General features: G+C 36.5%; 2 protein-coding genes, 1 non-coding gene and 1 pseudogene across 3 annotated transcripts; 2 read left to right on the top strand and 2 right to left on the bottom strand.

Annotated features, from left to right (window-relative positions):
• Positions 1-25,234: 25,234 nt before the first annotated feature.
• Positions 25,235-54,506, top strand: LOC113278969 (annotated as a pseudogene).
• A 160-nt stretch (positions 54,507-54,666) lies between these two features.
• On the bottom strand, positions 54,667-54,766 carry LOC113284741. Its single transcript, XR_003328362.1, has one exon. It is a non-coding gene; the product is annotated as a U6 spliceosomal RNA (small nuclear RNA).
• Positions 54,767-54,927: 161 nt separating this feature from the next.
• LOC113281425 (pentatricopeptide repeat-containing protein At1g08070, chloroplastic-like) lies at positions 54,928-56,982 on the top strand. Its single transcript, XM_026530154.1, has one exon. It carries the CDS (start codon positions 54,940-54,942, stop codon positions 56,482-56,484), a length of 1,545 nt encoding a protein of 514 aa, XP_026385939.1. The 5' UTR covers positions 54,928-54,939; the 3' UTR covers positions 56,485-56,982.
• A 2-nt stretch (positions 56,983-56,984) lies between these two features.
• LOC113281424 (pentatricopeptide repeat-containing protein At1g08070, chloroplastic-like) lies at positions 56,985-58,854 on the bottom strand. Its single transcript, XM_026530153.1, has one exon. The coding sequence runs from the start codon at positions 58,800-58,802 to the stop codon at positions 57,012-57,014; it is 1,791 nt and encodes a 596-aa protein (XP_026385938.1). The 5' UTR covers positions 58,803-58,854; the 3' UTR covers positions 56,985-57,011.
• Between the last annotated feature and the right edge of the window lie 13,235 nt (positions 58,855-72,089).

Genomic DNA, 72,089 nt, shown 5'->3' with positions numbered 1-72,089 from the left:
TGGTTTAGAGGAACGGGTTTATTTTGAGTCTAGTGATTTAGAAACAATAGTCTTAGACAAAGAAAGTGAACTCGTAGAGATGAGTGAGGATGAACCTGACTTAGAAGAATCAATTGACCATTTCCTGGAATCTGATGACCTAGAAATTAGGAAAGTTGTGACTAGTCTTTCTAGAGACACTGAAAACTCTAAGTTTGGGGGTGATTATCATTCTCCATGTGATTTAACTCTTAGAAAGGTCCCTCACTTGGGACTTGACATATGTGCCTCAACCATTTTACAAGATTATCTTCATACACGTTTTCCTGAACCTCATGATGTCCATAATGAATCTCAGTTGTTAGAAACCCATCCTCTGGTTGATGTGGTTAACCCAGGCTATGATACCAAAATTGACTTTGTTTTCCCACCAAAAAAATTTCTTCCAATTGTGAGAACATTTGAGTTACAGATGTGTCAGTTATTAAGTTTTGAGACTAAACCTAATTACTTTAGGAGATTAGGGTCGACATATTTGTTTAAGGAAGACCACCACTTCCATTGTGGTCAGCTGTGTGAGTCAAATCTGATTGACTTAGATGATCCCCAATTATTCAGGTTATTGCTATGTGCCTCTAAGTTCTTAGTTGAGTATTTTCAAACTCTACAACTTGATATTCGGGATCTTACCTTTGAGGAAATACAGTCCAGGAAAACTTTTTATCAAGACCCTTTTATAGAGCCTGAACCTGAACCGCAACTGGATATTGTTGTCTTAAACAGAAAGTTAAATAAGGGTATCTTCGGTATCTTCATGGTTTGTTGCGATTTTCTCTTCTTTTGGGTAACACTTTTTGATTCAGATGACCCACAGTTATTCAGGTTACTGCTATATGATTACGCGAGGTGACTAATCATTTCCTAGTCTGGCTGAAGACTTTAAACTTAGCACTTGGTGGGAGGTAACCCATGTTTTCGGTACTCTGGTAATATCCTTCCTCATTTCCTTTAAATAGTAACAATTTCTCCTTGTTCATGTTTTTAATTTCATCTTTAGAACATTGAGGACAATGTTAGATTTAAGTGTGGGGGAGTGGTTATTAACTTTTTATTTTCTTTTTTCAGGAATTTTCTTGCATATTATGACCAGCTGTTGAGCGGGTCTAAAAAAAAAATATTTTATGACCAGCTGTGTAGCGGGTCTTTAAAAAAAATTGTTATGATTGTTAGGGATATGATCAGCTGTGTAGCGGGTCTTTTTCGCTTTTTTTCTTGCATGTTATGACCAGCTGTGTAGCGGGTCTTCAAAAAAAAAGTTGCTATGACCAGCTGTGTAGCGGGTCTCTCTCTCTCTCTCTTATTATATGACCAGCTGTGTAGCGGGTCTTCTTCTGTTATGCTCGAGGACTAACAAAATGTAAGTGTGGGAGAATTTGATAAGCACGTAAGTGCGACGCATTTTCACCCATAACTACATTAGTTGGGACTCATTTTATCACTAATAATCTTGTTTGTAGGTAGTTTTGGGAAATAAACATTGTTGGCAGAATTCGCTCGAAAAACTACTGAAGGCACCCAAGTTTTTCTGCTAAAGACACCCGACATTTGGATAGGGGCACCCCAGCAGATATTCAGCGCCCAGCGAACTGGTTGAGGGGTACTTCATCTTCTTCATTTTAAAATTCAGTTTTGGCGGGAAATTCTTGCAGCTGAAAAACAGAATTTGGGATCGAGCTTTGGGGATGTTTTAGAGCGACTCATTGGCTGAAACTTCTTGGGATGATTTTACTGGGCTTAACAGACTTGGTGTATGTCTTTGGTTCGATTGAATTCGTCTATATAATCCAAACGAAGAGAACAGGGAAGCACGTTCACGGAAAGAGTTATTCACGGGTTTACACGAGTTTTTTGTGGAAGATTTCGTGGCTACATAGTTTTACAGTTGTCTGATAATAGGGAGAAATGTGTTTGGAGCATGTTGACTACCAGCAGGCTCGTGAACAAGATCATTCTCAAAACAGGGGAAGTATTTTTATTCTCGGGATTTTACTTAGTAAACACGATCTGGACTCACTCTACTACGAGCATTCAGCGTGTTAGGGTGAAATATGACTGCAGAAGACGCGTATAAGAGTTAAACAGGGAATAAAATCCCGGAACTTACAGCTGCAGACATGGAAAATATTACCGATAATATTATCATTACTGCGAGATTATTTTGGAGTTAATATTGTGATATCTTGGCACTGATGGGTATATAAAGCGTTCTGGAGGTTATTAGAGCGGGGATAGAGAGTCTTGGGGATACGACAGAGGGCTAGAGGCCGGAGAAAGGAAAGTTGCAGAAGTCATTGCTGCACTTTCGGGTGAAGAAGAATACGAAGAATAGATCACTGTTTGAATAGGCCTGTCATCTTTTCTTTGTAATAGTTACTCAATTGTGACAGTAGGTTCTGTAACGGCCATAAAGCGTTACGAATCTCTGTTCTATTACAATTCTTCAATAAAAACACCTTTTTGAGCAATGAATTATCTTTTTGAGTGTTTTTCACCATGTGGAGCTAGACCCCATCAACGGGATAATGAAGGAAGCCAATTTTCACTAATGCGGTAATTATATTAATTCTTTCTATGATTGCATAATTATTTAAATGAATTATGATTATCATTGAATGGTTGTCATTTCAATTGATGTGTTATACTTGCTTAAATGTTTTGATATCCCATTCTTTAGATTTACATCCATTACTTTCGAAATCCAGTTTAGGAAATGAGTTAGAGTCAATGAAACTTTATATTATGAGTTATTATTGTTTAGAATTGATATTTAAATTGCATGAAATTGAAGTCTGGTGGAATTTTGAGTCCCGGTCATCTCTTCATCTTGTGACATAATTTGTATATTTTCTCTATTTTTAGTATTTTTCTTTATCAAATCCTAAAATCAATTTCAACAAGTCTGACTGAACGACAACTTTCTTACCACTATCAAAAATTCGATCAGCTAATAATGCATGAAAACGGATATTGTCATCCTGTAAGAAAGTTTCAATGATTAAAATATAGTTTAGAACTAGTGGATTATGAACATAGTATGCATTCTTGCATGTATGTGATCCATGACCGGAACTATAGTATGCATACCCGTATGCGTACTTGTAGTTGTGGAATTCCGGGTACCAAGTACACATATCGGTACGCGTACTTGCGTAAGGTATAGGTCCGGGAATTTCTGCTGGGTTTTGGAAGTACTAAGGTATACGTACCCGTTCGCATACTGGCGAACCCAAACTCAGACCGGCTGCTTAGGTATACGTACACGTATGCATAATTGAGTGGTTAAAGTTCTAAAATCGGTTGGCTCATGAACTAATACATTTATATATTAAGGAATGTGTTTCTTTGCAAACCGTGGCTATAATGTTCATGAATTGATTCGAGTGAATCAAACCGATTTTGCTTCAATTGTGTTCTTGTATACTTCTATGAGAATATAGCAATTGAACAACTCTATAACTAGTTTCATTTGAGTCATTTGAACTAGTTGTGATTAAGATTAATAAGGTTGATATGAGAGTGTTCATATAGATAACCTCGGTTAACTACTGTTGAGCCAACATAGTGTACACGTTTAAGAATGATTACTCAAACCTAAATGAAGGTACATTTCATTTGTGTATAACAAGCTAAGTTCGATCTAACGGTTGAAAGATATTAGCTCGAGTCTAATCAGGTTTTTATCTAACAATGAATATTGAATGCTTTGTTACCAAGGTAACTTAGATTGCAAATCCTGATTTGAAAACTATATAAGTGATAACTCTAGCAACTGGGAAACCTAATCCCCATATCTCTTGTGTGATACTAGTTGCGAATAGAGTCGATTCTCCTTTAACCTTAGGTTTTTCACGAAACCCTGTATGTTAACGACTTAAAGACTTCATTGGGATTGTGAAGCCAGACCCAACTATTTTCTCTGTAGTTGCGTGTTTTGATCTTGCCCTGTCTATCATATTGAGTACTATCTTCTCTAAGATTTTCTCGAGATTGATTATCCGATATGCAAGATATAAAGTAGTTACAAATATCTTCGTCTCATCGTTTGTGATTCCACAATATCTTGTTTCGCTACCATACGATTAATATTATTCTGAGGTGATTGATAATACTAGGATGTTCTTCGGGCATATAAGTCCGGTTTATCAATTAGTTCCTGTGCACCTTGATTTATCAAAAGACGGAACAAAACTCGTAGATATTTCTGTGGGAGACAGATTTATCTATTCAAGTAGACTTTTCTGTCTGAGACAGATTTTTTATCAAGTCTTCAACTTTGGGTTATAGCAACTCTTGGTTGTGGGTGAGATCATCTAAGGGATTCAAGTGCGTAGAATCCTGTTAGGGTTCAGAGACGTAAGGAGCGCAACTGTACCTTGATCAGTGTGAGATTGATTATGGCTCAACTACATTCCAGTCCGAAGTTCATTGGTAGTAGGTTAGTGTCTGTAGCGGCTTAATACAGTGTGGTGTTCAAAGCTGGACTACGTCCGGTATTTTTCTGCATTTACGGTTTTCCTCGTTAATAAAATTCTGGTGTCTGTGTTATTTCTTTTCCGCATTATATTTTGTTATATAATAGAAATATCAGAGGTTTTGTGTTAAGATCAATCAATTAGATAATCCAACCTTTGGTTGTTGATATAAATTGATTGACACTTGAACATTGGTCTTTTGTACCGTTCAAGTTTTTTCACATAATAATCAGGCTCGCGGATTTCTATCTGTTTGATTTGCTGATTACACTATGAAATAAAGATATAAAACTCTTTGATATACTTTTCTCTTGATTGAGTTTGATTATCTAGTTCATTCTCTTGAAAGTATATTGGAGGTTGTCTATTCAGATTGTCGAACGAAATATTGGGTGTGGTTGTTAGACCCCCGCTTTTTCAATTGGTATTAGAGCAGGCAAACACTATAAACCTAATAAGTTTGTGTTTGACTGATCCTTAAAGTCTGTCCCTATGGGAAATTACTTTGGGAAACTTGTTCTGGGAATCTGTAACGCACGGCAGAAATCCTTAAAGATTGTTCAAAACTTATTATCTACTAGACCTCTGGTCGCCCTAGATAATCTATCTTCATCTATGACATTGGAAATCCTAGATGATGAAAAACAGTCTAAAGGAAAAATTAAAGGTTCTTCAAAGAAAAATCGCTCGAGAAAACAAAGTCGAAGCTCAAAGGTATGGAATCTCACTAGATTGCTTCTTAATCTTTTTGAGGAATACTATCATGATGGACATATTGACAAAGATCTATTTAAAGCTTTTGAAAGGGTTTTCAAATTCTTAGGAAAACTAAATTTGATTGAGGAAAAGAATTATTCTGATAAAAGTTATGTATCTGCCAAATCATGCAAGCATGATGTACGAACTAAACATACTATCAACCCTTATGAATTCAATAAACGGAATTCTTGTCGGTTTGGTGCAGGTTCTAAATGTCTGCAAAACATTTCTTCCTAATCATAAGAAAAAGGAGTTAGAAAACTTTATTAACCCTGATTATCATCATTATTATGATTATATCACTGATATTGTTCACAAATATCGACCAGAACCTGTCATGAGATTGACTCTGCACATACTGCCTCTTGGTAACAAGTTTGGTTCTACCCCATTTTTATATAACTTGAGATGGGGCAAGTAACGGTGTAATTTGTTTTGAACATTGGGCTAATTTTAATTTTTTTTGAAAAACTCCTTGATTGATTTCTTTTTATCAGTTTGTTCACTCGAGGATAAAAGTATGTGGTCCTTCTACTTTTGTTGTACTATACTTTGTCCTCACAAGTTGCGATCCTTAGTATTGAACACTTAAAAATCCTACATTTCTTTTTTGTGGGTTGCGGTTCAGGAACGGGTCCAAGCCCATTTTTGGGTCTCTAAAAGTAGTGGTACGCGTACCCTTCTTCTACCTCCCTTCTTGTCCGCGTACGTGAACTTTTCTAGGGTTCATGTGTTTTCTCCATTAATCTTCTTTGGAGAGAAAAAAGTGAAAAGGGTTTTCAAGGGACATATCAAGTAAGTCTTCTGTTCCTCTAATCTCTCTCAATTTCTAAATTTCATGAAGAATTTCAATTTCAAGGTTTCAAAAGAAGTTTCAAAAAACTTGGGTTCTTCATCTTCTTCTAGCATGAACTTACCTATCGATCAAAGATCTATTAGGATTAGATTTGTCAATGATTCATGTGGCAAGGTTTTTGAAAAGATTTCTTCTAATGGGTTTATTATAGAAAAGAAATTGGATTTTGTTAGTGGACATAAAGAAGATTTGGTTTGTTTTGAAAAGTTTAATCTTGGAAAATCTTTGATGGTCTTGGTGAAGGTTTTGACACTCTTACAAGAATCTTCTATGCTAACATCTATGATGTTAATTATGATGACATGGAATTCAAGACCATGATAAATAGACAGAGGATTCTTGTTGATAGAAAGTTGATTTCAAGGATCACTAAAATTCCCCTAGGGAGTTTTCGCCTTCCAAGACCTAGTCGTGAAAGGCCATCTTATGAAACCATCTCTAATGGTGTTTGTGGTAAGAGTGTTGATTAGAATGAAGGGAAATTTCCTACAATTCATCTTAGTGTTGCCTTTATGTATTTTGGAAAACTTGGTATTTCTCATCTTTGTCCCTCCATGATTGAGAATTCTCGTTGGGGTCGTGAGTTAGCGGAGTTGGTTTATTTCCTTGAGTTGGGAACTCAAAGTCTCGATATTTGTGGGTTTATCATTTATCAAATGTTGTCGATGACTTCTTCCAATAAGAAGTTAGGCTATCCTTGCTTGATTGAGCGTATTTGTCGCATATTCTCCATTGCTCCCATTGGCAACTCTATTGGAACTCCCAAGCTTGTTCGCCCTTGTACTTTCAAACGTATGAAGGAAAATGCTTGCAAGAGACAAAGATGTGACACTCTTTGTGATTCATTTGATTCTTCCTCCATGAAGCTTCTTCATCAAATTCACAAGGGTGTTTGTAAAACTGATGCCAAGATAAGGTGTGTGCAAAAACAATTACATGTGATTTCCACTAAGTTTCTTCAAATCAAGGAGGACATGGATAAGGTTCGTGCCACATTTATGGTCTCCGATGATGAAGATGATGATTAGACTTTCGTGTTTTATTTATTATTTCTAGGAAACTTCTTATGAGAATTTATTCTTGTGTTTTTAAGAAGGATAACTAGGGTTTGGAATAGCCATTATTGTGAGTACACATATCTATTGCTAACATTTTCATCTTGCAATGGTTTTAGATTTATTTAAATTCTAAGTTATTTGGAAGATGAGTTTTGCAGTATTAATCTTTATGGTTTTATATATTGCAAATTGTTATGAGATATGTTGTTTGCGTCAGTGAACCTTGACTGTCCCATATTTGTTCAAAAGTTAACTCTATTATATGTCAATATGAAAGTATTGATAAAAGATAGAATGAACTTTTGACTACAAGAGTTAAGCCTATTATGTCATTATGCAAATATTGATGGAAGATAGGATGAACTTTTGTTTACGAAGATTAAGTCTATTATATGTCATTGTGCAAATTGTGATGAAAGATAGAATGAATCTTTGATTATTCCGCAGTATTGGTCTTTCCCTGATCCACATCTTTGTGTATGTACTATGTGGCTCCGTAAGTTCTCTTATGTTGAGCATGGCCAATTGAATTGATCATTTTCCTTGCGGTCAATTCAATTGAGATTTTTGGATACAAATTCATATTTCATGTGATTTGTTAATGTCCAAAGAAATCCTTATTTTCTTGTAAAAGTAAGGTCGCTCTTGTTGTTCTTTCGGGAATGACATTTTATGGAGGAGAGTTCTTAATTGAACTTGTGCTTAATTTCCAAATATTTGTGGGGAGTGCGGTTGTGGAATATTGTAGGAGTTATCTTGTATCATTATAAACTCCTTGATGAATACACTAAGTTTCGACTATATGAAATCATCGAAACAAGTTGGTATGTTGTTCTCTTTTGGTCATGAAGTATCTCTATGAAAATTTCATGAAGATCCCACTAGTTTTCGTACCTTTGCCAATTTATATTGACAAAAAGGGGGAGAATTAATGTGTAGTTCACACTACAAATACATATAGTTTACGGATCATTATGTAAGGGGGAGTGGTTTTCATTGTGAGATGAAGTATTGACTAAGGGGGAGTGATATACATATCACCATAGTATTTTTGTCAAAGTTGTGATACAATTGAACTTTGATGCTGTGTGATAATACTATATATAACACTGTATAACAATGATTCAGAGCAACTATTTTCTCATTGTTATAGCTATGGATCTTCAACAACTATGATGCTGAGTTAAACACATTTAGAATCATTGGAGTACTTGGAAGTGACGAAGATTTCGAGTAATGTTGAAGAACCAAGGAGATCAAGCATTTGGATGAGAAGCTACAAAGTTTATTTATTTTTTTAATCCATATGTATTGATAGTTTTGTCACTAAAATTGATAAAGAGGGAGATTGTTAGAGAACTACTCGGTCGAACTCCCAAGCGTTGCTATATCAAGCTTGTTTGTCAATGTTAGTGATCAAAACTATAAGTCTTGATTTCTAGTCTACTTATAGTGATGTTTTGGATTAGGATAGATTGTGTAGTTGAGCATTAGACTTCACGACGTTCATCAATTGAAGACGAAGAACTACTAAGGAGAGCTTGTGGAACTTCATCAACAAAAGGTATGTGGAGACTAAAACTCATCTATCACTTGGACAGTCTATTTCTACTCTATCTCCTATATTGAGACAAAAGTCGTATTACTATATAGTATTCGATTATGCACATTTGAGATTTTGAGCTGAGTTTAACTCGCTTACATATTTCTCGAAATATGTGTTGGTAAGATTTCGCTTCAACCAAGTTGATCTTATATTCTTGACGAAAGTCAAAAGATAATCATGTGAAAATCGCCGAGTAACATCTTACATGGTTTGTGTGATACAATCATTTTGTGTAGACTTAGAATGTTTCGTTATGATTATTTCAATAACTTGAAAATTGCTTTGATGCTAATAGTATGTGAAAACGGCTATTGTCATCCTCTAAGAAAGTTTCGATGATTGAAATAGAGTTTAGAACTAGTGGATTATGAACATAGTACGCATTCTTTCATGTATGTGATCCATGACCAGAACTATAGTATGCATACCCGTATGCGTACTTGTAGTTGTTGAATTCCGGATACCAAGTACACATACCGGTACGCGTACTTGAGTAAGGTATAGGTCCGGGAATTTCTGTTAGGTTTTGGAAGTACTAAGGTATGCGTACCCGTTCGCATACTGACGAACCCAAACTTAGACCGGCTGCTTAAGTATGCGTACCCGTATGCATACTTGAGTGGTTAAAGTTCTAAAATCGGTTGGCTCATGAACTAATACATTTATATATTAAGTAATGCATTCTTTGCAAACCGTGGCTATAATGTTCATGAATTGATTCGAGTGAATCAAACCGATTTTGCTTCAATTGTGTTCTTGTATACTTCTACGAGAATATAGCAATTGAACAACTCTATAACTAGTTGCATTTGAGTCATTTGAACTAGTTGTGATTAAGATGAATAAGGTTGATATGAGAGCGTTCATATATCTAACCTCGGTTAACTACTGTTGATCCAACATAGTGTACACGTTTAGGTACAATTACTCAAACCTAAATGAGGGTACATTTCATTTGTGTATAACAAGCTAAGTTCGATCTAACGGTTGAAAGATATTAGCTCGAGTCTAATCAGGTTTTCATCTAACGGTGAATATTGAATGATTTGTTACCAAGGTAACTTAGATTGCAAACCCTGATTTGAAAACTATATAAGGGAGAACTCCAGCAACTTGGAAACCTAATCCCGACACCTCATGTGTGATTCTAGTTGCGACTAGAGTCGATTCTCCTTTAACCTTAGGTTTTTCACGAAACCCTATAGGTTAATGACTTAAATACTTCATTTGGATTGTGAAGCCATACCCAACTATTTTCTCTGTAATTGCATGTTCTTATCTTGCCATGTTCTATCGTATTGAGTACTATCTTCTCTAAGATTTGCTCGAGATTGATTCTCCGATAGGCAAGATAAAAAGTAGTCACAAACATCTTGTTTCGCTACCATACGATTCAGATTATTGTGAGGTGATTTATAATACTAGGATGTTCTTCGGGAATATAAGTCCGGTTTATCAATTTGTTCCCGTGCACCTTAATTTATCAAAAGACAGAAAAAAACTCGTAGGTATTTCTGTGGGAGACAGATTTATCTATTCGAATAGACTTTTCTATGTGAGACAATTTTATTTTATCAAGTCTTCGACTTTGGGTCGTAGTAACTCTTGGTTGTGGGTGAGATCAGCTAAGGGAATCAAGTGCATAGAATCCTGCTGGGGTTCAGAGACGTAAGGAGCGCAACTGTACCTTGATCAGTGTGAGATTCATTGGGGCTTAACTACATTCCAGTCCGAAGTTCATTGGTAGTAGGCTAGTGTCTGTAGCGGCTTAATACAATATGGTGTTCAAAGCTGGACTAGGTCACGGGGTTTTTCTGCATTTACGGTTTTCCTCGTTTACAAAATTCTGGTGCCTGTGTTATTTCTTTTCTGCATTATATTTTGTTATATAATAGAAATATCACATGTTGTGCGTTAAGATCAATCAATTAGATAATCCAACCTTTGGTTGCTGATATAAATTGATTGACACTTGAGCATTGGTCTTTGGTACCGTTCAAGTTGTTTCACATAATAATCAGGCTCGCGGCTTTCTATTTGTTTGATTTGTTGATTACATTGTGAAACAGAGATATAAAACTCTTTGATATATTTTCTCTAGATTGAGTCTGACTGTCTAGTTGATTCTCTTGAAAGTATATTGGAGTTTGTCTATTCAGATTGCCGAATGAAATATTGGGTTGTTAGACCCTCGCTTTTCCATCTTTAATATAAATATATGAGAATTCTCTGTGTTTCTCAACCATTGAGAACACGTTTTTTTATAGTTTCAACTTATACCCCAATAATTGCATACATTTGATGATTGTTATCTCCTACCACTTTTGAGTGAACACTGTAACTCATCGTTTATCTTGATGGCTGTATTTTTTTTTTTAATTTTTACGTTGAAGAGGTTTTTCCACGTAAACTAGTACCCCTAATAGCAATGTTGGTTATTCATATGATGCATAGGTTGGTTATCGCCCATACATTTTTTTTTTTTGAAAATTAAGTTGATTAAAGAAACAAAACAGATTACAGAGATCAAGTTACTCAAAGTGTTGGTTACCCTTATCTCATGACAGTGATTTGAGATATTGGCCGCTACCAACATATTATTAAATCCTGTAGCAGAAAAAGAAGTTACAACTGAACTTGAATATAGAAAATCTGACTATAAAGCATTTGAAATGCAATCTGGCATATGAAACCAGAGACATTTGTGGATGTTCTTTTTTCTTGCTTCCTTTGCCAGTATATCCACCGCTTTGTTGCATTTCTTATTCTTAAAAAAGATACCCAAAAAATTGTTACAAGACATTAACATCTTCATTGCCTTCGATATAATGGCTTGATTTATCTAAAAAAATGTTGATTGGCTTGTTTTGAGCATAAAGAGTGAGTCTCTGGCAGTCACCTTCAACACAGAAACTTTGAAGATCCAAACTCTTTGCCATTCAACCACTTCTAGCAAGCTCAGAACCTATGCTTCTTCTGCATTGGAGGAATTTAAGGTCCCAACTGAAGCTTGGATAGTTGCACCTGTGTCAGAAAGATAAATTATACCATAAACAGCAGGAGAAGAAGAATCCACCCAGGAAGCATCAAAATTCACTTTTGATTGATTGAGGGAAGGAGTTTTCCATCCTTATTCATTATAGTTGTTGTTCCTAGGTTTTCCATTATATTTTCCTTTAAAGGGGACCAAAAATTCAAATGTCTCTGGACCGCTAAAGCCAATTGCATACTAGTGGTTGATTTGGACACAAATATCTTAAGGCATCTTTCCTTCCAAATCAACCAACATTTTTTGCCATAATTTCTATATCACTACTTCTATAGACCCCTAAGGAATATTAGACATGAGACATTCGTGACTTAATAAGTCACGACTATTTCTACTTTCCTTGTTATGTCTTGTATTATTTATAGGTAATATCTTTTGTATATCTTGTAATCCTTGTATTCCAAGGAAAATCTATTGTAATCTTTAATATTATAAATATACAAGATTTATTTGTGTTTCTCATCCATTGAGAACATGATAATTCTAATCTCAACTTGGTATCACCTTGGTTTCCAAGGGCCTGGTTTTTGATCAATTCTTTGTGATTCAATCCATTTTATTATCATTTTTGTTTCTTCATCAGAATGACAATTTTGGCCGAGTCTTCTGACCATGGAAAATCCGATCTCGAGTCTTCTTCTTCATGGAAGACGTCCCTTTCGCTAGACTTCATGGAGCAATTTTGGAAAAGCTCACAAGTCACAATTTTCTTATTTGGAAGACACAATTTTTACCCTATTTACAAGGTTATGCTCGTGAGGGTTTTGTTAATGGTTCCAGTCCACCGGTGAAGAACAAGGATGGTTCTCTGAATCCTGATTTTCTCTCTTGGACTCGTACTGACAAGCTATTACTTGGATAGATTTTATCATCACTTACATCACCAATTTTGGCAGAGGTAAAATCCTGTAAAACATCTTCAGAGGTATGGACCAAACTTACTAAATTTTATGCATCTAAAACTGATGCTACTCTTATCCATTTGAAGTCTTCTCTACAAATTGTCACCAAGGGAAGTTTATTTATGGCTGATTATATTCAATCTGTTCGCAATATTGTTGATTTCCTTGCTGCAAGTGGTCATGAAATTTTGGATACAGAATTTGGTCATTATGTACTCAGAGGTCTTGTTTCGGCATATGAGAGTATTGTCAGTTCTCTCATTACAACTATAAGTTTGATAAACGATGATCAGTTTGAATCTATACTTTTGGCTTATGATCTTCGTGTTGATGCACAAAATAAGTCACTTCTTGCGCCTCATCAAGCCAACCTTGCCGAGACTGCTCATGCCTCTGATGTTCATCTTACCAAGAATGGGACTCCTACGATTATCTGTCAAATTTGTGAGCAACCTTATCATGATGCTCGCAATTACTGGAAATGATTTGATTAAAACTACTTTCCCCCACGACATCCCCCACCAAGGAATGGAAATAAACGAGGAGGCAGACATTCATCTACCTCGTTGGAACTCGTACTGCTTATGTGGCTACTCACAATCCTATGTATACCTATGATTGGCTTCCTGACAGTGGTGCAACAAATCACATGACAAATAATCTGGGAAATCTTCAGACTCATTATGAATATACCAGTCCTGATCAGGTTAAAACTGCTAGTGGTGCGAATCTATCTATATCCCATACTGGTAATGTTGTTTCACAAACTCCCACCCGTAAGTCTGTACTCTCTAATGTTCTTCATGTTCCACACTTTCTCTCACAATCTTCTATCAATATCTCAATTTTGTCGTGACAATGATGTGGTTTTTGAATTTTGTGGTGATTTTTTCCTTGTGAAGGATCGAATTACGGGGGAGGTAGCACTTCAGGGGCAGGTCCGTGATGGTTTATACACTCTTCAGCATGTCACCCCTAAAGCTCTTTTTGGTGAACATGCTTCTATTCAAACCTGACATCAACGTTTAGTTCATCCAATGCTTCGCACTATTCAATCGGTTGTCCGTCATCATTGTCTTCCGGTTTCCAATTCTAAGTTTGTTTTTGTTCCGCATGTTTAGAGAATAAAAGTCACAAATTTCCTTTTCAGTCAAGTACTATGGTTTTTTAACATCCTTTAGATTTAATTGTCTCAGACGTTTAGGGACCTGCTCCTATTTAATCTAATAAAAGTTATCGTTATTATATCCTATTTGTTAATGCTTTTAGTCGATTTACATGGATTTTACCTATGCATGCTAAATCAGATGTGTTAAGTATTTTTATTACATTTTCTAAGCATGTTGAGAATCTCTTTAATACCAAAATCAAGGTTTTTCAGTCTGATAGCGGTGGTGAATATAATAAGTTTGCTAAATTTTTACAAGCTAATGGTACTCATCATCGTTTTTCATGTCCCCATGCTTCTGCTCAAAATGGCTTAGTTGAACGTAGACATCGTCATGTTGTCGAAAGTGGCCTTACCTTACTATATTTAACTTATGTTTCGTTATCCTTTTGGTATGATGCTTTCTTTATGGCTACATTTCTTATGAACAAATTATCTTCGGTCCCGACTGGCTCAAAATCCCCTTATGAATTGCTATTTAAACGTGCACCTGATTATTTATCTTTGCGCACGTTTGGTTGTCTTTGCTTTCCTCTTCTTCGACCATATGATCGCACAAAATTAGATTCACGTTCATCGCCTTGTGCCTTCCTATGCTATTGTGCTCATCATAAAGGATATAAATGTCTTCACTTACCCACTGGTAGAGTTTATTGGTCTCGTGATGTTGTCTTTGTTGAAGAAAAATTCCCGGTCTCCACTTCTCATGCGGTGTTACCTTCTTCTCCGACTCCCTCACAGGTATTTTCTTCACCATCATCTTCAAATATTTTCCCGACTGTTTTGTTTCATCTACACTCTACAGTCTCTAATGAGCCAAATCTATGTGAGTGGTTTCCCCTAAGCATTTCTACAGCAGCAATACCTAGTACTATCCAACCCATTCATGCAGATGGTAATTTCCGTGTAACAACTACACCACATGCTCCACACAACGCTCCACCTCCTGCAACTGCACCTGATGCATCTACTCGTGACACTTTAATTGCTACAGTGATCCATCCTGTCCAACATACTACTATAGTTGATAGTTAAAGTAACCAGGTCTAGCCTATCCAGTATCACCTGCTTCCGCAACTGCTACTCCACTTGGTGCTTCTCCAACTGTACCATCAATCACGTCTTCTGGTATGTCATCACTACACCATGCTACTACATCATCGAATCCCATAGCAGCTCCAATGTCCCAGGAAACACTACTGCATTTACAGACAGCATCTGACACAGTTGTACCCACGTCGCACGTACCAACCCAACAGTACCAGGAAACACTACAGGACACCGGAAGTCTGCAGTCAATGATATGTCTGCCAGTGACTCAGTTCCTGTCCCCCGCATGCCTGCAACACCAGATGACCATCGACTGCAGTCCACCTCCTTGACACCTTCTACAGTCCATGACATGTCTGCCGGTGACCTACTGCAGTCCAATTTGTTTAGAACAGCTGTTACGCATCTATCTAATGAACAATTGGTTTATTCTGCTTTACCACCACCGACTACTAGTAATCATCCGATGGTTACCCAGGGGAAGGATGGCATTTTTAAAAAGAAATTTGTTGTTGCTTCCAAACATGCTAAAATTACAGATAATTTATTTGAGCTTTCATGTTATTCTCAGGCTAAAAATGATCCCAAATGGCGTCCTCATATGGATTTGGAAATTTATGCGCTTCTAAAGAATGGGACGTAGTCCATCATTCCACCTCCTCCTAACCAAAATATTATTGGATGCAAATGGGTTTATCGTGTTAAACGACGAGCTGATGGTACTGTTGAGCGTCGTTTAGTTGCAAAGGGTTTTAATCAACAAGAAGGCATTGATTATGGTGAGACTTTCGGTCCGGTTTAGGGGTGTACATCGGGCCGGGCAGGCCAGCCCAAGCCCGATTATAGCACAGGCCAGGTCGGACGGGCTTGTAGTCCTTAATACCCATTAATCTTAACAAGTCAGGCCGGGCCAGGCAATAGCAAAATTTTAATGCCCATGGCCCGTCCATACCCATGAAACAATACAGGCCAGGCCAGGTCGGGCCGGGCAGGCCTCGGGCCCAAGAGATAATTCAAAATTTTAAAGTAGATAGGTTTGTTTTTTCGGCTTGATGAATGATGATATATGTGTAACTCGTTCAAATGATAGTTTAAGCAATTCATATTCATTACTGTGAAATGTAATTCAGATTTTTCTCTAACCCTAATAAATTGTCCAAATATGAAATTTAAGTTCTTGAGAAATCCATCACCCTAGTAGAAAACTTTATTCCATGCTATCGGCAGCTAGGCAGGCCGTGTAACTAAATAGGCTACCGGGCAGGTTAACAGGCCGGACTCCAATATTTGAACAAAAAACCGGGTCCACCCACTTATAATTATCGGGCAGTCTGGGCTAGCCCATGGGCTCCTTCGGACCCGGGCGGTACATGGCAGGCCGCAGGCTTCTGGGCATTTTGTACACCCCTAGTCCGGTTATTGATGTAGTTTTGAAAGTGGTAGTAAAGTTCGTTCAACTCGGACTTGATGAGATTGATTTAAGACTTAATAATAAAAATACTAAAAATATATTCACAAGGTTGTCACAAAAATCGAGAGGTACTGAGACTAAGATTCCACCAATTCTCATATTCATGTGGTTCAACTATCAATTCCAGATAATTATAGCTCATAACATAATAAATATTGACTCTTAATTCTTTGCCAAAGTAGATTTTATAAAAGATTGATTGTAAATCACAAGCATGACGTATCAAAAATACTAAGACCAAGCATACGTCATCAAACAAAATCACAATCAATTAAGAAAAATCATGAATCAAATTAAAATAGTGCAAAAGTCATAAAGGAATTAAATAGATTTACCACACGCGTAGAGAATGGCTTACCCCGTCATCCCAGTATTGGGTTTTAGCTCTTCATGGTGAAAACACGCTCAAAATAATAATCCATAGCTCAAAAAGGTGTTCTATTGAAGAAAAGGTATAAAGCAGTGTGTTTGAAATAGTTATAATTGTTACAGAACCCACTGTTACAGATAACCCTAACAGAACTGTTGCGAACTCAAAATAAGAAAAATTGTTACAAAGTTATTGAGTTTGAAAGTATAGGTCACGGTTTCTGCGACTGTCCTCTGGATCAGCGACTGAGTTGAGCGATCCAGGTACTTCAGCTCGTCGTCCTCTTCACCAGCAGAGAAGATACTCTGCAACTTCTCCCAAGGCCTCCGTCCGAACCCCAAACTCTCGGTAGCCTCTGATGATACTCCCTTCACCACCACAGCTCCAAAAAATCCCGAGAAATCCTTCCGAACATCTTTTTTTCCTTCCCCCGCAGGTCACGGCCTTTCAATCATTCCTGTTTCTTCTCACGCATATTCTGCTTCCATTTTTAACCCAAATCTTCTCTATATTCGATGAACAAAACCTCAGGAAACATATCATGCCTTATTTTCTCGTCGTACCTGCCATATATATCCAACAATTCACGGCTTTCCCTGTTTAACTGAATGTCGACAATACTTCCTCTTTTAACGAATCTGCAGCTATTACCATCTCTTTTTTGGACTTGACACGTCATTACCAATCCAAAAAAGCAACCGAGTCTGACTAAATCTCTAACAAATCCAAACCAGGAAGTTCGCAGTTTTCTTTTCCCTGAGCCGAGAAGATCATGGACACAGATCTAATCTAAGCCCATTACCAAGCCTCTTATGACTTAACAGGCTGATACCCATCCAAATTCGTGAAGAAGTCCATCTAAATCTCGTTCAAACTTTATCCAGTAAAATCCGCAGACATGTGTAGAATTTTCCCGCCAACTGAATATTTGAACGTGAAGAAGAAAGGTCGCCCCTAACCAGAGTAGGGGTGCGAATAGCAAGTGGGTGCCCCTTATCAACATGGGTACCCCTTATCCATTCCCGGAGTGCCAATAATAATTGCCCTGGGGTGCAAATAACACTTTTCTTAGGTGCTTTCAACGCATGTCTAGGATGCCTCCAACACATTTTCGGGGTGCCTTTTCTCCCGGAAGTCCAAACACCACTTTTCGAGCCAATTTTGTCGCAAAAGCTTATTTCCCCAAAAACACCTACAAATACATAAAATAGCAAAATAAACACAAAATTGAGCAATAACAATATGGAGAATTGAGATCATATTAGACACATAAATGCGTCTATCAGTTATTAAGCCATGCACTATTCGTATTATATTGACACTTGCTTTGTCTTATAATTGGCCTATTCGTCAACTTGATGTTCAAAATACCTTTCTCAATGGCATTCTTACTGAGGAAGTTTACATGAAACAACCCCCTGGTTATACAGATCCTCAGTTTCCGGATTATGTTTGCAAATTGCATCGATCTATTTATGGCCTTAAACAGACTCCTCGTGCATGGTATATTCGTCTCCGCTTTTTTCTTCAGAAACTTGGCTCTATTATCTCTGTTTCTGATACTTCTTTATTCATTCGACGATCAGCTGAGGGTATTATATTTCTTCTGGTTTATGTCGATGACATCATTTTAACGGGATCTTCTGAGACATTTTTCCTTCCAAATTAACCTACATTTTCTTGCCATAATTTTTGTATTACTTGTACACACCCCTGCCCATACTAATTAATGAGACTTTAATTAATGAGACTTAAATTAATTTGTATATCACTACTTCTACAGACCCCTGCCTATACTACTTCTAGAGACCCCTGCCCATACTAATTTCTATATCACTACTTCTACAGACCCCTGCCCATACATTTTCTTGACATACTTTTGTAATCATCGGCCATACTAATTAATGAGACTTTAATGACTACGATGACCACCAGAATCCTACTTTCTACAATAGTCCACAAGCTTTAGAACATATTTCAATGCAAAAACTCTATATGAACCGTGCAGATGAACTACACAAAAACTACACTCTCACAAACTTTTAAATGTTGGGGCCCAATAGTGGTCATCTGCTAATCCCAAGTGGGCGGAGCCCACCCCCATGTGAGGGGGTATTTTTTGAGTAGTCCCTTTGCTCGTTTCATAGAGAACCGCTGATTTCAATAAGACATCTAACCACCAGGTATAAAGCCTTAGTTGTCTACACTGAGTATTATAACACTGAGTATTATAATATACACTGAGTATTATTGACCCGTGTTGTAACGACACGACTTTCATGATAAGTAAAACAAATTGTGTGCCAATTTTTACCTATGTCATCCATTCGTTGGTATAAAAACTGCCAACTGTTCTCCATGCTCGTTAACAGTTATGGTTTTTTCCCCCTTTTTTGTATTGTAACCGAGCTTATTTTGACACTAAAACTTACCAATTTTTGTATTTTATTTTGACACTAAAAAAATCAACCACATAATATAATGTATAAAATTGCCTAGATATCCCTATCCTTAATGTTTATCGGAAATGCCCTTTCGGTTTATCACTCTAGTTAGCGCTCGCTCTTACGTGGCAAGGTGAGATCCACAGGAAGGCAAAACTCTTATCCACCACGTCATAGGTTTTCTCTCTCTAACTTTTTTTTCTGGGAGAAACCGTCACCTTCCCATGCAACTTATTCTACTTCTTCATCTTCTTTATCATAAGTTTTTTTTTTCTTCAAGATCCTCTACATGTTCTTATTAAAAAAGTGAGGGTGAGAGAAATAATTTCCCATCAAAAAAGTTTATTTCTTTGAAATATGCAGTTATCCTCTCAGCCCCCTATCCACTTCGGCTCCCTTGGCTAGGTTATCCATAAGGCTCGCTGGTAGGCCAACACAGCAACCTGTTCAATTAATGTAGTAGTACGTTGTTGGAGCTTAGCTTGTTAGGCTTCCAACTAGTTAATGTAATACTCTTTATCTATTAATATAATAAATAATGTTTAAAAAAAAAACTCGTTTTGATTCTCTTTCTCACCTTCACCATCAACCTGCACCATCACCACAATAATCATCATCAATTGATTCAGTTTTTAATCTTCTAACTACTGGTAATAATCATCGATATTAATTACCATTCACACCACTTCTACTATCATCAACAAGATCAATTCTGAACTCATCACCATCTTTCCTCTAGAGATGATTCTACAAAACCCATCTTCTCTGATTCCAATATTTGAGACTAGTTGTTTTATATCTAATAATTGATTTTTCAATTCAAATAAAATGTGTATCTGTTGTGTTCTTCTCAATAGTTGTTTTTATTTAATGATTAGATTTGAGTCTTATTTCTCAAGTAATTATAATTGTTCATCTATTAATCAAATAGGAAAATGGTACTATTTTGATTCTGGACCTAAATTGTTTATTGAAACCAAATTGTTGTTTTCATTACCAAGGGTTTGATTTAATTAAGAATTGTGTGATATGGTTTAATTGTTGAAGATATTGTGATGGAGGTGTATAACTGAGTGAACAACAGAGAAAGGGAAATTAGGGAGGGGCAGAATAACGTATATAGAATTCAAAAGAGAAAAAAAAAAGGAAATAAATAAATGAAGACTAAAAAAACATCACCCGTGTAAAAAAGGAGTCCCATAGTATTCCAAGTCACCTTGCCACGTAAGAGCGAGCGCTAACTAGAGTGCTAAACCGAGAGGGGAATAACATTTCCGAATGTTTATTGATATACTAAGGCTGGTTCCTATGAGGGTTGGCTAAACCCTCCATTTTCCATGCCAGCTGGCCTGGAAAACTGGTCGCGCCACAATAAGAAATAATTTAACCGATCGAGTCTCCACAGAACGGTTGAGACTATACCATCCGGTTTTATGAAAATCGCTAGACTCGACCGCTACCAGTCTTCATAAAACCGGTCGGTCTTGTTATCATCGCTTATTAAATAGTGAAGTAACGGCTATTTTCCCCCACGTCTCCCTATAAATTCACCCCATTCAATTCAATTTAATCACACCTCATTTTCTCATTAACTCTATCATCTTACTCTTTTGTACCTTTAATCTTACTATTTTGTACCTTTAATCCTCTATTTAATTTTCATTTTCAACTCAATGGATTCTTCTGACGAAGAAGTGCGTATTCATATGGATCGATTTGAAGAACAACAACGATTATTCGTTCAGGCGTTGAAACAAAATTGATGATGATTCAGATGAAGATAAAGAACTAACCAACAATTTACTGCAGCTATATTCATCGGGGTAAATACCTAGAGATCCATAGCCAAAAGAAGTGTTCACAAGAAGATATACGTACCGGGGTCGGGATGAAGGGAACGAGAAGCTGATGCACGATTATTTTCTTTCCGACTGTGTGTTCTCTGATGAAAATTTCCAAGGCTGATTCCGCATGCCCCGACATTTGGTGTTAAAGATTATTGGTGAGCTTTGCCAGGTAGAACCTCAATCTAATTATCAGTATGATGCACTAAATATTAGAGGTCATAGCCCTAAACAAAAGGTTACTTTGGCCTTAAGGATTCTAGGATATGGAAGACCTCCATATTCTAATGATGAGTACCATCGCATTGGCAAAACAACCGCATACAAGTATCTTTCGTTGTTTTGCGAAACAATGATTAATCATTTTGGTCTAACCTATTTACGAAACCAACTGACGCGGATGTTAGAGAAATATTAAAGCAAAATCAGGAAAGGGGATTTCCCGGAATGCTGGGTAGTCTTGACTGCATGCATTGGGTATGGACCGGATGCCCTACCTATTGGATCGGTCAGTATAAGGGTCACTACGCAAAACCAACGGTTATCCTTGAGGCTGCTGCTTCTTATGATTGTTGGATATGGCACGCATATTTTGGTCTCCCGAGATCTCAAAACGATATAAATGTTTTATACAAATCGCCTTTGTCTGAACATTTAAAGTATGGAATTTCTCATCAGGTAAATTTCACTATCAACGGTAATCACTACACTCATGGTTATTATCTTGTAGATGGAATTTATCCAAAATGGTCAACTTTAGTTCAATGATACCGTCAGCCACCTGCCGGTGAAATGGGTCGTTCATACTCAAATTTCAATAGTGGACAAATGGATCTGAGAAAGGATGTGGAACGGGCTTTTGGAATTCTGAAGCGGAAGTTCGCAATCATTTGTGGGCCTTATCATGGTCTAAGTGCTCGTGAAATGCATAAGACTATGCTGACTTGCATCATTATGCATAACATGGTAATCCAGGAAACTCGTCGTAATAAGAATTGGACTAACCATCAGGATGAAGACTTAAGGCCTGAGATTATACCAGCAAGAGGATTACCTGCAAGGAACTATGCGAAAATGACTAGTCATATTGAGAACAGAACTTTGTATAACAGGTTAAAGGAAGATCTCAGAGTGAATATGTGGGCTGAGTTTGGAAGAGATGGAGGACGAATTGAGTAGTGTTGTTTCATTTGTTATTTCAGTGTTGTTTCATTTGTTATTTTATAGTTTTGTTTTGAAGTTGTTTAATTGTTTAAGTTTCATTTGTTGTTTCATAGTTTTGTTTTGAATTTTTAACGATCATTAAAAGTAGCGTTCTAGACTCAATAGCCAACATTCCTTATAAATATACCTTCACTTCATCCATTTCAAAATCACGCATTCACTTCTCTACAAAAAATTCTCTATTTTCTGGTTAATTTATGGATGATCCTAGATTCACTGAAGATGAAGATTTATCTCTTTGTAGAAACTATGTAATATACTACCCGAAGAGAGGTGAAGAACGACGGATGAACGGTTTACCTAGTATAAGTTATTTGGGTAAAGTTCATGATGCCTTCTGCACAGAGACAGGTAATCCTCATAACCGGGATCGTGCTGCTTTGTTTTGCCGATTCATGACTATCAAAAAAGATCTTGTGGATTTTATATCTATGAAAAGGATTGTCACTCAATATCGTCGTAGAGGCGATACCAATGCTGAATTGGGAATACGAACACGAGACGAGTGGCAAAGATGGAAATGAACAAAATTCAAATACGAAGCGCATTACCAAATTCTTAAGGAGTTTCTAATAACTCGTATGGGATGTTAGGCTTAAGTTTAGTTTTCATGGATGTTGTCAAAGTTTATGTTTTAATGTAATGAAAAAACTAGAACAATTTAGCTATAGTCTTAAGTTCAGTTTTCATGGATGTTGTCAAGTTTAAGTTTTAATGTAATGAAAAAACTAGAACAATTTGTAATGAAAAAACTAGAACAATTTCATTTTCATTCACCATAACCAAACTACTACATCTTCATTAAAATTAAAGCTGATACATTAATTAATTAAGTGGCACTACTTCATTGTGGTCTTCATCATCCTCATCTTCAGCTTGAACTCCAAATTGTTTTTCTATGTTTCTCTTGTTTCTTTTTTCTTCCAACTCCTCTGCTAACCTGTCCATCTCCATATCTCATACCATTAATTGTCTGGTATTCATTGTTGAGGTGTTTGCATTTAGAATCTTATTCTTTTCATAGTCTGAAACAAATTTCTCTTGAGTTTGTCGATGGTTTTTCATCTCCCTAGTCAAGAACTGCCGACCTACAGCTCTTTGTTTTTCGACAGTCTTCTGATGCTCTATCAAAGTATCCATCACACCTTCACTTGCTTCTCCTTCTTGGGCTGCTTTTCTCGCTGCTCTTGCATGATTTCTTCCTAATAATTTTCTCTTGATGGAAGCATTGACATTCAAGTTGGAATTGTTGAAGTGTATGGTGAACTTGCAGGTATACTCTTCATGTTTACTAATACTTCTGGATTATATTTAGGCAACACTTTCAAAATATGATAATAACTTTCATAACCAAATTTTTTCCCATGTTTATGGTGTCAATCAGTTCGATACTTTCGTTCGACATCAACATCGACAAGACCGCTCGCTCGAGAACGAGCAACTTGCATTATAGCACCAACATACAAGGAAACTTGGGCATTGATTATAGCGAAGCGGCCGGACAATCCATTTGCATCACGATCGTTGATCTTCATAGTTTCTTCGCGAAATTTACCAAATATGTTATCCCACAACTTGGTAGATTGTTGTTGGGCACCATCGACACTATCTTGTGTAAAGAACACATAGTTTCTGCATATGCTTTCATCTTCGGCTACGATAAATTTTAGACCCCTAATCTTCTTATTTTTATTAGATTGAGTATTAGATTGAGACATATTAAAGAAATTATACAGTACGAGTGAATGAAAGAGTTGGATGATGAAATTTGTTTTAGATTAACAATTGTGAAGAGTAGAAAAGAGAAGGTGTGAGTTAAAATGGAAGAGGAATTTGGTATTTGTAGGGGGAAGTTTATGGATGTTGGATCAGATTCTACGTAGCGGTGTAGACTAAACCGTCTGGTCTTATAAAAGCCGCTAACAGTGTAGTAAACACCGAACGGTGTAGTCTCGGCCGAGCGGTCGAGTCTCGATCGCTCGGTAGAAACTTGACCTGGCCTGGCTAAATGGCAAATTTGCCACTTAGCCATGCCAGTTTGTCAGCTCCATAGTGGGTGCATAAATGGCAAACTTGAATATTTGTCATGCCCATAAGGACCTGCCTAATTATTAACAAAAATAATGAGGCAAAAACCGTTGATGTGTTTCTAACTTTCAAATGTTAGACGCTCTTTGTTTTGTCTAATTCAGCCTAGCTTTATTTTGTACTTTATTTTGGAAAAATGTTACTTTCACTTTTTCAATTTGGCTTATTTTTAGGCTAAAATGAAAAAGTGAAAGTAACACTTTTCCAGAAACAGATGGAGTATTATAATCGAAGAAAGGTATGAAATTGTTCACTCCGAGGCTCACATCGTCTTCATCTCTCTAAAATTGCCTTATGGTACATCCAATTGGTATCATTAGTGTTCTTGAAACGTCATAACCTCCTTTAAAACTATCATTTTCAACTGAATTGATATATCGATCATCCTTCTCGGGTTTAATAAAATTGATTGGAGAATTTTTATTTTTTATCGCTTTTGAAAGAACATTGTAGCTCATTAATTACCCCGAGGGTTTTACTCTTTACCTTTCCTTCGTTACACATACGGAAATTGGGTTGATTGTCCAAATATTTTTAAAACATGATTCTAGTGGGCGAGTAAAAATTAGTATGAGTGAAATGGACACAAAAAAAATAGCAAAAATGAAACTGGATTCATATGCGACGCTCATCGGTGGTACTAATTCTCCCAAATAAATCTGGTGTATGTCAATTCGTATAAGATGGTACATAAAAGAAAAGTGCACGGATTTTACACAAATTGATTTGTCTGATCTTTTTAGTACAATCTAGTATACAGCATCCTATGAAACTTTTCTACTTAAGTAATTGTTTCTGGGTTCTCAAAACCTCCATTCAGTTTTGAAAACCATAATGGAAAAATTAGCGTTTTCACCAAATTTTTCTCTTTTGTTTGAATCATTTCCCCGTTTAACTCAAACATTTTCGACTAATGAATCCGTTTATTTTTGTATGAGAAGCAACTTATCTAATCCTCGCAGTTTATTAAATTCTTCCACTTGTTTCCCATTTTTGAAATGTTGTGCTACTTTTCCTGTACTTTGTGATCAAGTGAAGTTCAAAGAAGCAAAAAAAAAAAAGGAAATTTGATTCCTTTAAGGAAATGCATATTTTCGGATCATTTAACCCCGGTTCTTGCTTATCGATGTTTAGTTAAAGAAGACGATAGACATGTGCCAAGTTTTCTGTTTGAATCATTTGAACAGGAAGTTCGACTTTCTAGTGTTGTAAGTGGTAGTTCATCTTGTGTTTTTTCCCTTATTTGTTTATCTAGGGTGTTAAGGTTAACGGTACATGTTCATTCATATAGGGTCGTCATAGCATCATCGGCGCACGACCAACTATTGGAGATTATGTAATGAATGGTAGTACCAACACTGATGAAGATAGAGACTAAAACAAGAGACCTACTGAGCTCCGCAGAGCCAGTCCTTTCTTTTCTTTTTAATTCTTGAATCTTACAACTCATTCAGTGAGTTCTTTTAAATAAGAGAAAGCTAGAAACCTTAATGAGCCTGGCTAACAGCCCTACACGTGGTTGGATCAAAATCCTTAACTCCTAACGATTAGTTAAGTACTGAGTTAAACTGAAACTAGCATTTAATTTACTACTAACCCTAATTAACAGTTGGAACAACTGGTACACTCAAAATAATAGTTAAGGGTTGTCTAGGTACATGACAATACCCCATTTTTAGACCATCCTTGTCCTCAAGGATGAAATTTTGGAATGTGGACGCGAACATGAGTTGCATCCTCCCATGTAGCGTCGTCAGCAGTAGTATGGGACCATGGATTAATAACTGAGCAACCTCATGGCTGTGTCTAGTGATTTGTCGAGTGTCCAACACAGCCACAGGATTGAGAACAATTTAACCTGCATCATCAACTGGTGGTAGTGTAGGGGTGGTTATCTGAGTGGCACCAACTTTCTTCTTCAGTTGAGAAACGTGAAAAACTGGATGGATACGGCAACGTGTAGGTAGGTCTAGCTTATAAGCCACTTCTCCAATACGTTCCGTTATAAGATAGGGTCCAAAAAAGCTGGCTGAGAGCTTTAGATTTTGTCTCACCTGTAGAGAGGACTGCCGATAAGGCTGAAGCTTTAGATAAACCCAATATCCCACCAAAGGTTCTTTCAGTCCTCTTTTTATCGGCAACCCACTTCATTCTCTCTTGGTCTTTATGAAGAGTGTCTTTGAGAATATCCAAAACTGCATCTCTTTGTTTGAGATATTTCTCTACTGCTGTAACAGATGTAGTGACTTCATTTGGAAATGCCAAGTGAGGAGGAGTGTATCCATATAATGCCTTGAAGGGTGTCATTTGTAGACGGGTGTGGTAGTTGGTGTTGTACCACCACTCAGCCATTGGAAGCCATGAAGACCAGCACCTTGGTTTATGACCTATCATGCATCTTAGATAGCTTTCCACACAAGAGTTAACCCTCTCAGTGCTGATTGAGGGTGGTAAGCAGTGCTGAGCTGAAGATTTACCCTAATTGCTTTGAAAAGTTCTTGCCAAAAGTTGCTGGTAAATACCTTATCTCTATCTGAGATGATTGAAGCAGGAAGGCTATGGAGTTTGAACACATGTGTGTGGAATTCCTGAGCCACTGAAGAAGCAGTGAATGGGTGACTCAAGATGATGAAATGAGCATATTTAGTGAGCCTATCAACCACCACTAAAATGACATCCTTCCTGTTAGATTTGGGTAAGCCTTCAATAAAGTCCATGGTAATGTGTTGCCAAGCTTGGGAGGGAATTGGCAATGGTTGCAACAACTCACTTGGATGAGTAAGTTCACTTTTGTTCCTTTGGCAGATGTCACAGTGACTGACAAGCTGTAACACCTCCTTCTTGAGTCCTTTCCAATAAAAATAAGTTTTGGCTCTCATGTAAGTGTCTTGGATACCTGAATGACCTCCAATGGAAGATGCATGCACAGAATGTAGAATTGAGTTGTTGGGATCCTAGTCCCACATTGGTTAGATGTGGCTTAATTGGTAGTTTATAAGTCAATGGGTTCCCTCATCTAATCAACCGGTTTTCGAGTTGAGTTCTACCCATGGGCTTATGACGAGTTTAGGGTCAGTACCCTAACAATTGGAATCAGAGCCAACCACCACGACCCATGCCCGCTCCACGAAAGGGTGACCTATAGGCTAGATTAAAGTGTTGGGGCACCTATATATGGGCGCAGTTGTCACCCGCATTGAATACTGATAGGGGAATGAAGCCGCCATAAGAGAAAGGGCTACCTTCGGGTCAGTGTCGATAGAGTGGTCCAACGAGGACGTTGGGTCTGGAAGCGTGGTGAGATGTTGGGATCCTAGTCCCTCATTGGTTAGATGGGGCTTAATTGGTAGTTTATAAGTCAATGGGTTCCCTCATCAAGTTAACCGGTTTTCGAGTTGAGTTTTACCCATGGGCTTATGACGAGTTTAGGGTCAGTACCCTAACATGAGTCTCTTAGCTTGTTGCATATAACCACATATATCCTTTGTTTGTATCTTAAGATACCATCATAAAAAGAGTAACGTGGAATTGCAGAAGAATTAACCAGCAATTTTGGAACGAGATGAGAGGCTGTAGAATCATTTTCATAACAGTGAATAACATCAGAGGACCAAGTTGGGGTGGAGAGTGTAATAGCAGTGCATGTGCTTGAATTTTCAGAAGGCAACCTGGAAAGAGCATCAGCAGCTGTGTTGTCCTTCCCTTGTTTGTAATGGATTGTATAATCAAATCCCAAAAGCTTCACTAACCATTTTTGTTGCAGCACAGTGGTAAGGTTCTGATCCATGAAGTACTTGATGCTTTATTGATCTGTGTTGATAATAAACTGATGTCCCAACAAATAATGCCTCCATTTAGTGACAGCTCTGACAATAGCTAAAAGTTCATTTTCATAAGTTGACAATGTCATAGCTTGGGGACCCAATGGCTTGCTGAAAAAACCTATGACTCTGTCTTCTTGCATAAGAACAACACCAATGTCATGAGAGAAAGCATCATATTCTACTACAAAGGTCTTGGAAAAATCAGGGAGAGCCAATACTGGTGTAGAGCACATTGCATCCTTGAGTTGATTGAAAGCTTGTAATGCTTCTGTTGACCATTGGAATGCATTCTTTTTCAATAAGTCAGTGAGTGGTTTGCTAATTGAAGCATATCCTCTGACAAATTTCCTGTAATAACCAGTCAATCCCAAAAAACCTCTGAGTTGCTTAATGGTGGAAGGAACTGACCAATTTTGCATGGCTGCAATCTTCTCATGGTCAGCTGCCACTCTATCTGCTGTGATAATGTGCCCCAAATACTCCAGAGAGGATTGGGCAAAGAAAAATTTTGCGTACTTGGCATATAGTTGGTGTTGTCTGAGAAGAGAAATAACTAATGACAAATGTTGGACATGGTCTGTGAGAGTAGCACTATACACCAAAATGTCATCAAAGAACACAAGTACAAATTTTCTCAAATGCTCCAAAAACAGAATTCATTAAAGCCTGGAATATTGTAGGAGCATTATTTAAGCCAAATGGCATGACCTTAAATTCATAATGCCCATGGTGTGTTATAAAAGCAGTTTTAGGGATATCAGGAATGTGTAACCTTATCTGATGATACCCTGATCTCAGATCAATCTTAGTGAAAAACTTAGAACCATGTAACTCATCCAACAATTCTTCAATTACAGCTATTGGAAATTTGTCTTTGATGGTGAGCTCATTCAGCTTTCTATAGTCAACACAAAAGCGCCAAGATTTATCCTTCTTTTTCACCAGCAATATTGGGGAAGCAAAAGGACTATGGATGGGTTGGATAACTCCAGTTTGAAGCATTTCTTTGACTAAAGATTCAACTACAGATTTATGAATGAATGGGTATTTATAGGGTCTTAAATTTACTGGTTATGAGTTGGATTTTAATGGAATTTGGTGATCCAAGACTCTTTGTGGTGGTAATTGTGATGGTTCTGAAAATATGTCCTGGTATTCATGTAATAAGTCCTGGATGGGTGGTGGAATTTCATCCTGAACTGGCTCAATAGAAATGGAAAAAAGTTGGCATATAAGCCCATGAGTGTTTTTTCTGAAAAAAAATTTGACTGCCTTACCACTTATCATCTTAATAGTAGGTGTAGAAGAGATACCCTGCAGGGGGATATGAGAGCCTTGATGAAGGAAGGAAATGCACAATGTAGATAAGTTGATGACCACATCTCCCAATTTTCTTAACCAATCAGCTCTAAGAACAATGTCACAGCCACCAAGGGGAAGTAAATGGAAATCACCTGTGAAATGGTGGTTGTGCATCTGCCAATTGAGTTGTCTACACATCCTTGTACTTGTAGTTTTGTCCCCATTAGCTACGGTTACCATCATATTAGTTGTAGGTTGGACTGAACATTTTAATCTGGTTGCAAGTGCAGAGTCTATAAAGCTATGGGTGCTACCAGTATCCACCAAGATTGTAATATGTTGATTTTTGAGTAACCTTGGTAGTCTGATAGTGTTACCACTGATATGGCCAGTAAGAGCATGCAAAGAAATTTCCATCTCAGGTTCCACTGTGGAGTCTTCAATTGATTCTTGAGTGGTAAGTTCAACAGTTTGGGGAAGCTCATCCTCAAGCATAACCATAAACAATTGTTGAGATTTGCACCTATGACCAGCAATATATTTTTCATCACAATTGTAGCAAAGTCCCTTTGCTCTGCGTTGGTTCATTTGTTCTTGGTAAGTCTTCTAATGGGTGGAACATATACAGATCTCGCTGGTGGGTTGGAAGAAGGATGTGTATAAAGTGGTATAAATGAAGTTGCGTTAGGTGTTGTTGATGTAGTTGATGTAGTGGGTTTGGGTGGAGGGTAAAAGGTTTTTGGGAAATAAGAAGATGTAGTTGGTGGTTTGAGAAGATGGTTTTTTGGAGTGTGTTGTTGTTGAGAAGAAATGACATTCTCTTGCAATCTGGCTAGATAGAAAGCTTGGGACAAGGTAATTGGTTTATGCATCTTCACAGAACTTTGAATCTCCTCCTTGAGACCACTAATAAAACTCATGAAAAAATATTCCTCAGATAGAGAGGGTTTTTTTTATTAATCATAAGACTTTTTAATAACTCAAATTGCTCAAAATATTCTTCAACTGTAGTAATTTTAGAGAGCTTATTGAAGCAACCCACATAATTATCATTAGCAAGATCTTCATATCTACACCATATACCTTCAACAAAAACAGACCAAACAATAAAAGTTTTACCAGCAGAGAAATCAAAAAACCAAGAGTCTGCTTTACCCCCTAAGGCCATAAAAGCAAAACCCACTTTCTGTTGTTCCTCCACATTATGGATCTGAAAGTATCTTTCACATTTGCGATGCCAGCTTCTAGGATTTTCACCACTGAATTTTGGGAGATCTACTTTTGGTGGTTTTAAATGAGATGTAGAAGTACTACCCATGGAAAAAGATGGTTGGTGTTGAGAAAGATGCTCAGAAGGTGGTGTTGGTGGAGAAGGGCGGTTCTGAGAATCATAGTGTACAACCATAATATCAATGAGTTTATCCAGTTTTGTTTGTGTGGCATTCGTTGCAGTAGTGAGATGTTGTAAGATGATACATATATTATCAAGCTTCTCACCATGTGATTTAGCTTCAGTAGTACGAGCAGCAGATTCACGGGTGTGTTGATCATTTAAAGCTGTTAACAGGTGTTTCAGATCTTTTGTTTGAGTGTCTAACTCTTTGATCGTAGGACCTCCTGTCGTGATGAAGATGAAGGACACTGGATGATACCAATTGTAATGAATGGTAGTACTAACACTGATGAAGATAGACACTAAAGAAAGATATCTGGATAACCTACTGAGCTCCGCAGAGCCAGTCCTTTCTTTTCTTTTTAATTCTTGAATCTTACAGCTCATTCAGTGAGTTCTTTTAAACAAGAGAAAGCTAGAAACCCTAATGAGCTCGGATAACAACCCTATACGTGGTTGGATCAAAACCCTTAACTCCTAACAACTAGTTAAGTACTTAATTAAACTGAAATTAGCATTTAATTTACTACTAACCCTAATTAACAGTTGGAACAACTGGTACACTCAAAATAATAGTTAAGGGTTGTCCGGGTACATTGACAGATTATAGCCAAAGAAAATGTTGTTACTATAATGGATCATGAAGAAGGGAGTAAGACGGAAAAGATTGTTGAAGATCCAATGGTATTTCCTAGAAGACTAATGGAAGGATGGACTCCACAAATTATTCATGAGCTTCCCGATGCATTTTGCGGTACAAATGGATCATACCAATTTATTTGCTAACATATTTTTGATTTGTGGATTCTATTGATTGTTAAATATACTACTGTTCTGTGGAACATTTTTGTGACACTTAGCCGCTGCTTGGCATCCTAATGCGAATATCCCACAAAATTTGCGGCTACGCCACGGCCAAATTTTGTCGAACTTATAGAAAAAAGCAAAGCTTAGGCCTATTCCTATGCATATGCCAATACTGTTTTTTTGGCATATATGCACCCATTATGGGTATGCCAAACTCGTATGCCAATATGCCAGGAATAACATATAGGCATACACGACAGAGTTTCCACCGAGCGATAGAGTGTCAGTCGCTCGATGGTCAAGCCATCGCTCGCTGGTCTCTTAGATCATCGCTTACCAGATCTTCATCCAACGGCTAGTATTTTCCCCCTATAAATACCTAATTTCAATCTCATTTCAACTCACACCAGAATTTCTAAATCTCTCTAGAATTTCTTAATCTATAATTCTTTTCACCTAATTTCAATCTCATTTCAACTCACACCAGAATTTCTAAATTTCTCTAGAATTTCTCAATCTACAATTATTTTCATCACTATTCCAATTCCTCAGAGAGTATGGATGATAATATGAGCATTATTGAGTTCGTAGCAAACCATAGTGTTGTCGCAAATCGAAGAGCTTTTGATCGTGCCTATGTGGATAATGAAATTAGGAGAAGTCAAATTAGATTTAGAAATCAAAATAGGAGAAGTCAAATAAGGCGGAAACCAAAATTCACTGTTGCGGAAGATGAATGTATTTGCAAGAATTATGTTTCTTATATTGAGGATATTGTATTAGGAAATGCCTTACATCACGAAACATTATGGCAAATGATTTTTGGGAAATTTCAAGAAGAAACAATGAATCTCAACAATTGTGATGTTTCAGAATTGAATCAACACTTCAGTACAATCAATAAGGAAGTTAGTAGATTTGTCGCTTTACTTCATCAAGAAGGTCCAAATTTGAGGAATGGTGAATCCATGATGGAATTTCAACAAAGGTGTCGTGTGGATGGTGCAACTATGATGGAACTTCGACGTAGGTGTCGTGCGGAATATCGTCGCACCTACGAAAAAGACTTCCGATTTGAAAATTATTTCGACATTTTAAAATGTTTGCCCAAATATTGTCCAATATTTATGTAATACATTTCTCGATTGTCCACTTAATATTAGGTTTTAATATTTAAATGTAAGATTGGATTCAGAATAAAATTAAGCTTAATTTTAAACATTACTCGTCAAACTTTCAAATTCATGACTTCCATATAATCTTAGTCATTTTTTACAAGATATAAAACTAGACAATAATATTTTGAAATATAGATTTTAAAAATAAAAAATTGGGACAATATTCTTCATCTTGTTAATCTTCTTCATTTCACCAAATTTCCAATCAATGCGCTCATGAACGGATTCTCCTTTGTTTATCTTCTTCTTTGGCTTCAAATTTGTTTTGCCTTGATTTTCCTTGCCTTGAAATTTTCTTTTCCTTTTCTTAGTTGTGGTTTTGACTTGATTGATATCCAAAACTTGGAGACTTCGTTACTTCTTACTTATTTATTTATACTTATCACATATCTTATTAACGGCACCTTCAAGCACTACTCCCGAAAAATCAAGTTGTGTTGCCGAATCAAGTTGGGTTTGAAATTGTGACATTTGAGAAATTTCAAAAAAATAAATTAGATTGAAAAAGAGAGAAATAGAGAAATTTTGATTAAGAAAAAGAGAATTAGAGAAAAAAATTGTGTAAAAATTTTGGGGTAAACATTTGAGTTTGAAAATTACCTATTTATAGCGATAAAGAACTAGCCGTTGGCGCTAAAGGTAATATCGCTTGCTAGAAACTCTGTCGCTCAGTGATTTTTCCATAGTGACACAACTCGTTTGCCATGCCACCTGGTATGCCAAACAATATTTTTTTAGCATACCCATAGGAATAGGCCTTACCGTAAGAATTAGAAGATATTTGCATTTGCAGAAATTCCATGTAACTTTTTGCAACTGCAAATTTATGCGTCTTACCAAGCATGGCATTAAAATATTAACCACTATTGTATTTTCCTGTGACCCCTCTACTAAAAGGATTTACTACATTTTTATTTTTTTATGGATCTAAGACGACAAGAATTTAATGGTACAACTTAATGTTCATGTGAGAGCAAGTCTTATGGTGGAATCCAACATATTCCAAGTGTGGAAAATTCATGGAATGTCAAGTCTAGTGGCTTCCAAGTTGGGGTTTTCCACAGAAAATCCAAGCAACATTCCATGGTTTGGTGAAAGGGTTCGTGGAATCCATCTAAACGCCAATAAGAATAGCGTTGAACGCCAATAAGATTGGCGCAGTAGAGGACAAGAAACACCAATACGAATGGCGCTGAACGCTAATCAAAATAGCGCAAGTCAAGCGCTAAGAAGAATGGCGTTCAGCGCTGTTAACAACAACTTTTTTCAGCGCCAATCTTAATTGCGCTAACCACAAAAAACATTCAGGAGCCACTCCACTTCTCCAATCCTATACTTAGTTTTTTTTCTAGTCTCTCATTTTTTCCTCTTGAACAAACTAGTTTTTTGGTTTCATATATTGAATCAAATCAAATCAAAAAGAAGATAAAATTGATTGATACTAAAAATACTTCAACTACATTGATTCCACAACATCAAATTGCAAAAAAAAAATAAGAAAAAAACATAATTGAAGCTACATAGTTCCATAAGCTACATGGTTTCATATATTGAAATGACGAACATTGCTAGTGCTAGGATAAACAAGTGTTCTAGGAGGATAACCATGTTTTTCCAAAATCTTATTTTGTTTATCCAACATAAATTGTTGCTTCCATTCCGGCAAGGTCTCAACCACCACATCCAACACTTCGATTTCATGTTTCTCCAAAGCCAAATCCACGGATTTCTTTTTTGTCTCTGCAATAGTTAATAAATATTCTTCTTGTCCATCCAATCTTGCCATCTTCTTTGCATTCTCTTCACTAAAATGTTTCAAAATACGCTCAGTTCCGTCGTTGATGGCCGATAGCTCTGAAGCTTCCCTTTGTTGAGCCCTTTTCCCCGTTGCTCGGCGAGGGCCATCCTCTTCATGCCATCTTGGGTCGCTTCTTGCGGGAGCACTACTTGTTGAAGCATCAACACTAGGAGCGTCTGATTCATCTTCCACATTTTTAGTAGGATCAATTTCTTCGGGATTGAATCCGAGAACATGGGCTTTGAAAAGTCGGTACACCTCTTCATTTTGAAAAGGTTTTCCCTTGCTAACCTTACTATATTCCAATCTAGATTTTCTCTCCTACAAAAAACAAACAAAAACCCAAGTTATAAATCCTTCAATAAAATAAAATGATATACATTAAGAAATATTAATAAAACTTACAAGATCATCAATTTCGCATCCGCTTGCATTGTTTCTATGCAAATTTCTTAAGATACCAACCCATTTTTTGACATCGTTTTTCAAGGTACCAAATCTAGTTTGCAACTTATGAACAGTTCTGTCATTTTTATTCCCAAAGCTGCTTACATAGGTATCGAATACCCGCTCCCAAAACTGGTTTGATTTTTGATCAACTCCGGCAACACCATCAAGTGTAATGCTTATCCAAGCTTTGGTGATTGCAACATCTTCGGGTGTAAGATATTTTGCCATGGTTAAAAAAAAAAGTATGAATTGCAACGAATTTTAAGAAGATGGAGAAAAATCTAGAGACTGAATGGTTTTGGTCTAAGCTGAGAAGTGATCAATTTATAGGGAAAATTTCGAATTCAAAAAAATAGCCGTTGAAACGCTATTGTTAATGGCGTTTTTTTGTGAGTTGTTGATTAGAAGGAGTCGTTACAGATCTAATGGTTAGGAATGAAACGCAATTCTTAATAGCGTTTGGCGCTATTCTTAATAGCGCTAAACGCTATTCTTATTTGCGCTTTTCTTGAAAAACATCCAGAACCTAAGCCAATTCCTCAAGTTCCATACTTAGTTTTTTTCTTCTCTTTTGAAAATCCATAACTTCTTCTATTTTGAAAACAGTGAAACCCATAAATTGAAAACAATGAAAACCATAAATAATACAATGAAAAACTTAATATTTCTTAATTTTAAAATCTAAAAATCATAGGATTGCAACCAAGTTCATTCGAAATCTTACGAAAAAAGACTAAAGATGTTCTTAGAAATCTTACGAAAAAAGACTAAAGTTGTTTTTCTGGTGGGTAAACATCGGCAGGATCGAATTCACCATCTGAACCGTCAAGATCATCTGGTGGCGGAGGGGGAGATTCTGGTGGCATTTCACCGTCTCTGAGACCTAGTCCATGTCGTATCCAAATATGTTGAACAAGATCATTGCGGAGTTGGATATATGCCTCATTATTCCTTAACTCGTGGTATGACCTCGGTATTCCAGTAACCTGTCGTATTGGTTTGTTCACGACTTGACCCCAATCTAAGTTACGTTTTTCATTCTCAATGACCATGTTATGAAAAATCAAACAAGCCTTGATAATAAAGTTTATATCCTCCTTATCCCAATATATTGCTGGCTTTTTTGTTATTTGGAACTTGTTTTGGAGAGTTCCAAAACCCTTTCAACATCCTTTCTCTTTGCTTGTTGGTATCTATTGAACAGCGTATTGGCTGGCTGATTTGGAAGAAGAATTTTGAATGACTTCACAATACAAGACAATGGTGGATATATATTATCCTCCAACTAGTAACCCTTGTCGTAGCTGTGGCCATTGATGCGGTAATTACAAGGAGTTGTTAAACCATTAACCATCATATCAAAAAGTGGAGATTGAGCCAAGACGTTCAAGTCGTTGTTCGACCCTGGCGTTCCAAAGAAACCATGCCAAAACCACCGATCATATGATGCCACAACTTTTAAGATGATGGTAGGTTTTTTCTCATGTCCACGGAACGTACCTGCCCATGCTGTTGGACAATTCTTCCACTGAAAATGCATACAATCAACACTTCCAAGCATTCCAGGAAACCCTCTAGCTGCATTTTCTGCCAATAATCTTTCTGTGTCTTCTCTTGTAGGAAGTCACATATACCTTGGACCAAAGTGCCGAACAATTACCCTAGTAAACCTCTTCACATACATATAGATGGTCGGTGCTCCCATACGGACATAATCATCTGTGCTATCAGCGGCTATGCCTTTACACAAACATTTCATTACGGCATACATCTTCATGTGGGGAGAGTGGCCAAGTTTTTCGGTGCAATCAACTTGGAAATCAAAAGCAGGATCCGCAAAAACTATTTCACTTAGAATACGTAAGAAAAGAGGTCGATACATACCCAAACGTTGGTGGAACTTCTTAGGGCCCCAAGTACAGTTAGGTCCAAAGTAGGCATGCATCATCCTTGCATCTCCATCCTCTCGTTGCCTATCCACCATTTATCGCGTCAATACTTCTTGAGGCACCGGTTGGAAGAGCCTATGCATTCTTTGAGTCATATACTGGTATACCACAATTGCTCTCTCCTCGCTATCATCACCAATGCTAAGATCGATACCATACTTCATTAGTAAATACCTCCTTAGCGTATTTTCATCGTCCATATTGCACCTGTAAACAAAGCTCAAATATTGTAAGCATTTCAAGGTTTTCATACACACATATAAAGAAAAGACAAAAGAAAACACATTCATACAAAAGAGAAGATATTCATACACACACATAAAGAAAAGACATTCATACACTAAAGAAACATTCATTCCCACATTCTTGAATTCATACACCATCAAGACTACATCTATGTTACCACAGTAAACCCACTAATCACACGGTTCTATTCCCAACATCCTTTGCACTTCATCACAAGTAAAACCATCACTATTATTTAACATTTGGGTGAATTGTGTATCTTGAATTCTTTCATATGGTGCATCATCTAATGCGGAGTCATGACTTGTGGCTGGTCTTTTACGACAATATTGGGAGTTTTCTGCAAGATCATAACATGATTGGGTTGACATCGATCCTTCCCCTCCGTAATGCCCAAGATCTTGTGCACTATCTTGTTCAAACCAATAATTGTCCTTTGTAACATTTAACGTAGCAAAATTGAGCACTAGATCTTTCCATTGCTCCTGAAAAGAAACACCAACATAGCAAATATGTTAAAGAGCTTTTAATGTGTAAAGAAAATCATAAAAATATGGCAAACAAAATAATTGAAAGAGTTAAAACCAAAAATTACTAACCCTTGTTCCCCAACTGCTATCATACTAAAATGGAGGAGCTTCGGGTGGTTGCAAAGGCACTTGAACACGGTTGCCTTCACTGTCTGAGCGTACGATATACCATGAAGTTTTTGGAAATTCATGTGAAACTTTTGAGACGTTGTCATACATATACCGTGTTGGATGTATTGGGGGGACCTGATTCACAAGAAATGTTGGATCTTGAGTACTTGCAGCTCCAACTTCATCTCTGTTATCTTGACGCAGCACATCTGTAAGCAAAAATCCAATAGATTGTTTCTTCCACCACCACACATATCGACTCTCTTCAACATGTTTATAGTCTCGTCCTTCAACCACATCAATAGGATCCGGTGGGTTAACAAGGTCTTCCAAACTTTCACGTGGACTTCTTGGAATTGTTATAAATTCCCTTGTTTGCATTAAAAACCGTTCACCAAGATACATGATACTATTATCGTTTTCTGGATTATAGAAAGCCACTCTTCGCATGGAGAGTTCACGAGCTTGCACTATATCAGGATGATCTCTATACACACTAGTTGACCATGGTTTCCATAACGTTCCAACAATTGTCCTCAACTCAATTTGTTGGCGAGCTGTAGTAAGGGAGTGTTTAGCACTATCCCTTTGAAACTTCACTAGACTATCTTTCTTAAATATCATAATCGCAGGCCATACATCAAGAGGTACATCTTCTTTGAGAAAATGCGTCAAAGTACGAAAGTATATGTAAAACCAATATTCTAGAAGTATCGCCATTCCACACATGTTTTTTCCACCTCTAACAACCGCACTCATGCTACTATACAAGTGACTAAAACAAGCCGAACCGCAATCATAATCACGAATTGCATTCAAATCACGCAAGGAAACGATCCAACCTTTGCTTGCTCTTGTAGTGCTACGTGCCATTAAAATTTTTGAAATCACCCATAGTAAGAAGTATCGAGTAATAATCTCCCAATTTGCATCATTAATTGGATTTTCCTTAATATATTTTGCGAGGCAACTAATAGGAAAATCACCCGACTTCTTGTTGTAGTTTGCATACCCATGCATAGGCGTAAAGTAGGTATTCTCTAGTTCTTGATTTTCTCTACTTTTCCATCTATTTGTAGCGATGTATTCCAATATTCTACGACTATTTCCAATAGGAATTCCGGATAAGTGAACAAAATCTAAAGGGGTGAAACCAATTTTAAAGTTTGGGAAATGAAACGAATTGGCGTTATACCACCACCTCTCTATGATACCATAAGATATTTGTTGATCAGCTCTCTTAATTCTAATTTCAAAAAACCTAGCAAGTCCGGAATTTTGAATAACTTCACTTGCGCTTTCATGAACCACTACACGATTATATAAATCCTCAAGGTCCTCCAAATTACTTCTAAAAACAATATCATGTTGTTTATCACGTGGGTTTATACTTGTAGAAACATGTTTCTCATCCCACTCTTTTGCACTCAACAACATACACACATCCATGTTCATATCTATAAAAAATCATCAAATAAAAACTACTCACACAATTCACTTAATTGTTTACATAATGTAACTAAAACATGTTAATTCATTATCTCATGGCAATTTCACACAATACACAATGTGCATTCATCAAACAATCGGGTATCATGCATACAATCAACAATCATCTTATCTAAAGCCCTAACATTTCATCAAACCATAAAATAAACTCAAAATACAATTTCACTAACCTCTCTTTGGATTCTCAATCAAATTGAGAAATTGAAGTATGCTTAGATTCCTTATGACGCCAAGAACAACCCCTTTGAACCAATTTCACTGATTTGAACCATCATGCCAGAAATCAACAACGGGGGTTTTAGGGTTTGGTTTTTCTTAATGTTTGAGAGAAGAGAAGAAGATGAACGAACTGAACTGGGGAAGGGGTCGATGGCGTCCTGAACAATAGCGTTGGGCGCTATTGATAATGGCGTTAAACGCTATTCACAATAGCGTTGAGCGGTATTAACAATAACGTTCTGACCGTTGACTCAAGTCAAACGTCATTCTTAATAACGTTACAACGCGCTATTCTTATTAGCGTTTAATGCTATTCTTAATAGCGTTCCTCTGGATTCCACCATTACACTTGCGCTTCCATCCACAGTTCCAAGTGTTGAGGTGGCGTGGAAGATGGAAGATGGATGGATTCCAGTTCCACCATAAGACTTGCTCTGAACAGGTGGATGGATAGGCTATTTCTCTTATGACACCGTGCGGTACCTAGAGAACAAAAAACTTCCATTCTCAGCTGCACCAAAGGATGATAGGAACCTTGCAGACATTCATTTAGGTTTCTATGATGACGTGTTAGTATTTGATCATGTCTAAAAGGTATTTACCGTATGTTGATCGAATTTCGACAAGTTTACCTGTTTGAATGTGGCCTTACTTGATATCCAACGAAATTTTCCAGCATGCAAATCTTTGCATCTGTAACTAGCCATTAATAAACCTCCAACTTTTAAGACTCTCTAATTATCTCAAAACTAAATCCTAATCCAATTTCATTATTTTGTCCGGGTATCTTATAACCCGAACTCTTAACTGGGAAATAGTTATGCGACCACTTGCTGGAACCATTAGCAGAGGAACTACAGTGATGGAAGATAAGATGGCACAGAAGCAGCTGCTGGCTGATAAAAAGCAATGTGCTGAGCACATTATGCTTGTGGTTGTGGATTTGGGAAGGAATCCTGGATCCTTAAATTTCCTCGACTCTTACGTCAATGGTAACTATGCCTATAAACATTATACATCCATTGCAATGCCACAAACAACAAAATAAATTAAAACATACTACTGCTGCAGGTATCTAAGCCTGGTTCTGTGAAAGTGGAAAAGCTTATGAGTATTGAAAGATACTCTCATGCCATGCATATTAGCTCCACGGTGAGAACTCATTATGCGAATTTTGATTCAAGTTTAGTTATAGCAACTCGATCAACTATTTGGCTTATCCTGACATTCCGGTTGAAACTCTGTATTGACAAATACAGATTACTGGAGAACTACTTGATGATTTTACTTGTTGGGACGCTTTACGTGCTTCATTGCCAGTTGGAACAGTTAGTGGGGAACCCAAGGTTTATAGCTGCTGCTCCTTTCATTTATTTTCTTGTCTTTATAAATTACTATATAGGGCACTTCTCGTTCTAAAGCAAAGAAAGATTCTCTTAAGATATGAAACGAAAACGGGAAGCTAATCGTACAAAATGTGCCGGTTACGGGTTGTTTGGTAACTATTATTTTAATGGATTATCAACTTATAATTCATTTTTCAGATTATAATGGATTTTATATGTGTTTGGTAATCATTATAATAATTACTTATTTTAATCATAATTGAAAAAATCCATCATTATAATCCGAGAAATTTAAAAAGAAAGAAGCTAAGACAGAGAATGTCCGGATTTCTCGCGGCAAAAATGGTGAGAAGTTCATCTTCTCAAATTCGTAGTTTAGGGTTTTTGGATTCGCATCAACAGGTCGAGCAGGGTTTTCAGGGAAGGCAGAGATTACAGAGTATGGCAAAGATTACAGAAGGGTTTACATCATGGGTTGAGAAAGTTCGTGGTACAAGTAATGGAGAAGCTTTTAAGGAGTCAAAGGATAATGAGATGCAAGATTGGCATACAGTTTCTAGGAAGAAGAAATCTAACAGCAACCAAGGTCTTCCAGGAAAAGAGATTGTTATCGATTGCAAGTTTAAATCTTTTATCCTTACATCCAGATCTAATGGCATTTTCTTTGATGAAAAAACCAGGGATACAAAAAAGATTTTACAGGTCGTGATCAGTAATGCAGGGGTTATTTGGATGAAAAATATTATGAAACGAGAATCAAAGAAGAGCTTTTATGGGAAGTGTTATTGGATTTTTCATATAGGTAGGGAACATATTCTTTTTTCTCGTGATCAAAATAAATTTGGAGAGTTTTTTCGAGTTTCTTATTCTTGGGATAAAGTTAAGCATTCTATGTGTTTTCCTGCTGAAGACGACACCTCCAGATGGCTACCTTTTGTTGAAGGTTTTTCAAATATTGTCATGCTTAAGAACACGCAGGCTGATTCGATGAAGAATGTCTCAAATCAACAGGTTGAGTCGCAATTTGCTGAAGAAGTAACATCAATCCCCAGTTCTGATGTTTGTTTTCAAGATAGTTCTTCTGAGAACTCAGCGACAGGTAATTGGGAGCAAGCTGTTATTATAGAAACTTCTATTGGAGTATCTTCTTGGAACTCAGTTGGAATTGAAATAGCGAAACACCTAAGAAAGCTTTTTTCTTTGCATCCATGAATGGTAAAGCGGCTTTATTAAGCAAAGGTGATTGGGATTTTGATGGGTATTTCATTAGATTAATGCCTTGGTGGAATGCAGCAAATTCTATAGCACTGCCTTCTTTAACTTCAGAAGGATCTTGGATGGAGGTTAAGGGCGTTCCTTTTGATCTTTGGGGATCCAAATTATTTTAAGATTTGGGTTCCATATTTGGCGATTTACTTGAAGTTCATTCATTAACTCTTGCATGGACTGATGCTTCAGCAATCAGAATTAATGTCAAAAAATTTAATGGACTCAACACTTCGTTTAATTTTCATTTTGGAGAAGCTTTCTTTCCAATACTGGTTACTGCTTCCAAAATCATCAATGGAGTCTTTGATCATAATCATCAAAAAGTGAGGGTTCAAAGGTTGGAAATGGTCTCGGTTGATTCCGTAGTTAAAGACACGGTAAAGAATCTCTCATTCAATGTAGAGTGGCCTCAAATTCCTCGAAATATTCTACGGCCACATGATTCTCGCCGTAAAAATATGTTTAAGAAATTTTCTCAGGCTGAAAAAGGAAAGTTGGTTACTGATAATTCAAATTTTGAATTTACTTCAAATACTAATGGAAAATGGGTGCCGACTTCGGATATGGATTCGGGTGTTATTAAGGAAAACCAAAATGGCAGTAACGGTAAAATTTTAACACGTGTGGATGACTCAGATTCAACTACTTCTTCAAATTCAAATGACTCGACTTCAACGGCTATCTTACCTACCTTTCAAAATGAAGATGAAGTTAATGATTATCTAAAGACTGCGGTTTCCATACTTACAGATGACTGATGCTTCTGGGTCCTCATCTGTATCACCTTCAGATTTTATTCCCTCATCGAATTTGGTTCAATCAACTCACACATCACAGAATTTTGATTACTTCTTAAACTCATCATAGAAATGGAGTACATTGAAGTTAAAATTTGATCCAACTCTAAGGCAGGACTTTGAAGCGGTCTTAATGCAGATGATTCACATTTGTCCAAAGCTGGGAATTCATTTCAAGGGTACAAAGACAGACATGGATGATGCTATGATGGATACTTTCAGAATTCATTTTTATAATTTCAATTTGGAAAACATGAAGGCTCATTATAGTTTCTTCTTTTACTGGTATTTTGGTTAAATCTTATATGGATTTTAAAACAATCTTTTGGAATATAATAGGTCTCAATGATCTGAATCGGAGAGACATTGTCAAGAAAAAATACAGCATTGGAAGCCAAGTATTGATCTTTTGCAGGAAACTAAATTGCAGGAATGTAATGATCTTCTAGTGTGGCAATGTTGGAGTAATAAGGATATTAAATGGTTGGATTCTCCATCTCAAGGAAGTTCAGGAGGAATTTTATGCATGTGGGATTCTTCTAAGGTAGAAGTTGTTTATTCTTTAATCGGGTCATACTCTATAACTCTTCATTGCAAGACTATTTCAAATTCCTTTGAGTTGATGTTCACAGGTGTATATGCACCCTGTGCTTCTAATTCTGATGAAATCAAACTTTTTTGGAGGGAGATTGAAGAAGTTAGGTGTTACTGGCAGCTTCCATGGGTTATTGGGGGAGATTTTAATGAAATAAGATTCACTCATGAGAGATCTTCAGGTGGTGATTATATTAATGGCATGAGAAGATTCAATAATTTTATATTCAAGCATCAATTGATTGATCTTCCTCTTCTGCCTGGGAAAGTTTCTACCCTAATGTAATTCAACAAACACTTGCTACACCCTGCTCTAACCATAATCCAATTGCCTTAATATGTGAAGGAGTGAAGCATGAACCCTCTCCATTTCGTTGTGAGTATTTCTGGATTTCTCATCCTGATTTTATTCCTTTTGTCAAAGAAATGTGGTTGTATTTCAATGTTACAGGTAGTGCGGGTTTTATCTTTTGCAAAAAACTACAACTCTTAAATCCAAAGCTGGAGGAATGGAGCAAAGAACATTTTGGGGATTTGGAACTACAACTTGAAGAACTGGAGAATATTTTTATGGATTTAGATGCTTTGGAAAATACAAATAATGGACTCACTGAAACTCAATGGGAGGAGATAGCTGCATCAAGACAAAAATACTGCAAACTTACAATTTTGAGAGATGAAAAATTGAGGAGCAGAGCAAGAGTTAATCACACAAAGGAATTTGAGCATAACACTGAATACTTCCACAGAATTGTAAATGATAAGAGAAGAAGAACCTATATTGGTTGTATCAAAGTTAATGGTACTCTTACTTCTGATGAAGGTGAAATCAAGAATGGTATTGTAAATTTTTTTCAAAATATTTTTCAGTCTCAATCTCAAAGAACGGTTAACATGAATGGTATGACTTTTCCCACTATTTCAGAAGATTTATGTACTTGGTTAGAAAGAGATGTTGATGAGGAGGAATGTGTTGGAGCTATCAAAAATTTGGGACAAAACAAATCCCCAGGTCCAGATGGATTTCCTGTAAAGTTTTATCTCTTATGCTGGGATTTCATTAAGCAATATTTTCTCAACATTGTCAAAGAATTACAGGTTAAATCTTTTCTTGACTGGAGACTGAAGAACACTTTCATAGCTTTAATCCCTAAAAAGGATTCTATTGAAGAAATTAAAGATTTAAGGACAAATAGTCTCATTCATGGGGCTTACAAGATTGTCTCTAAGATTTTAGCAGAGAGATTTAAGACAGTGTTGCCTACTATTATATCTCAGCATCAAACTGCTTTTGTCAAAAAGAGACAAATTTTAGATGGAGCCTTAATTGCAAATAAATTGATTGGTTCAAGAATAAGAAGTGGAAAGCCAGGAATTGTGTGTAAAGTGGATTTTGAAAAGGCTTTTGATCATGTAAATTGGGATTTCTTGGATGAAAATTTTCAACTAATGGGTTTTGGAGTCAAGTGGAGACAATGGATTAGATGATGTGTTGAATTCACAAGGTTTTCTATCTTAGTGAATGGGAGTGCAACTGGTTATTTCAAAAGTAAAAAGGAATAAGACAAGGTGATCCAATTTCACCTTTCTTGTTTCTTTTGGTGGGTGAAGCTTTGCCATTTATGATCAAGAGAGCTCAAGGATTATTATCTAGTTTTCAAGTTAAGCCTGATGGTTTATTGATTGGTCATTTACAATTTGCAGATGACACTCTTATATTTCTAGATGCTGATATTGAGCAAGTTAAAAACTTGAGAATTATTCTTCTTTCTTTTGAGATTCTTACAGGTTTGAAGATCAATTTTGCCAAGAGTCAGATTTCTGGTGTTGGATATGATGGTGACTTGAATACTTTCTCTTCTCTTCTTAGTTGTTATAATGGAGTTCTTCCTACAACTTACTTAGGTTTTCCATTGGGTGACAAATGTGGAGGTCCTGCAAAATGGGACAAAGTGGTGGACAAATTCATTGCTAGATTTCCTGGATGGATGAAACCACTTATCTCCAGAGAAGGTAAAATTACTTTAATCAATAGTGTTCTTGCAAGTCTACCAGTCTATTACATGTATATTTATGAAATCCCAGTTTCTGTCTTGAGGAAGCTTGAGCAAATTATGAGACAATTTCTTTGGAGTGATAATAAGGGGAAAAAGAAGATACATCTTGTTAAATGGAATGCTTTATGTAAAAGAAAAGTTTGGAGGTTTGGGTATTAAAAAGTTGAAGCTAGTCAATCAATCTTTACTCTCTAAGTGGTCTTGGAGGTATGCAACTGAAGAGGATGTTCTATGGAAACAAGTTATTGATAAAAAAATATGGTGTTAGTGATTCTGTGTGGTGTCCTAAAATTCCTAAATGTTCATATGGTAGATCAGTAGGGAGAGCTATTATGAATACTAATTCTTGTTTCTTAAAGCATGTCAGGTTCAAAGTAAATGATGGAGTTCTTGTGAAATTTTGGCATGAAAATTGGTTGTATGCCGCAATCAATTAAAACTTATTATCCAATTTTGTTTGGTTTATCCAGAGCTAAATTTTTTGCAGTTGCAGCTATGGGTTAATAACGGGCAATGTGGTTACTTGGAATCTGAACATCCCTAGAAGACTTAATGCTGCAGCAAGATCTGAGTTAGATATTCTTCTAGCTGACTTGCAATTCTTTAAATTCAATCATAGTAATGCAGATGAGTTATTTTGGCCATTCACCTCAAAAAAGATTTTTTCAGTAAAGTCAATGTATGACAGGTTATCTGTGGAAGATTCTCATCCAAATTCTGTTGTTTTTTCTTATATTTGGAGTTTGAAATGTCCTCCAAAGTTGTTTTTTTTCTTTGGTTGATTGTTCGTGGCAGGCTTTCAACAAGAGATATTCTCATCAGAAGAAGAATTAATGTGCCTGAGAATTGTCTTTTTTGTACTGCTCCATAAAATGCATCTCACTTATTTCTTCATTGTGTTTTTGCAAGATCAGTTTGGGATATTATGAGTGTCAATTTAAAATGGCTTTTTGCAATGCCTGGAGATGTTGTTCTTGCAATTCAAGCCTGGCAGCTTTCTCTATCTGACAATGCTAGAAGTGAAATCTGGAAGCTTGTTCCAGTAGCTATATTTTGGTGCTTATGGAAGGAGAGAAATAACAGGGTATTCAATGACAGTCCTAACTCTGCTGCTATTGTTGCTCATAAGGCAATCTATGTCTTGTTCACTTGGTCCTTGGCTTTCAAAGATTTTGAGGATATTGATTCAAAGGAAGTGATGAAAAACTGGTGTAAAATTTACTTGGATATTGCTTGATGTTTTTGTTTGAGTGCTCTTAGCTTGTTTTGAACACCTTTTTCTTTGTACTTTGGCAAGGGTGGTATAATTCTTTTATACCCACTTTTTTTTATCAATGCATCTTTTCTTTACCGATCAAAAAAAAATCCATTATTCCATAAATAGAAAAAAGTTGTTTTTAAAATTTATTAAAATCAATTATTTTTCCTAACAAACTCAAATTGAACCTTTTCTTCTTATTTTCTCTAAACTATCAAGAGAGAGACAAAAAAACAACACATGACTAGGAAAATCGTAGATCATTGTTTTTTTCTCTCCCGTTTGAGATCATTATTCTAAAATAATCAATTATTTGAAGAAAAAAAAGTGTTTGGAAAAATTAATTTTAAAATGATTATGTCAAAATCATTTATCAATGGGAAAATTAGGCTCAGGCCCCACCCATGGGTAACACATAATATGAGGCCCTTAATTAAAAGAAGTTTAAACCTAGGCCCCGAATTATTAAAAGACCTTGATACCCTTATGAATATTGTCAAGCCCATAATTAAATAAAGTTTAAATCTAGGCCCAAAATTATTAAATCTAGGCCCCGAATTATTAAAGTACAGTGTGAATGTGTAAACATAAGTTACACATGCATATGGCATGTGTATCCAGAAGTTACACATCCTTATGGCATGTGTAATGCAAAGTTACACTTGTATATATATGCAAAAAATAGACATCAAAAAAAGAACATAAAAAAAAAATACATGTATTACTTTAATATTCATTTAAAACAATTTTTTAGCATGTGTAACTAGAATTTACACACGCATTTGTCTAGCGTAATCGAGAGTTACATATGCATCTATCTAGTGTAATTGAGAGTTACACATGCATCTATGTAGTGTAATTGAGGGTAATATTAATAATCAACACCTGCAGATTGACACACCAATCCAAAACATCAATTGATCTTCATATTCTTCTCTGTCATCTCAAGTCTTACGCAATCATACCTCCTAACTCATCTGCTCAGAGAGGGTAGCCTGTAAAAAGATGGATAAATCAATATTTATGCATGGAAAGACTGATTGGTATTCCAGTATCAGACCAGAACATAAAAAAATATGAATGCATGACATAAGATATACAAATCTTAAGTTTTACACATATAATTACCACATGTAACTAGCAGTTACACATTCAATTGGCATGTGTAACTCGCAGTTACACATCCAATTGGCATGTGTAACTAGCAGTTACACGATTTCAGAATTTTGACATTTTTGCAGCCTAGTTAGATCGAACTAGCTAACAAGAGAAATCACAAAACATAAGAATGTTCATAACATGAACCTAACCCTAACTTTATTGAACCTGTGTTTACCATGTCAGTCGCCGTGTCGATGCACAAACATGTATACCCTTCTATATAGTCAAGTAAGATTATCTGTATAAAAAAGGTCTGCGATCATGAAATATAACAAGCAGTGAAGAACTAATAAAAAGAATTAAGGTTCAATAACTTAACAGATCAAGTAAGATCCACCACCATCACTATTGTAAGAGGGGAATGAAGTAGCTGAACCAGAAATACAAGCTGAAATAATCATTCAAGAACAAAAAGTAAATTCAGATTTTGGTCAACAAGCAAAAGTTAACAAATTTGAAATCAAGATAACGAAATCAAGATAAAACTTCTCTAAAAAACTACATCAAAATCAGTATGTGTAAGTAAAAGTTACACATCTAATTAGCATGTGTAACTACAAATTACACATCTGTTTAGCTTGTGTAACTAGAAGTTACACATCTGATTAGCATGTGTAACTAAAAATTACACATCTATTTAACTTGTGTAACTAGAAGTTACACATGTAGAAGTTACACACCGACTCCATGATCACAGACCAACGTATTATGTTGTTTGTGCAGTTGTTCCATCAAACTTACCAATCGGTGTCTTCATATCACTTTCTTCTTTATTTCAGACCTCTCTCCTAAATCTTTCAATGAAACAAAAAGTTCACGCCTAAAATATATGACAGAAAACTTTAACCATTAGTGTTGCACCCCTCACAACGCATCAAATGATGCAAAACTCAAGTACCAACCTATAAGTTAAAAGTTAAATTTTCAGATAATACACAAGCTTTAGAAAATATAGAACATAGAGAACTGTAAAAATTAAACCACTCCCTTGCGCACCAAGTGGCCATAACACCAGTGTGAATCCTTGGAAGATCCATGAATATTTGTGTCATTCCGAATCTCCACTTCCATCAGTTACGTAAATCCATCTTAGGTATATTGCGTTACTACTTAAGCCCAATAAATCCAAATTCACAAACCAGGACACAAAATCTACACACTTGAAACGTAAAACAAAAATATACTTAGCAGGTACACATGCAATGGCTTGTGTAAACTGTAGTTACACATCCATATGGCTTGTGTAATAAGAAGTTACATATCCACTTGGCTAATGTAATCTGCAGTTACACATCCATATACTTAGCAGTACTCAAATTCATGACTTTAGAGATACATAATTATTAACGTTATTGTTTCCTATTGACAGGTAAATTTTGAAAGAATTACCCAAACTACTTGTTAAGGTTGTGTGCAACCTTGACTCATCTATATCTCTTGCTGAAGTCAATCCTTGACACGTTATAGAAATGCAACTGGAACTTGTCTTCTGGAAGATTCGCTGCGACCACGCAGTAGGCTACAAAATTCAGAAAACATAAGAAACCAACAAGATTAAAGAGATGTATCAATCAAAAAAGCTTAAGAAGATAATGAATTATATGAGTTCATTAAACTTCAATATCAATTCACAGATGTTTTACGAGAGCTTCTGGTTCTATGAGTGAGTTCAGATTGCAGAGATCTCAGGATTCAGAGTTACACATGCATCCTACTTGTGTAATTAGGAGTTACACAAGCATATAACATGTGTAAGTAGAAGTTACACATGCATCCTACTTGTGTAATTAGGAGTTACACAAGCATATAACATGTGTAACTTCTAGGTACACATGCATCCTACTTGTGTAATGTGAATAAAGAATTGAAGTTATCTAACTGAATACCAATACCAGTAAAACATTCATCTGGCTCATATCAAGCTTAATTATTATATATATATATAATTATTTATGATAAATGTTTCGGAATTAAAATACATAATAAGAATGAATGTCATTAACAGAACTATGAGAAAGTAAGTTCTATATTAAATCAAGTCAGCATCAGATAATTAATATTAGAGAACCTGAACTGATAATACCTTGATTCTATCATATTCTCTGACAGCAACCATATTCCAAGATACTCATGTAGGGTGTCCTGTATTAAAATGCGAAATCAGGAACTAAAAAGAGTTTATATAGATAACAAAATAAAGAAACTAGAGTCTAGAGGGTGATTAAATGTTCAAGTCCATCAAAAAATTGATAAATTTGCCACAAATAGTCACAATGAAAAGGTTAACAGGTTCTGATTTCAAATTTGAAGGCATGTGCTTACGTTCTTGGAAAACTAGGCTGACTTAAAGTAAGATGCTACTCATTATACATCCCTTCTTCTCAATTATAGGTACACATTCAGTTCTGAGTAATTGCAAATCAACTAGATAGAACATTCCAAACTTCGTTTCGTTAAAAAATATTGTACCAGATGTTTGTCATTGTGAATTCAATTCTCGATAATACCTGCTTGCTTTCACAGCGGCTGTTGCAACACATTTCATATTCACCGCTCGTGTTCTCTGACAATTATACATTGCCCCCTCCTTCTCAAATTTCATCAATTTGATGAATGCTAGACCCAATTCACTCATTGTTTCTCCTATATCTTGCTGAGCTTTCACAAGTCCTTCAGCCTGCACCACCAAAGAATGAATTTAACTCGAATAAAATATAAAATATCCTGAAAAACAAAATCAACACTTAATACTACCATCAAAGTATTTATTACATGCTTAGATACATTGCTCAGTTGTTGCTCGAAATCACGAAGCATTTCTTTCTTCTCCAGAAACTTCTAATCCTCTTCAACCACATGAGGTTTCGAACCTCCCTAATCATTTGTAACCGACTGCTTCAATTCTTTAAACATTCTAAACAAATCTCTACCTCCTTTTCGCAGGTTGACTAACTTCATTCGGAGTAACAACCGGAGTAGAATCACTAACTCAGTTTCACAATCAAACCGTGAATCACATGATGCAAAATGACATTAAGTAGCATTTTTGTAGTAATTTCAAACATAAATGAAAACCAACATCACTTTGACCTCATACACACAATGATGATATAAGACGTAATTTTTTTTGCAGCAGTCAAGTATATTCAATTCAAACAACAAAGAAATCCTATAATAACAAGGTATGTATTGAGTAGTTACCATCCAAGAAGGCGTTTGTGAAGATTGACTATGTATTCTTCAGTTATAACTTCCTCGTTTCTTCTCTCACTGTTTTCAACCATCTTCATAATCTCCCCATCCTCATAAACGTATCTCAAAGAGGAATTCTACAAAATTTATAAACTCTGATTTGGTGAAAATCCAAATTATACAAAATATACATCTGATGTGTCTCAAATGAGTAAATCAAATTTTGATTGTAATAAAATCAAACATTCAAGAACAAATACAAGTAGATATTAACTTGAACCGAATCGAAAAATCAAATTAGATGAAATTCATAACAAATAAATGGGTAATAGAGATGCTAATTCACTGATTTCGAATCTGAAAACTGATTTTTAATCGAGATTTAAGATACAGAGATTCATTGATTTCCAATATAGAAACCTAATTACTATTATTTTGAAATTTCTTATCAAGACTTTTATATTAAAAGAAAGATAGAGATTAGATTTTAACAGATCTGAACTTTGATAACGAGTTCATCGAGAAATTTCATTTAAAATCATAAAAAATTACAAATTAGAGTTGATTACAAACCATAAAAAGATTTTCGTAAAAACAAAATCGATAAATAATAGTTCAAATCGAAGAGAATGATAAAAGCATTATAGATTGACGCAACAATTCTGAAATCAGATCAAAAGAAGAAGAAATAACCTATTTCTTTCGATTTGATGGTGAATCTCACTATTTCATCCATGTTATTCTTCTTCTGCGTGCAACCTACAGATCTATTTGTTGATAATGATTATCACTTCTTTTCAATTGATTTTCACCGAATCTCCCTATAACAAGTGCTGCTGATGTTGAATTTAGGTTTAGATAATCAAGATCTTTGTTTGTAAACCTTAGATTTAGGTTTTGAAATCGATTTTCATTGCAAAAATCGGTTAGAAAATGTGCATTCTCCGCCCTGTTTCTTTTACCGAGAGAGAATGAAAAAGCAGATGAGAGAGAGAGTGAAAAAGAAAATGAAAATGAAAATGAAATCTATAACTAGTTTTATTAGGTATAAATACTAAAGGTCAGTCTTGGTATTTGTTATTTTCTGATGACGTCAGCTTCCGGTAAAATTTCAAAATCTGGCCCCAAAATTGAAAGTAATGGGCCTAGAAATATCAAAATCTGAAAGAATGGAGTTGATAGTGGAGGATCCATTTTGTGGGGTTTCTATATGTTGAACCCATATAGCAGGGGGTTATAGTATTTTTCACTTTATCAATTTATGATTATCTATAATCATAAATAGATAATCATAAATTTTACCAAACAAGGCATAAGAGCAACTGCAGTGGTGAGATTAAAATCAAAGACCAAAGACCAAAAAAAGCGACCAAATTTGAGTTTAGTCTGTGGTGCGACGCTATGGAAGCCGAGTATATTTGATCGAGCGTTGGTATAATGTTCGTTTGCTTGTGAAGCGTGGGTATAAAGTTCGTTTGGAATAGGCGTAGATATAACCAACGCCTGTTGTGGGGCGTAGATTAAAACAACATTTGATGTGGGGCGAACATATAATATACGCCCATCTAACCGGCGGTTATATAATTCACGCTTGGTGGAGTGGTTATATAACAAACGCCTGACTTCAGGCGTTTAAATTATGTTATCTCATAATCACACACGTACACTACACGTGTGAGGGCGTTAAACCCTATTCTTCTTCTCAAGTGTTCTCCTCTTTTCTTCTTGTTTCTACCGCATAATCACTTCCTCTACCTGTGTTCTCTCATTCTCTCATTCATTGAACTCTTGTTCCTTTTCGTCGCCGAAAAATGGAGCTAAATATTCCTTCATTAACAACAATCTTAGTTGATATTGATCAATGATTGTCTTTCTATATAAATAAAATTGTAACGGCTTCTCATTTAGAGGGGGGAATGAAGATGGTCGGTTCTCTTTCTATTTATTGTAAAATAATGATCACACACATGAAAGCCTAAATGATTAGATTAATCCCACTCTAGCTACACAGATGCAAAAGTTAGTTTGTGGTCGGTGACTTTAAATAACGGATGACAAAGTAAAAATAATGTGGTTTGTAGTAGCTGTTATTCTATAGATTACTCTTATTCTATATAGAGAAAGCTAAGTGTTCTTGCAGAGAAAGAACTAAAGTGAGCATTCTAGTCTTACAAAGAGTGTGATTGGAATATGTTTGTATATAAGTTGTAAGAGAAATTATTGAAAAGTAATCCTCTGTTCTTTTGTTTTCAAAACGGCTTGATCATTATGCTGCACAGTAATACCCAGAACAATTTTGTCTGTTGAAAATGGAAACTTGAATGGGGCGTACATATTAGCACCGCCTAAAATGAGGCGTATACTATACCAACGCCTGAATGGGGTGGTTATAAAGTGTTCGTCTGAGTGGGACGGACATAATACCAACGCCTCATGTGAGACGTGCATTTCAGTTACGCTCATCGGGCGGAGATAATAGGTGCGCTTCATTGAAGCGTATGTTATAAGTTCGCCTGGGAATGGAACGGGGATTATACTACCGCTTCACATGAAACGTACAACAAACAAACATTATACGTTCGCTCGATTATATTTGGTTTTGGTCTTGGTCCCGGACCAAATATAGTCTCGAATTTGGTTTTGGTCCGGCTTTTACTCTTTAGTCTGTCCCGCTGCGTCTCGTTACTAGACCATACTTTTGAGTTTGGTCGTCCACTGCGGTTGCTCTAAGGACATCAAATTCTCAGATCACTTGTAACTCTCGGATCAGTTGCAACTTATCATGTAAAACAGGTGAAAACTTGAAGTTGATTGATAAATTAGAAGTTACAAGGCGAGGACCATGCAGCGGTGGATTTGGGAGTGTATCACTACCGGGTGATATGGACATTGCACTTGCTTTGCGCATCATTGTGTTCCCAAAAGAAATCCATTATGACGCTATGTACGCGTACAAGAAAGCGGATAGACGAGAACGGGTTGCACATATACAGACTGGTGCCGGCATAGTTGCTGACAGTAATCCAGATGATGAACTACGAGAATGTGAAAACAAAGCAACTGCACTGATACGAGCCATTGAGCTTGCAGAGTCGACCTTTGTTGACGGTTATTGATGCCGCCTCATTAGTTTTAGTTTGGAATCATAGTGTTACCAATGAAGTTATAACCACGGTTTTGTAAGTAATAACTCGGAAGGTGGGCTTCTCTGCAGGAAAAAGAAAATGGAAAAAATATCAAAAAAATTTGAAAAAATAATTAAGAAAAATATCAAAAAAAAATTGGACCCATTTCCCGATTTGTGTGTGTCATCGCGCAGGAGTCATGCTATTGTTCTCTGTATCATTCCAATTTTATCGGATGTCCCCGAAGGGAAGAGCTAATGGGGCAGGTTCCAGTATATGAAGTGATTATGTTTTGTAAAATAAGTGATGTGGGACTAAACTAGAGCCCAATCTTATGCTTTGCCATTTCAAGGACGTTAAAGGTTCGAATCGAGGCTCAGTAATCACAACTTGTATTTCCTTTTACATTTAGGAAAAGCTCATCATGATCTCTTACATGAATCCCAACGTAGTTTTAAGTTTGAAAACCCAAATCCCAGTATCCATCAAATCATCTGAAATCCCTACTAATCAATCCAAAATTCAGCATCTAAAACTACTAAAAGAATGTACTAGTGTAAAGCATTACAAACAAATCCACACTCAAATCATCAAAAACTACCCATCTTATCAAACCAAACTTTTACTCTCTAAACTTGTTGAATCACTTGTAAATTCAAACCACACCGAGTATGCTAATCGAATATTCGATGGGATTTGCGAAAACACTACATTTGTGTACAACACCATGGTTAGAGGTTATACCTTAAATGGTACTTTTAATGAAAGCTTACAAATTTATATTCAGATGCAATGTCATGAACTCAAACCTGATAATTTCACCTACCAATTTCTTATTAAAGCTTGTACTTGTCTTAATCAAGGGAAAGTGATTCATTCACTTGTTATCAAGAACCCAAGTTTGAAAACCGATGATATATATCTCCAAACTTCGTTGATTGGTTTCTATTCTAATTACGGTGATCTTGATTATGCTAGAAAACTATTCGATAGAATGTGCCAAAGAAATGTCGTTTCGTGGACTGCGATGATCATGGGTTATGTGAAACAGAAGAAGTATAGTGAAGGACTTGCTTTGTTTCATCGAATGCAAATTGAAGGTATTGAGATAAATGAGTTCACTTTGGTTAATGTTTTATCTGCTTGTGCTCATTTAGGAGCTTTTGAAATGGGGAAATGGGTTCATGGGTATATCCATAAGAACGGTATTTTTCTTAATCCAACCTTGGCTACTGCACTTATAGACATGTATATGAAATGTGGATATGTCGATAAAGCTTCTCAAGTTTTCAATAAGCTAACAGAGAGGAGTATTTCTACTTGGAATTCGATTATCGGTGGACTAGCAATGCATGGATATGGAGAAGCAGCACTTGAGAGGTTTAACAAAATGCTCAGGACCGGAACAAAACCAGATCATATAACATTTATTGGTGTATTATCAGCTTGTACACATTCAGGAATGGTAGAAAAGGGTCGGGAGCATTTCAATTCAATGACAAGGGATTTCGAGATTGAACCTCACATCAAGCATTACGGATGCTTGGTGGATCTTCTAGGAAGGGCAGGTCATTTGGAAGAAGCTTATGAGATAATGAAAAACATGCCATTTAAAAGAAATGGTGTCCTGTGGGGAACATTACTTAATGCTTGTAGTGCTCATGGTAACGTTGAGTTAGCGGAGATAGCCATGGAGCGACTTGCTGAATTGGAACCGTTCAATGATGGGAATTATGTTATAATGTCAAATCTTTATGCTTCCAAGGGTCAATGGGAAGAAGTTATCAAGATGAGGAGGTTCATGAAAGATAGAGGGATTTTGAAGACTCCGGGATGTAGTTGGATTGAGGTAAACAATGTGATTCATGAGTTTGTAGTTGGAGATGGCAGGCACCCGCGATCGGAGGAGATTTATTCAATGTTAGACGATGTTGCGGAAAAGCTGGAGGAGGTTGGATATGTTCCATAAAACTAATCAGGTTTTGTTTGATGCCATGGAGGAAGAGAAGAGGATAGCCTTATGTCATCATAGTGATAAGTTAGTGATTGCCGTTGGGCTTGTCAGTACAACTCCTAAGAGTCTAAGACTCGTTCCCCAATAAGGGTGGCAAAGAATATTAGAGCATGCAGGGGATTGTCATCTGGCTACAAAACTGATATGAAGATCTATGACAGAGAGATATTCTCAGGGGCTGCAACAGGTCTCATCATTTTAAGGAGGGAGATTGCTCCTGCCTCCTGCAAAGATTACTGGTGAAAAAACATTCCTAGTCCAACAATCACCTAACACACTAGGCAGAATCCTGTAGAAAATCACATGGCTTTTGTGTCAATTCAGTGCATAAAAGTAGTCGGCAATCACTGTATGGAATAAAACTATGCCACCCATTGTTCAGAACTTCAGAGATGCTAATATCATTGTATACTGCTACATCAGAATAAAATATACAAATGGTCATTCTGGATAGTTTGAAGTTGAGCATGGTATAATACCAGTTACCAGTAATCAGAACATGAACAAGACCCATTACTGAAATGGTGAAAACGGCTGCAGTCCCTAATAACCATCTGCCTATCATAATACTTAGAGACCATCTTCATAAAAATATGGCAATCGTCACAAACACGCAAATTCTTAGCAATCCGTATCGGAGTTCTATTATCGGTACTTATAAGTCCAAAAGCAACAGCCAACTTTTCACTGTGGTGTACTAGTGTCTGCTCTTTTTCATTCATATCCACGTCATGCAATGCAGATGAAATGCAAGGTTCATAAGCTTCGGCTTTCAATCTCTTAACCATTTTATCCAGTTGTTCATAAATCTCTTTGCACTTGGGATGAGCTCGATCTCCTGCAAAGAATTCACTCACAACATGATTTACCTCGATCGAACTGCACCCAGGTTGCTTTTTCACACCCTTTTCTTTCATCATCTTTCTTAACTGTACAGCCTCATTAAACCTACCGGCCTTGGAGTATATATTTGATAACAGTACATAATTCCCGCAGCTTTGAGGCTCCAATTCTACAAGACTAAGTGCTACTTCCTCTGCTAACTCGACATTTCCATGGATCTTACATGCACCAAGTAATGATCCCCATACCACTGGATGAGGCTCCATGGGCATCTTCGTTATTAGCCCATAGGCCTCCTGCAAATGCCCCGCACGCCCTAGAAGATCAACTATGCACCCAAAATGTTCTACCTTTGGTGTTAGACCAAACTCCTCTCTCATCACCTCAAAATATTTTAGTCCAGTATCTACCATGCCAACATGACTACAAGCTTTCAAGAGACCAATAAAAGTAACCTCATTTGGTTTTAAGCCTTCTTTTCTCATAGACATGAAGATCCCGAATGCCATTTCTGCTCTCCCATGCATTGCCAGGACTTCAATCATTGTGTTAAACAAAAACGTATCCTTCACATTTGCATTATCAAAAACTCCTTTAGCTTCTTCGACACTTCCACATTTACCATACATATCTATAAGTGAAGTGTTAACATAAACATCCATCTTAATATGATTCCTGTTGATATAACCATGAATCCATTTCCCTAAATCAAGTGCCCCAAGATGAGCACAAGCTGGAATCACGGATACAACCGTGACTTCGTTCGGCTTAACATCTGAAACTTGCATCATTCTAAACAAATCCAGTGCTTCCAAGAACCGTCGATTATGAACATAACAAGTAATCAAAATATTCCAAGAAACAACATTTCTCTTAACCATTTGATCAAACAATTTCCTGGCAGACTCACATTCTCCAATCTTAGCATACCCTGAGAGCATAGCATTCCAAGTTATGATATCTTTTTCAGGCATCTCATCGAAAAACTGCCTTGCAATCTCAATATCCCCTGTTTTGCAATACATATCGACCAAAGTATTCCAAGACGATACATTCCTCGAAGGACTCTGATCGAAGAGCTCTCGTGCTTTATTAAACTCCCCGCATTTAACATATCCAGCTATCATTGTATTCCAGCAAATAACATCTCTTTCAAGAATTCTATCAAATATGAAACGTGCAGAATCCGTTGAGCCGCAAGAACAATACATATCAATAAGTGCAGTTTGAAGTATCAGTTTTGAATACAAACCCATTTTCATAACAACCCCATGCAACTCTTTCCCAGTCTGAATTTCATTAAGACTTGAAACTGATCTTAAAACAACTGGAAATGTAAAAGAATCGCAAGAAACGGAACGAGAACGCATGAGGGAGTACATTTGTAAGGCTTTATAATGGTGCCCATTTTGTGAGTAGCCTTTAATCATGGCATTGTAGAAGAAGAGTTTTGGTTTACGAAGGGGTTAGTCGTGGGAGAGGTCGAGAGATTTTAATGTATTTGGATTTTCTCCTGTTAGTCCTGAGGGAGTTTGAGGGAGTCTCTCCAAATCCCCGTTAGTCGTGGGGGAGTTTAGAGGAGTCTCCTAAACTCCCTAGAAAACACCTGTTAGTCGTTGGGGAGTTTAAAAAAAGCTCTTGAACTCCCTGTTAGTCATAAAATCCTAAAATACTAGGGAGTTGGTTGCTTTGGGGAGTTCGAATGAGTTTTTAGTGTATTTTGGTCTCACAACAAATCTCTCAAAAGAGTAGAGATTTGGGAAGGAGTTTGGTGCGTAGAAAACCATAGGAGAAACAAGAGGAAAACATTTTTTTTCCAGGTATGCTTTTTTTCTTCTTTGATCTCCATGATTGTTTATAATAGTTTGATTTGTATACTATTTTGATTGTTTTTCATATCTTTGATCTCCATGATTGCTTATTTTGATTGTGTGTATAGTTTTGTTTTGTGTGTACTCTCTCTCTATCAAAACCCTACTGTCAGATAAACATGTTTCGGAACTGAAGAGGATTCTACTTTGTTATAACTTATAAGGAGATTCTCTTCGATGATTTATTAACGGTATAGAGATTTTGCATGAAGTAGAGATCCCAGAAACTTGCGAGACCAATCTCCTTGTGTACTACTTGGTTCACTGCCTGCAAGGAGATTGTTGCACTGCCTGCAAGGAGATTTTGCATGAGGAGGCATCTTATCCATTGGGATTGGTTCACTTCCTGCATGAACAATCTCTTTGTGTACTACTTGGTTCACTGCCTGTAAGGAACAATCTCCTTATAAACTTACTTGAGATTTTGCATGAAGTAGAGATCCCACACTTAATGGGAAAAACAAGGGAAGTGAAAGTGGCATGGTCTCAGAAACTTAACACATAATATATGTGAGATAATCACATAACCTCTTTTCTTTACTGGTACCTTGCTTCTTATTTGCCTTTTGAAACTTTATAATTCCTAAACTTCCTTGAGCTTGAGGGAAGCATCCCGTTGCACAGACATTTCATGCCAAAAAACAGCGTCCAATGACTCCTATATCACCAGGATGAGTGGTATGAATTGCTTAAGCCCGAGCCTTTGCAGTTTTGCAAAGGCCATCTCACTGACCTAGCCAGTACTGCACAATGATTGTGCATCACTTGTTCTCTCAGTCCATTCCAACTGTTGCTCCATCACCTGCAAAATATCACTTCTACAAACTGCCAATACTAGTCTGCAACTGCAATTGTTGATCTCATTCTTCTAAACCATCAAATTCACTGAAATCTTCAGTTTCCGGTAATGGCAGTAAGACAAACCTTTTGTATTCGTCACAGCATTAACACCCAAACTCCTTGTATTGCATTACTGCCACCACCAGCTTCAGTTGCACTTCCAAATTGATTCCAATACCAGAAAGTACCAGCCTAGTCTTCTCATATGAGCTTGCAACCACCATTATCCATTAGCAACACCATCAGTTAGCATCAACACCAGTTGCAGCTGCACATTCATATAACTCAGGCCAACCAGCATACCAGCTTTCTTCTTGTCCATCATCCACTCCTATAACTGTGATATTCCAGTTCCTTTAGGTATAAACACATTATTCCATTGCTTCACCACAAGCCCTTCTGCAGTCACAGCACCACCAGGACTATTGACAACAACCACCATCTGGTTCATGAGATCAACCACTAGGAGCAGCAATCTGCCAACCCACTACAACTGCAACTTCTTCATTACTAGTGTCACCTACACAGGACCAACCTCATCTAATCATTCTTTACATTATCAGTTCATCAGACCCAAAATTTGAATCATACCCATCTCAGTCAAATCCACAATTCATCTTATGAAAACTCAGGAATTGAGTGTATTTTCCCAGTCAAATCCACATTGTTATCTGTGTGTATACACTGAGTCCCTTCAGAGACCCTGAGGATAATAGATGCTAATGTACATAACCTTTCATGTCTCTCTACCTCAACACTTTTCCACTGAATTTTCTTGTTGTCGTCTTAGTTCCGAAACATGTGCTTATACTCCCAAACTTTGCATTTCTGATCGATGATTTACACTGAGTTCATCACTAGTTCTGTCATTTACAGACTCACCTGTAATAGACACTAGTAAGTCGCTGCAGTCCACATGTTCATCACATATAGAATCCATGATCTGGATATGTAAATCTGACAAGCAAAGTCAGGTCTAAAGTGCAAACATGTAAAGCAAATATGGATACTGTTTCTAATGGAGGTGTGTTATCCCCATAGCTTGTGTATGATGAATCCAAACTAAACAAGAATTCAAGTGTTGTTGATTTTTTCTTTGGAGGTGTTCTTTGAGCACCCATACCTCTATCTCCTCTGCCCCCTCTGCCTCTCTCACTTTTTTATCTTCTCGTTTCAAATGTACTTTACTACTTAGAATATTGGTATTTTCAGTTTTTCATGATTGATAGATAATTGTACTACAGAGGGAGTAAGTGAGAGTTGAACTTGGAAAAATGCTGTTAAACTAAGGTACTCTGTTTGGGTTGTGAGAGTGAGTCCAAAAAGACAGCGATGTTATAGAGGTTATGAAGAAGTTCGTTATAGTTCGGAGAATCGTGGAATTCGATAAAAGAGACAAGGAAAACTGGGTTATATTAGGTAGCTTGATTTCTTCTTTGATTCTCGGCCACCTGTTTCTGAGGATCATTGCCAAGTGGGGTTTCTTCTCATTATCTTCATGTGCTCCTTTACTTTTTGAATGTAGATATTATATTTGTTTACGCCTCTTATGAATCTCTCTTTTCTTGCTTTGGTAAGTTCTAGTATTAGTCTAAGTATTAATGTAGCTAACATGTGACACCATAGAATGGAAAAATCCAGCCAACCTGCTGAAAACAAAAAGAAGAAAAAGAATGTTAGGAAGAATAAGAATACGGAACCGGAAACGGAAGTGACTACGAATTACAAACAATGGACAACTCGAGAGACTGAGAAATTATTGGAACTGTTGGTAGAAGCTACATTTGAGAAGAATAAAGACACTAGTGGATGTTTTACTAAGAGAATAGTGGAAGAGGAGATACTTCCAAAACTTAACCAAGCATGTGGTTATGACAAATCTTTTGAGAACTATAAAGGGAAACATAGATGGCTGAAGACTAGATTTGGTCAATACCAGGATTTGTTTAAATCTTGTACTTCTGGATTCGGTTGGGATGATGCTAACAAGATGATTACTGGATCCGACGAGATGTGGAACAATTACTTTGAGGTATGTGTGTGTTACTTACTGAAAACTAAATTTAATATTTTTTTCTTCTATTTTGTGCAGAGTTATAATTCATGCTTTATCCTTTATTTATTTTTTGTGTGTTAACAGAGTCATCCAAACCAAACTAACTTAAGGGAAGATAATGGTAAAGACTATAGTGACTTGCTTATTGTTTTTGGGAATAAAAGTGCTTCTGGAAAAGTTACAGTTGATCTTACCCATGAGGGTACAAGTGCTAGAACCTGTCATAAGGAAGATGAACAAGATGATTACTTCGATGTTGATTATACTCAACGAGAGCAATATGATAGTGATTTTAACGTATCATATGTGGGATATGGCTTAGAGGAAAGTTATGAACAAAATAAAAATGAAACTCAAGATATGAACACAAAGAAAATTCCTTTCAGAAAAACGACACCAAAGAAAAGACCAAGGTGTGACATTGGTGACTCTTCTACATCAACTAATCCTACTGGGCAGTCTGATTATCTAGAGAAATTTATTTCCAACAGTTCATCAATTGCTTCTTCTATTGATTCAATTCATGCTCTTATTGAGAAAGAGAAAGAAGACCGCAAAATTGAAAAAGAAATGCGCAGAATTGATAAGGATAAGAAAGATAACCAAGTATGGGATCTTGTTTATGGCATGAATGAAATTTCTTTGGAAGATAAGCTGAAAGTAATTGAAATGCTGGACAACAATCACAAGAAGAACTTATTCATACGTTTTACTCCTGAAGAGAGAAAGTTGTGGATTGGTTCAAAGTTAAAAGCATAAACCTGTCATCTTTGCAAGTTTCTATTAGGTTTAATGGGCTTTTAGAGTTACAACATTTGATCGTTTTTCTTCGTAACTATTAGTATTTAATTTTTCTTTTCTCCTAGTTGAGAACTTATTGTTATGGATTGATTGCTACTAATTTTTATGGATTGACATCTATATGGCTATTATGATTGAATTTATGAACTTTATATTCTATATGCTTATTTTCTATATACATATACTTTTATGCTTTTGAAATAATGATGATTCTAATAAAAAAAAGTACTTTTATCATCTTTTTAGGTGAACATGTATGATTTGGATTTATCTACTGATAGTGAAGATGAAGCCTTTGATACAGAAGAAGAAAGCAGTGATGATGAAGAGATAAGCAGCAGTAACGAATTTGAACTATCCATATTTTTGAATATACTTTCAGCGGTGCATTCATGGTTGATCAATATAATCAAGCAATTGCAATACATACAAAGTCAGCGTATTGAAAGACCAATGAGACGCTCAGTTACTTTGTTTGGATATAACTATATAAGGAGAGTTTTTCGTCAAGACCCGGAAGACTTTCGAAGAAGTTATAGGATGTACCCTGATATTTTTCTAAAAATATGTTGTATCATTAGACAAACTACATCATTATGTGATGCAAGATGTGTTTCTATTGAAGAAATGCTTGGTACATTTTTACTCGTTGTTGGCCAAAGTTCACGATATTGCACAATACGTGACACATTTGGTTGCTCTCGGTGGACAGTTAGTAAAAACTTCAACAGGATGTTGCGAGCTTTAAATGTTATAGCTCCGAGGATGATGGCTAAGCCAACAAGTGCAACTCCATTTAAAATTCGTGAGAGTACACGATTTTATCCTTACTTTAAGGATTGCATTGGAGCTATGGACGGTACACATATCCCAGCAATGGCAGAGAAAAGAAATGCATCTGTTTATCGGAATCGATATGGAATTACATCTCAAAATGTGTTAGAGGTTTGCAGCTTCGACTTGGAGTTCATATACGTGCTCAGTGGATGGGAAGGGTTTGCTCATGATTCGAAAATACTTAACGCCGCAATGACAAAAAGAAATGGACTGAAAATACCGTAAAGTAATTTTACTTTTATCTAATGTGAAGTTTTGAGTTTTTTGGTTAAGTTATATTCGGGTTCTACTTGACGAAGTTTTCTTTTTGTGTTTTATTCAGGTAAATATTACTTGGGGGATGGTGGGTTTGCAAACCGACGATATTGTTTAACACCATTTCGTGGTCAACGTTATCATTTGAAAGAATTTTCTGGTATGGGTAATCATGCGAAAAAGGCTGAAGAATTATTTAACATGCGTCATGCTTCTTTGAGGAATGTAGTTGAAATATTGTTTGGTGTTGTGAAGTCTCGTTTCTTGATCTTTAAGTCTCAACCTCCATTTCCGTATCAGGTGCAAGTGGAGATAATGACAGCTTGTGCAGGCCTACACAACTTCTCACGAAAAGAATGTCGTTCAGATGAGTTTCCGGTTGAGGAAGAGGAAGATATCCATCCATCAACGTTTGTAAATGACGACGAAATTTTGACACAACAAACTCAAGAACAACAACGTCAAGAAGCTAATGCATGGATAAAGCGTATAGCGGATGATATGTGGGAAAATGTTCGTGAACAAAGGGAGTTAGAATTGTATGGAGACCGTTAAATTGAAGGGAAAAAAAATTATCTCGTTGCACAAAATAACATACTATTGATACAGAAATATGATCATTTTCATTTATATTTCCTTTTGATTAAAGATCAATGTTATTTTCAAATGAGGGTTTATTGTTTCTTAAAAGAGAATGAGTTAGGATTGAACTCTCTCAAACTCCCACAAACTCCCTCTAATAAACTCTCTCAAACTCCCTGAACTCAAAAACACCAAACTCTCTCAAACTCCCTACACTCTCTCAAACTCTCTCAAAATTCCTGAGATTTAAAATATACTCAACTCCCCCGAAATCACTCGAGGACTAACCCCCTACAAATATTTGAGAAGATATCAGTGGCATAGTTCATTGCATTGGAAATAGAACAACATAAGAAAAATTGTCCAAAAACTAGATCATTTTGCGTGAGATTAGTTTTGATGATATGGGCATGAAATGTTTTGAGTTGCATTGGAGTTTTTGGAGATTTGAGCGAAGATAGTAACCATTCTTCAGTTGGTTTTGAGTCCAGATTATGAGCTTGGAGAGGGAAAGTAGATGGAGGAGATGAGCAAGCCATCAGGGGAAACACCCTCTCTTTTGTCGGATTAGAGGAGTGGGCTACGCTAGTGTTACTTACGTCGATGAGAAATTTGAGAATAAATGAGCTTTGAAAGGCCCTGACTGAAACGGCAAGTGGTCAACGGAGCTGCTCTGCCAGGAGAGATAGAACCAAGAATTAACCTGCTGGCTGTCGGTCGCATTCATGATGTGCGGCGATTGGGCAGTTAGTTTAAACCCCTTGGGAAAGATCTCGAGAAGGGAATATTTTAGGTGGTCCCTAGTTAGTTTGGGAAATTTAATTTAGTCCTTATTTATTGAAAAAAATCATTAATAATTTTGTTTAGCCTACCGGCGATCAATCCTGTCGATGACATAGCGATTATTTTTTCCAATTTTAGATTTTCATTTTTTTCTTCGTACGTGCGTTTTAATTTCAATTTTTTTTTTTTGTAAATGATTTTTTCTCTTTTTATCTCTCCATTTTCGGATGCAAAAAAAGTTGGAAATCTTCCATCGAAAACGTTTCATTCTCTTTTTTTTTCTCATTTCGTTTGTATTTATTTCTGGGAATAAAATGAATTGATTCGATTATTGAATTCGTAGTTTTGTTTCTAAAACCCTAGAAATGTATTGATTTTAAACTACGAAAGAGGGGATGGGACGTCTTCTTATTTTACGGATCATGTGCTTTTTCCAAAAATTATCTGTTGTATTTCAGGATTTCGATGACCAGAACTCAATTCAAGGTACATGATAGTTTGGGTATTCTCTTTTGTTTTATTAGCTCTATCCCTTTAGGTTTGTGATTGTATTTATGTTACGCCATTTATCTTATTATAGTCTTAATAATGCATCTTTACACCGTTACATGTTCTATAGGTTTATGTTTACGCTATTGATTAGCTAATTTATGCCTATCAAGCTTCAATTAATAATAGTTTCCTTATGCTTTATTAGTCTCATATTTTGTTTGATATGTTTTGCAGAAGAAGATAATCATAATTTTTGGTTGGCCCACGGTAGAGAGTTGTATGTCTGGGCATACTAGTTGTATGTAATGTTTGCCTACGGTCAGGTACACTGGTATAATTGTTATGGATTCTTCATCTCAAATACCTTCTAGAGTACAACAGAGAATAAGGCATAACAAGCTACGAGCATGCATATGTATTTTCCTTATGGAATTATAAGGGGAGTGTTGGGATTCCTTATGCAGTTTTTTCGCACATGTCTAATCTTTAGCATGTGAGTTAGTCGTTCCTTAGTCGAGCGTTATTATTTTATTTCAGACTAGGGTATATTAGTATGTTGAACTTGTGTAATCTTATGATGTGGAATTGTAGAATGTTGTTTGTTAGAAGAATACATTTTGGGCATATAATAGGATCAACAATCCTCATGTTTCTTATTGCCTAGGATCTTGCTAGTACTCGTTATTTACTTGATATGTTTTATGTGGCATGCACTGAAATTATCCGGTTAGTTCTTTACTGCCACCTCGTTAGATGATTTGATAGTACTGTCAAAGTTAATCATAGGCTGGAGTCTTAGAACTTCGAACGAGTTCTTATTGGTTTTTGCATTTTCTCAATTGCATCTTATTAGTTGACAACATAGAGGCGACTTAACAGTTATACTCCTTTACACTTTATTTTTAATCTTACATTTTATTAGAATTCATAATTTATATGCCTTTCAGATAAAGGGGGCATCAGGGTGGGTCTTTTTAAATCTTGTAATGTGCAAGCATACTTGATTAATGTGGATTAGGGGAATATGCTCAAGACATAACAGAGCCAACAATTTTATAGATTTTGTAAGATCATGCTGGTATTGACCACCTTATAGATATTTTTATTATTTTACTTTCGTTAAATCATCAGTTTAGTTCTTTCTTGTAATCTAGCTAGGTAATTTGATATGTAACCTAATTGAACTCTTGGGCAAGTCTATGATACAAATCATGTTTTTCTTGTTTAGAATGTCCATGGATCGTTTGTGTGTTTCACTCTGTTAAAGCATTGATCGGTTGAACCTGCCAAGTGTTGGTATGTCAAGGTTGGTTGTCATATTTTAGTTTCAAACTCAAAGTCGTTAGATTGGATTACTAGAGTCAACTTTTTTAGGTTAGACTAGGAAGTCTAAAAATGTTGATACATACAATTATTACTCTGAAGACCTGGAAAAATGTGAAGACGTATCGACAACAATGAACACATCATCCTTTTTATCGAGGTTAGTAATACAAGATTTGACTTGTTTATATTTCTTTCTACATTACTCTCAAGTCGAAGTTATATATATGAAACTCTAGTATTAGAGACTCGATCGTCTTATTATGATCAAAGTGTCAAGAAAGAATATACAAGTTCTTTTACAACTTATGTATATTAAATTACGAAGTATAACGCTTATCTTTTGAAATTCGTAATTGCAATATAGACACTATCTTTATAACTTGTTACTATATTTTGTAATGAACTTAGGATTGATTTCATTGTAATACCGATATTTGGCAGTGGCTGGCCGAATGAAATATATGTAATGGTTTGTCATTTACTAACACTGATACCTTTTCAGCACAATTGGCTCCAGAGTTGGCAGAAAACTCTGCAGTTATGCATGCTCGGGCGGGAGTAATCCAGAGATGGGTGACCTCCCAGGAAGTTGTTGGCGGATTGTCACAACGATGCCTTTAGAAAACCCACACCGTCAGATAACCGCAGTGGCTAAGTGGGAACAATATCGATGGAGGGACGGGTCATTACAAATGGTATCAGACCCGACGACGGGTCACCTGCCGAGGGTGGGAAAGTACGTTGTACGGGATTGCTCAATGTGCTTCTCTCATGAGGGGTAGGGAGCGTCGGAGATCTGGGCTTGAAAATATATGCTGGAGCCGAGGACGGCTCCAATTTAAGGTGGTGGTGTTGTAATACCCCGATATTTGGCAGCGGTTGGCCGAATGGAATCTAAGTAATGGTTTGTCATTTCCTAACACCGAGGCCTTTTCAGCACAACTGGCTCCAGAGTTGGCAGAAAACACTGCAGTTAAGCGTGCTCGGACGGGAGTAACCCAGAGATGGGTGACCTCCCGGGAAGTTGCTGCTGGATTGATGCAACGATGTCCGTGGAAAATCTCACACTGCCGGATAACCGCAGTGGCTAAGTGGGAATAATATCGGTGGAGGGACGGGTCATTACATTCTTGCTTAGAAAACTATGTATGATTATATGAGTATAGGAAGTAGACTTACGAAACTTGTTTCGTAGTTGAAAGAAATCAGTTGGATTAGTGGTCACCGATACCTATTGGGGATCTCTAGCTGGACCAATCCCAATGTATTGCTCCTTTGTGGAAAATGGATTGATTCCTAAATCTAGTTGTAAAAAAAAAAAATCAACCTGTAACACGCATAACCGATCCCTACCTATTGGGGACATATAATAGGACCGATCCTCATGGAAAAAAACGATGTCCGATATCACGTATACTTTAGGGTTTGTCTGATTATGGAAGTTGGGTTTGCAAAATAGGAAAGTTCAAAATGTTGACATTGTGAGCAATTTGAACATGTCTACAAATCTTATCTTTTATTTTTCAAAGATATTCCTTGATGCTCAAGGTGAGATCCCAAACCGGAATGTTTGAGAATTTTTTTATTAAGATTTTCGCATGTATATATTTATTTTTCCAGCAAGTACAACATAGATATATTAGTAAAGTATATTTGTATACCAGCTAATATTTAGTTGTCATCCAAGAGGGACTTCGATATTACAATTGGATATTGGTTGGAACTAGACAAAACCGAAAATGGGAATATATTGCAAATCTATTTTCGGTTATGAAAATTCCTTAGTGTCCAAACTACCATGGTCTAAAAAATAGTGAAGTTTGTTCTTCTTACAAACTCACCCTGAGGCAGGCACTTTATTTTGTAGTCACTGTTGTAACCGACTAATGGTATTACTTTGAATTTACATTGGAGCGGAGAGTAACATAATTAGGCGAAATCTCTTACGTCCGCTAGTTTAAAGACTTCTATGGAATCAAACTAGATAGTACCATTGATGGGAAACTAGAATTTGCATTGTTATTTTAGTTTTTGATTATTGATTTGATTGTGAAAATGCGGGGGTCTAACAACCACACCCAACAATTCGTTTGGCAATCTGAGAGGACTTACTCCAATACACTTTCTAGAGAATCAACTAGACAGTCAGACTCAATATAGAATAAAGTATATCAAAGAGTTTAATATTTCTAACTCTTAATTCAATCCGCAACCAGCAAATAGAAATCTGCGAGCCCGATTAAATATAAGAGGAGTTACTTGAACGGTACCAAAGACCAATGTTCAAGTGTCAATCAATGTAAATCAACAACCAAAGGTTGGATATTCCAATTGATTGATCTTAACGCAAAACCAGTGCTATTTCAATTATATAACAAAATATAATGCGGAAAAGAAATAACACAGACACCAGAATTAAGTTACGGGGAAAACCGCAAATGCAGAAAAACCCGGGACTACTACCAATTAACTTCGGACTGGACTATAGTTGAACCCTAATCAATCTCACACTGATTCAAGGTACAGTTGCGTTCCTTACGTCTCTGATCCCAACAAGATACTATGAATTTGATTCCCTTAGTTGATCTCACCCACAACCAAGAGTTGCTACGACCCAAAGTCGAAGACTTGATAAACAAATCTGTCTCACACAGAAAAGTCTATAGATTGAATAAATCTGTCTCCCACAGAAATACCTAAGATTTTTTGTTCCGTATTTTGATAAATCAAGGTGAACAGGAACCAATTGATAAACCGGACTTATATTCCCGAAGAACATCCTAGTATTATCAATCACCTCACAATGATCTTAATCGACTAGCGAAACAAGATATTGTGGAATCACAAACGATGAGACGAAGATGTTTATCATTACTTTTATCTTTCCTATCGTAGAAATTAATCTTGAGTCAATTATTTCAACTGTACTTAATATGATAGAATCGGGAAAGATCAGAACACGCAACTACAAAGAAAATAGTTGGGTCTGGGTTCACAATCCCAATGAAGTCTTTGAAGTCGTTAACCTACAGGGTCTCGATAGAAACCTAAGATTAAAGGAGAATCAACTCTAGTTATGCAACTAGTAACAAAAGGAGGTGTGGGGATTAGGTTTCTCAGTTCCTAGAGTTCTCCTTTGTATGTCTTCAAATCAGGGTTTGCAATCAATGTTTCCTTGGTAACAAAACATTCAATATTCGTCGTTAGATGAAAACCTGATTAGATTCAAGTCTACAAATCTTATCTTCGATACCTTTAGTTTATCTAAAAGTTTACTAATCCAATTAGATTGGTTCTATAGTCCATTAGATATGTCTATTGAGTATCTACAACTTTGTAGAAGGTGAAAAAGTGGGGGTACAACAACCACACCCAATATTTCGCTTAGCAATCTGTATGGACAAACTCCAATATACTTTCTAGAGAATCGACTAGACAGACAGACTCAATCGAGATAAAAAGTATATAAAAGAGTTTATATCTCAAACTCTCAATTTGATATATACTCAAGCAAATAGAAATATGCGAGTCTTTATCAAATACTAGAGAGATAACTTGGATGGTACCAAAGACTAATATCCAAGTGTCAATCAATTTAAGTCAACAACCAAAAGGTCGGATATTCTAATTGATTGAACAATGCACAACCTGTGATATTTCAATTATATAACAAAATATAATGCGGAAAAGAAATAACACAGACACCAGAATTTTGTTAACGAGAAAACCGCAAATGCAGAAAAACCCCAGGACCTAGTCCAGATTGAACATACATTATATTAAGCCACTACAGACACTGGCCTATTCCAAACTAACTTCGGTCTGGAATGTAGTTGAACCCCAATCAATCTCACACTGATCCAAGGTACAGTTATGCTCCTACGCCTCTGATCCCAGCAGAATGCTACGTACTTGATTCCCTTAGCTGATCTCACCCACAACTAAGAATTCCTACGACCCTAAGTCTAAGACTTTAATAAACAAATCTATATCACACAGAAAAGTCTACGGTGATAGATAAATCTGTATCCCACGAATATACCTATGAGTTTTGTTCCGTCTTTTGATAAATCAAGGTGAACAGGAACCAATTGATAAATCGGACTTATATTCCCGAAGAACAGCCTAGTATTATCAATTACCTCACAATAATCCTAATCGACGCAGCGAAAAAAGATATTGTGGAATCACAAACGATGAGACGAAGTGTTTGTGATTACTTTTCTATCTTTCCTATCGTAGATATAAATCTCGAGCCAATTATTACAATCGTACTCGTAACGATAGAAGATGCAAGATCAGATCACACAACTACAAGAAAAATAGTATCGGTCTGGATTCACAATCCCAATGAAGTCTTTAAGTCGTTAACCTGGTTTTAGAAGAAGAAACCAAAGGTTAAAGGAGAATCGACTCTAGATATGCAACTAGTATCACACTTAAGGTGTGGGGATTAGGGTTCCCAGTTATTAGAGTTCTCCTTTATATAGTCTTTCAAATCAGGGTTTGCAATCAATGTTAGCTTGGTAACAAAGCATTCAATATTCACTGTTAAATGAAAACCTGATTAGATTCAAGCTAATATTTCTCAACCGTTGGATCGAAAACTTAGCTTGTTATACACAAATGAAATGTCCATTTTTAGGTTTACGAACCGTTCCCAAATATTAACATTTGTTGGTTCAACAATAGTTAACCAACTGGTTAGCCATATTATCACTTTCATATCCACCATATTCTTCTTCACCATAACTAGTTCAAATGACTCAAATGAACTAGTTAGAGAGTTGTTCAATTGCTTAGATCTTAGGTAACTACACAAGACACAATCGAAGCAAAAACGGTTTGATTCACTCGAATCGGTTCATGAACTT

The sequence above is a fragment of the Papaver somniferum genome, chromosome 5 (genome assembly GCF_003573695.1).
Source record: "Papaver somniferum cultivar HN1 chromosome 5, ASM357369v1, whole genome shotgun sequence".
Lineage (NCBI taxonomy): Eukaryota > Viridiplantae > Streptophyta > Magnoliopsida > Ranunculales > Papaveraceae > Papaver > Papaver somniferum.
The sequence above is the reverse complement of the archived record's forward strand: the minus strand, read 5'-3'. Positions and strand labels throughout refer to the sequence as shown.

Coding starts and splice junctions, on each gene's coding strand:
- LOC113281425 (XM_026530154.1), top strand. CDS start 54,940: ATGATCTCTTACATGAATCCCAACGTAGTTTTAAGTTTGAAAACCCAA.
- LOC113281424 (XM_026530153.1), bottom strand. CDS start 58,802: ATGATTAAAGGCTACTCACAAAATGGGCACCATTATAAAGCCTTACAA.